The sequence below is a fragment of the Bicyclus anynana genome, chromosome 13, assembly GCF_947172395.1.
Source record: "Bicyclus anynana chromosome 13, ilBicAnyn1.1, whole genome shotgun sequence".
Lineage (NCBI taxonomy): Eukaryota > Metazoa > Arthropoda > Insecta > Lepidoptera > Nymphalidae > Bicyclus > Bicyclus anynana.
The window spans coordinates 15,690,306-15,762,394 of NC_069095.1; the positions used below are offsets into that span (position 1 = coordinate 15,690,306).

The 72,089-nt window shown below is 36.8% G+C and overlaps 2 protein-coding genes across 2 annotated transcripts; one reads left to right on the forward strand and one right to left on the reverse strand.

Moving 5' to 3' along the window:
* The first annotated feature begins 15,035 nt into the window (after nt 1-15,035).
* Nucleotides 15,036-43,875, forward strand: LOC112050901 (muscarinic acetylcholine receptor DM1). Its single transcript, XM_052884898.1, has 4 exons — nt 15,036-15,819; nt 36,516-36,630; nt 42,545-42,714; nt 42,967-43,875. The coding sequence occupies exons 1-4, from the start codon at nt 15,083-15,085 to the stop codon at nt 43,742-43,744; spliced, it is 1,800 nt and encodes a 599-aa protein (XP_052740858.1). The 5' UTR covers nt 15,036-15,082; the 3' UTR covers nt 43,745-43,875.
* Nucleotides 43,876-64,310: 20,435 nt separating this feature from the next.
* LOC112050887 (glycine-rich protein-like) lies at nt 64,311-66,291 on the reverse strand. Its single transcript, XM_024089290.2, has 3 exons — nt 66,128-66,291; nt 65,285-65,414; nt 64,311-64,680 (listed from the first exon to the last, which is right to left on the reverse strand). Exons 1-3 carry the CDS (start codon nt 66,143-66,145, stop codon nt 64,409-64,411), a joined length of 420 nt encoding a protein of 139 aa, XP_023945058.1. The 5' UTR covers nt 66,146-66,291; the 3' UTR covers nt 64,311-64,408.
* Nucleotides 66,292-72,089: the final 5,798 nt, after the last annotated feature.

Sequence of the window (72,089 nt, forward strand, 5' to 3'; positions counted from 1 at the left end):
GTTAGTAGACGTCCGTTCAGGAAAGCCGTGATAACCTAGTGGAAATGACTTCTGCCTTCGATTCCGGAGGGTGTGGGTTCGAATATGGTCCAGGGCATGCGCCTTCAACTTATCAGTTGCATTATCACGTGTCATAAACGGTGAAGGAAAAACATCGTGAGGAAACCTGCATACCAGAGAAGTTTATTAATTCTCTGCGTGTGAAGTCTGCCAATCCGCATTGGGCTAGCATGGTGGACTTTTGGCCTAACCCCTCTCATTCTTAGAGGAGACTCGAGCTCAGCCGAATATGGGTTGATAATAATGATGATAAGACGTCCGGTAAGACAGGTTGCAACAGGACCGGATTAAGGGTTATGGGAGGTCGAAGTTGCGGTCGTCTACTCTATATCCTTTAAGACATGATGTCGTACTGAAAGTGTATGACAAATTATGCAGTGTTCAATCATAGACCAAACAAACACAATCTGTTTGTTTGTGTCTATGCTACCAGGGCAACATAATATACATAATAGTATATGCGTTGTATAGGAGGAGATATGCACGCTTCCAGCTTTGGCCGTACAGGAGCACATTTTTATCGGGACTTATATTTTATCTTTACAACGCTGCAATAAATAGAAGCAGCTTACCGGAGGATTATAGCAGCTTTAGCACGAAACAGCTCCTCGATCCAGACAATGGTTTTCGAGTATCGATATTCAAGACGTCATCGCTATAGAACGCTAAATATTTTTTTTATTATTTATTCGAAATTTAGACAAATTATCTGTGAGATGGAGATTATAAAAATCTTTTCTCTTTAGTATTACTTTAGATACCTGGCCAAGCCTGTGCGTATTGTATGTATTGTTTGTGATTGCTTTAACACGCATTTACAAACATTACATGTTATGCATTATTACATGTTAAGCATACTGTAGTATCTTTTTGACAGTCCAAAACGCTTAGTTAGATAAATATTGAATTAAATATCTATCAAACGAACTATATATTTCAACGCGCTAATATCTGGATTAACAAAAAAAATACTCTTCAGCTTCATTTGTATATTGTACATACGGGAATATCGTTTCTTGATTTAACGTTTACTTAAGTGCGCCTTTTTATGCAATATAGACTTGCGTTTGACTACAACTAAGCCTGGTATAAAGCATTAATGCGGTCTGAGTTTAAGCGCGCTTGAGAGAGACCTAGATTGCTATTCACTCCTGCTTTGTATGTGTTTAAATTATAAGTGTAAGGAAACACAAACGCCGAAAGGGCATTCCAAGTTTTGCTGTGCGAATTAGAAATGTGGATGCAAATCGTTTCGTACGAGTTACATTTGCGTCTGCTTTGTATGAAGAATGATCTTGTTTATTTTGACGGAACTTTACCACCAAGTAGCATTGTTGTTCCAATTTGGGTACGGTTGTGTCTGAAACTGTAGCTTATCAAAACTGTTAGTTTATAAGTGCAAGTCGTGTAGAAACCGAAAGGGGTGTGGGTTTTCATACTCCTCCTAACAAGTTAGCCCGCTTCCATCTTAGATTGCATCATCACTTACCATCGGGTGAGAGTCAAGGGTTAACTTGTAAAGAATAAAAAAAAAGCAGAGGTAGGTACCTAGCGAACTACGAGTACTCTCAACTTAAGTCAAGTCAAGCTTATGAGGATGGCTAGTTGTGTACCTTAATAAAAATTTAAAACAAAACAGTTTGTAAAAAAAGCTCCGACGCACGAATGGAGTTTACTCTTTCAGATCGACTGTCTAAATAGGTGTATGTTGCCCCGCAGCATACACTATGTACGTCTCAATACTAACGCCTGAAAAATGAAAGGTACGCAGAATAGGTTGCGCACAAAAAACTTAACGCTGTCATTCGTTCATCGAATTTTATTGCCCATAGTTTTTTCATACCGGAGGCTAATATGAAAAATCGATTCTTATGGAGTAAAGTCCAAAAAGTATACTGATAGAATACATTTACGATATTCATAGATAGAAGTCTGTGGATATCGTAAAGGGGAATAAACTCGTACTAATGCCTCAGATTAGGCACGATCGAGCGGTGCACGATATTTATACATAATAATTTGTTTTCGAGCGATATATTTTTAGTATGCCCTGCGAAGCGCTGCTCTGTTTATAGGCAATGTTTTGGCAAACTTTGCCATCTTCTTGGTCCATCCATCATCTACTATAAAACAAATTCTCAATAAAACTTGTCGTTTTAAAAGTGCTCGTTAACTAAGCCTACTTAAAAACATTTTTTTTGGTATTTGGTATTGTAATGTACACGCACACACTAGTGATTTACTTAATCACTAATTTGTTCGCTCAATTAATTACTTTCACTTAATTGTGTACTGTATCTACTTAGTACCCTATTGCTATCGCTGTAATACTAGACTGAGACCGACTGTCACGACAGGCTTGTATTTATAGACTAGTCAATGCAATAGTCGGTATATTGACATCGTGATCGTCACGTGTCACAGACTGAATCCGGCTGTCAGAATATTGATAACATCCGGTAACAATACTGAATTCTTTCATGCCAACAGTCTGTAGGCTGTTGACATGCAGTCCTATATACGTAGTTCTATTAACCAAACATGCTAACCACAGGTTTCATGCTTCTTTAGGCGTGTGTCGCATTTTTTGAAGGTCTCAGCCATAAGAGCATAGTCTAAGAGTCAACGTCGTCAAATTTCGCGCCAGCCGCCGTGGCCCCGGCGTGTGACCTCGCGCGGTGACCCAGTTCGCTCCCACGGTGGAATGTGACTTTATTGCCAGCGAATACTTCCGAGACGACACACGAGCACAATGTTAATACAACGTGTGTGCGGAAAATATCTTATACTACATCTGTGCGAAAAGTACATCCTACTAATATTATAAACGCAAAAGTTTGTATGTATGTTTGGATGTTTGTTACTCTTTAACGCCGCTACTACTGAAGCGATTTGGCTGAAATTTGGAATGGAAATGGATTTTACTCTGGATTAACACATAGGCTTTTTATCCCGAAAAAATCCATGGTTTCCCGAGATTTGCGAAAACTGATGATTTTAATGATATGAATGTTTGTTACTCTTTCACGCCTCAACTACTTAACCGAAATAGCTGAAATTTGGTACTGAGGTATATTATAGCATGGATTAACACATAGGCTACTTTTTATCCCGGAAAAATCCATGGTTCCCGAAGGATTTGTGAAAAATTAATTCCACGCGGGCGAAGTCGCGGGCGTCCGCTAGTTTTACTATACTCGTAGCTTGGCATCTTCGTTCGTAACACTCTCGATAATCCCCGGGGGTTGGAGGGCGTGTAGCGTTGAATGAAAAACCCACGACTGATGCACCTCACTTCCCCGCACGCACGATTTCACACTCGCGCAGTCTTTCCCCCCGGCGCACGCATATCATGGGAGTGTCATCAATGAACTTCCCAGACTATACATGTGTGCGGAAAGTAAATCTTTTCGTCCGTCCATATTGTGATCAAATAAATCTCATTCATTTCATTCACTCTAAGCACGCCAATCTACACTGGAGCAATGGAGCACTGTGATGTGTGTAAGCTCCAAATGTCCTTCCTAAAAGGAGGATAGCCTTGGATGGTGGGAGGCTTCGGCCGTGGCTAGTTACCACCCTACCGGCAAAGACGTACTGCCAAGCGATTTAGTGTTCCGCTACGATGTCGTGTAGAAACCGAAAGCGGTGTTGATTTTCATCCTCCTTCTAACAAGTTAGCCCGCTTCCATCTTAAACTGCATCATCACTTACTATCAGGTGAGATTGTAGTCAAGGGCTAACTTGTAACGAATAAAAAAAAAGAATACAGTACGTACATTATTTTAAGTTACTATTTATTAAGAGTTCAGTTTCAACTTGTAGATTAAAAAAAACAGCCAAGTTAAGCTTTAAAACTGTTTAAGTAATAATAATTAAGCAAGTTTAATGAAGGAACGAACGATAAACTACGAAGGGGCGATAGGATCCCTATTTAAATATTCATCGCCACTAATGGAGTGAAACTTGCGCTAAAAGCTGCAACTTTTCAACTTTATAACAGCGAATTATACCCACATCGTAATGGGATTTTAAATCTGAATTGAAAGAAATGTGTGGATATAAAGGGATTTCATACAATATACATGGCGTTACAATGAACAAGTTATTCATATCATGTTTTGAGCTTCATCTTAAGAAGCCTTATGCCCGATATAAGACTAATTGGAGGGGAAATGGAATGTTCACCATATTTAAATGATATGGTAAATATCATTTTTTTAAATGGTCAAGTGCATGTCCCGCAGTTGTACGTCACCAATGTCGGCTTAGGATGGTGGTTTGTGATTGGTCGATCATAATGTATCAAGTTTTAATTCCTACTTAGGTGTGATAATTTTACTATTAAATTAAATTAAATATATATATGTATCCGTTCTGTTAGTTTATTCACGTATTCATAATCATCACTAAATCTAAAATTGGTGTTAATTTTTTTTTTAAATCTATCCAACGAGATTCTAAACTATGGGATAAACGAATAAAAATCATCTCCATTGTAGTTACAAAATAGGGATGGTGCCCTAAATTTATTTTCGAAGAAATTACTACTTTGTAACTGTACTGTCTACTTACTTTGAAGATTTACTACTTTGTTAGCGTGCTAAGCAAGGTCATGCATAAGCTAAGTTACAACTTTCTAGTACTAATTGTCTCTAAGCTAACGGACATGGCGAGACTATAAGGTTTCCTTGTTGACTACGGAACCCTAAAAATAGAATGTAAACAATTTTACGCAAAGCAGAGTTTTAAATGGAGCCTAAACTCACCGTTAATAAAAGGCCCATTCAGTTGGCGGGTATTACTTGATAACGTAACGGGCCTGCCAATATTCGCCGCTAGGAAAATGTCGAGATTAAATTTTCAATTACTGCTCGCGACATAAGAGTGGCTTATGTACCTAACTTTCACTTGGCGCTGCTTGGCTTTGGAAAAATCCACAAATACACTTATTACAGTACACATTTTTCTGTAATAGTATAGGCTAACAACTGAACCAACCTCATTGATCAGTTTGGTTAGATTAGGTTACCTCATGATCTTAAGCCAAATTTGGCTTAAAATCACAGATATTACTACTACATACTAAAAAGAAGTACGACTACATTAGCCCAGAATTTTTTTTTTTATTTATTTAATATTCTTTATTTGTACACTACAATGATTAAAAAAAAACAAGCAAAACAGAAACATAAGAAAAAGTAGACTAGAAAAGGCGGCCTTATTGCTTAGTAGCGATTTCTTCCCCATGCAATAAAGATATCGCTACGATATCTTCAGTGCCGTGATAGCCCAGTGGATATTATGACCTCTGCCTCCGATTCCGGAGGGTGTAGGTTCGAACCCGTTCCGGGACATGCACCTCCTACTTTTCAATTGTGTGCATTTTAAGAAATTAAATATCACGTGTCTCAAATAGTGAAGGAAAAACATCGTGAGGAAACCAGAGAATTTTCTGAATTCTCTGCGTGTGTGAAGTCTGCCAATCCGCATTGGGCCAGCGTGGTGGACTATTGGCCTAACCCCTCTCATTCTGAGAGGAGACTTGAGCTCAGCAGTGAGCCGAATATGGGTTGATAATGATAATGATGATGATGATCTCTTCCAGGCAACCTTAGGCTTATATTGTGAAGTGATACAATATAAGATTGCATAATGAACATGTCTGCAACGTTTCAGTTCCACAATACGTCTACGGTCTCTTGACCTCCGATATGGCGCGGTGTTCAACGTATGAAATGGGAGAGCAGCCTACCTAATAACCGGACACACTTGTGACGTCATGGCTGTATATGGTAAAAATATATACTATGCTCTTTTACAAAGTTCATTTGAGGATAAACTACGTGCTTTATCTCAACAGTTAAAAGTATTTTGACGGCCTTCGTGGCGCAGTGGTATGCGCGGTGGATTTACAAGACGGAGGTCCTGGGTTCGATCCCCGGCTGGGCCGATTGAGGTTTTCTTAATTGGTCCAGGTCTGGCTGGTGGGAGGTTTCGGCCGTGGCAAAGACGTACCGCCAAGCGATTTAGCGTTCCGGTACGATGCCGTGTAGAAACCGAAAGGACTGTGGGTTTTCATCCTCCTGCTGACAAGTAAGCCCGGTTCCATCTTAGATTGCATTATCACTTCATTAGGTGAGATTGTAGTCAAGGGCTAACTTGTAAAAGAATAAAAAGAAATGAAAAAAAATAGTTTTTTAATAGGAAGATAATATCGTTAAAAAATGTATGTGCGTCCTTTGCCTTTGAATATTTAAGAACGTTTGAGCTTTTAAAACGTCATAATCATCATCATCGCAGGCTATACCGCAGGGTATAACCTTTTATCGATGTTGTCAGTCAACCGCTGTCCGGTATCCTGCCAGATAGCCATTGAACACCTTGAGACACCAACAACCATACAATGATAAGCCATCATCCGCTATCCGATCTCCTGATTTCTAATTCGATCACGCAGATAATAGAGCCCCAAGCATGGCTCTCTCCATCGTTGAGGGATTTTAAACCACTTAGTCTCAGAACAATACTCGTAAGTTATCACCGGCAACACGCACTGTTTAAAAAATAAACTTAACTATTTAAAATAAACTTAAACAATAAATAAATTTCACCGCGACTAGTTGCCTCGACTGGTGACAGAAGGGCTGGCTCATTTTTTGCGCAAAGGTTCAGCCTGGCTGTCCAGCGCGGAAATGCAGCCAGTATTCTTGCCACCATTCCACGTGGGTAAGATTTGTATAGTTATTAGGATAAGTTAGCATAAGTTCCTTATTGTATTCTTTCTCAATAAAAAAAAAACTAAACTTAAGATTAAAACATTTCGAATGCCAAAATTATGATTTTCATAAAAATACAGCTTATTCCGTTTCATTCTGAGGATAAACAATTAGATGACTAAACTATTCAGTGGTTTTCAACGATTTTATACTATCAGATATGCTACGTGCCTACAAAATCACAGCAAAAAGTAATCCAAATTTAGCTACTCCACCGTGCCCACACAATTTTGTGAGCTTGCAAACATGCTAACCACTAGTTTCATGCTTCTTTAGGCGTGTGTCGCAGTTTTTTGAAGGTCTCAACCATAAGAGTATATATATAGTCTAAGAGTCAACGTCATAAAACTACTATGAATAAAAAAATACTACTACTCCATCGAGCCAACACATGCACATTTTTGTGTTTACTTACATTATATAATGTGCAAAATTGTGCAATAGTTTTTAAATTTCCTGAACAAAGCACTCAACATTTGTATAGATAATATTTAGGTATTATTTGTTTAAATAACGTTCGATGAAAGCGACTAAATGAAATGAAGACAATTAGCCACCTTTGGTCGCTTCAGTTTCCACGTGCTAGTGACATATCTTATAGTATCAAATCTTTGGTTTTAGTTTTTTTTTTTTTTTTATTCTTTACAAGTTAGCCCTTGACTACAATCTCACCTGATGGTAAGTGATGATGTAATCTAAGATGGAAGCGGGCTAACTTGTTAGGAGGAGGATGAAAATCCACACTCCTCTCGGTTTCTACACGACATCGTAGGGTGGTAACTAGCCACGGCCGAAGCCTCCCACCAGCTAGACCTAAACCAATTAAGAAAACCTCAATCGACCTAGCCGGGGATCGAACCCAGGACCTCCGTTAATAAATCCACCGCGCATACCACTGCGCCACGGAGGCCGTCAGTTTGAAAGTCATCGAATTATAAAATACAGTTGCACAATGTGCCTCAATCCAGGCAAAGTTCTGTCTCACTCACTTGCAACAAATGTAATTAAGCACATACAGCCATTAGTCGCTACAGAGGTTGGCGTCTCGCCAGTTTTGTTGTCTTCCAGATAGAAGCAACTTAAACGGTTTATAAGAAATATTTATTTCGTTCCTAACAGTGTTTATTACATTCATTTCCTTTTATATCGGTTTAAATCGTCTTTAACGATAGCTGATATTCCATTACAATGAAGGTTTGCCAGGGGTAGTCAACTGGTTGTCGGAAACCAAAGAAATTATAAGTTTAATATTCATTGTTTATGTGCCAAAGTAAATTGGATACTGTACTACTAATTTTGTACAGTTTTTCTGTACTATTTTTAGGAAGATAACTATTGTCAGCTCTTAGTCCCTTGAATCCAAATCTTCCAAAGTCACCACGGCCCAAACTCCATATTTGGCTATAGTGGGATCATAAACTAATCAAATGCCCATCCGGCCCTGGCCTACCCTAACCCAGCAATTTACTCATATCTAAAAATACTTTAATAATAGAATCTTACATTACTTAAATACTTACATTATCAAAAAAGTTTGATACAACATTTTACTCCATTTTTAATTCCAACGGGGATAAGCAAAGATCGTTGACCATACAACCTGAATTATACCACATTTTTGAAGACCTATGCTTAAGTAGTTCGTTTGTTAAACTTGTTGGTAACGAAATAAAATAATCTAAAAAAATTATAGCTTCAAATGATACTTCTCCGTTTTGATACACCGGCGTACTTTTGAGCAAGAAGAGTGAAAAAAAAACGTTTTTTCTTTAAGAAACATACTTTTTTAAGCCAATTATTTAACCAGATCCTTATTTATACATCATATTATCATCTTTATATGGGGGTATACCTGGGTTCCCGAGGCCGATGGACTTTTGGCCGGTGGGCATTTCCCGTCCCATTAAATGAGATCTGGCTCATAGATTCTCGTTCTGATAGTGTTGTTTTGAAGGGCCACAAAACTTTATTACACGGCAGTAAACATATTGATATTAGGTTGCCAGTAGTGGCAATAAATTACGAGTGTCCTTCATATAGAACAACGGGCGATATATTCACGTTCGACAAACATCATGTTTACCTACTTCCCATGATTAAACTACCTTATCCCCAAGTCTAATTAATTACGGCCAGTCAATGGCGGCTGTAAAAGTCTGGCCCAGCGCCAGACTCATTGGCTTCCATAAAGGCATTAGTTTCATAAGAAATATTATGAAAGAAAGTTCTTAGTTTTATTACTTCGCCGGCTCTTTGCTCTTGTTCTTTGTGAATTATTTTCTCTTTAAAACTTCGAATATATGCGGGAATGTTGTCCAACTGTAGTTTCACGCCTCTGAATTATATTATGGTAATTGGAGAAAAAGAGAACTATTTGTGATCTTTATTGCGTTCTCGTAAAAGTGGATCAACTGATTGGCGTATCGTTAAGTATATATAACGAGAGCTTGCAATAGTCAGACATGCTCCATTTTATGAAGGACTAGCTGACGCCAAGCGGTTTCACCGTGGTTCCCGTTCCCGTAAAACTACGGGGATAAAATATCAATAAATGGTCTATCTAAAACTGAAAACTGAAAGAATTTTTCAAATCCAGTAGTTCCTGAGATTAGCGCATTCAAGCTAACAAACAAACAAACAAACTCTTCAGCTTTATATTATTAGTATAGATGAAACACCTTGACTAAAATTAAGCCTGATGGAAAGTATTAATGCTGTCAGTATATGTTTCTACTGTAAGTAAGATATCTAATTATACTGTTTGAACCGTGGTGGCTTTGGAATTGGGTAAGTTAAGGTAAGGTAAGTTGGGTAAGTTAAGGTAAGTCACCACGGTTTAAACCACTACATACCAGATTAAATATTTATAATGTATACTATACTTTGAAGTATTCATTTATTGTAAAAAAGTGATTTTAAATAACCATTACATATTTAGTCACACATGTGTAACAAACTCAGCTAAATGTCCATTATTTTGCTTTTAAAATCTCACTACGAACCTCAGCATTCTGTTGATATGTAGTAATTCAGTTAACAGGCAGGATTGAAATTTTTAAATTAAGGTACTACTTACCACTTGAACTGAGTATTAGAACATTTGCCACTCTTTACAGTATGTGTCAATGTATATTTAACTAATCTCTGTTTGCAGTAGCGAAATTCCTGAAACATTTTAAACATTTTCCGGTGATTGTTTGAATAAATGAAGCATTTTCCGCGAGTCCCCTCTAACGTACAAGACGTATAATTCCGCGTTATTCCGAGCAGCTGAATTAAACGAGAGGAACGTTCGTTTCACTGGCGCAAGATTTATTTTAAAGATGGCGACCCCCTGAGGGAAATGTTCGCAAGATTTAAAATAATTGACAGCTTCATTGCAATTATTATTTTCATTTATTATAGCTAATACTATCGAACCTTGTATCTCCTGTTTAAATAAACTATAAGTTCTGTCGATTATAAAAATAAGTCCGAAATATCATGTGATTCAAGAATTTTTAAAATTCAACCCCTAAGGTGGTGAAAAAGGGGTTGTAAATTTATATTGATTTCATGCGGACGAAGTCGCGGGCCATTTATATTAATGGTTAATGGTAATTAATGGTTAAAAGAGGTAAGTGTGGAATGCCCTTTCGGTGTCTGTGTTTCCTAATTATTTTTGCCACCTACAATCTAAACACTTCAAGGCAAGTAATTTTCTAAACAAGCGCATCCCCTAGACTTCATCATTGATTAGCATTTGCAGATTGTAATCAAGGCAAATCTATTGACCATAGAAAATGAGGACTCATTCCGATACCGATTTTGTAATCGAATCACAATAGCCTGGCTTGCAAATCGTGCGTTCACCGCAAATCCGTTTACTTGTTCGTTACTACTAGCTACATTTTTTCGCCCGTGTGTTGTGGTGAATTTACGATGTTCAATTTTGGTTATTAGTTCGTTAGTCTGATAGCAGTTGGTTTATTGATTGAATGGGGTTTTTTAATGTAAGCTGCTGGAGATTCCATGAGAGGTCCATGCAGCGTCTCTAGAGGGCTTCGTTGAACGCAGAGGCAAATCATTTTTGCTTGTACTTGTTTTGTTTGTATAGTTTTGTTTTTGAAACCTCTACGTATGGCCCTGTGTTGTTGTGAATATACGATGTTCAATTTTGGTTATTACTTTGTTAGTCTAGTCGGTACTTGTTTTGTGGTTGATACAGGGTGCTTTTCTGATTGTGTGGCCTCTTGACGTTGGCCATCATGTTGGACATATATTGGCCAATAACTGTAAACTCTCGTACTACATGATAGCCAACATATTGGCCCACGGTGACGCCAACTTATTGGCCAGCATGTAGACCGGGCATAAATATATGTGTGCTTTAATCTCCTAGGTATTATTTATAGCTCTTATATCTCCACGTACTTTTAAGTTCTTTAAAAAAAAAACAAATTCAAACTTTAATTTTATTATAGCATGAAAAGACACATTTATATAGAGTAAAGTAAATACAACAACAAGCATATAAAATACGTTCTAATACAAAAACGTAGCAATAGCATTTCAAGTGGGGAAAAAACCTTTATTGGCTCTCTGCTTCAGTCGTGGTTCTGCATATTCAATGGCTGGTTACATTCCACACATTTAATAATTCACAGCCACATGCTACGTACAACAGTAGGTCTATAGCGACATGTGCATTTCCCGCACCTAATATTGTATTCTAGCCCTATTCATTGTTTTAGTGTGAGGGCACTCTTTGTGTAAATTTGTATAGTGTCATTATTATAGGCCTGCCGGCTGTTGGATCATTGTTGTACCCACTCTTGGCACTGGCTTTTTGCTTAGTTGGTGCGGAAAGTGGAATATTAGCAAAACCACTACAATTTAAAAATTATATTGAAAAAAAAAATTAAACTGATTTTAAAATGTCTGCCCGCCACCCGATGGAGCAGTGTGTGTTATCTCCAAAAAGGATGTTGTGTAGTGTCCTGTTCGTTCGTTCGTTATCAACCCATATACGGCTCACTGCTGAGCTCGAGTCTCCTCTCAGTCCACCACGCTGGCCTAATGCGGAACTGTAGACTTCACACACGCAGAGAATTAAGAAAATTCTCTGGTATGATGGTTTCTTCACAATGTTTTCCTTCACCGTTTGAGACACGTGATATTTAATTCCATAAAATGCACACAACTGAAAAGTTGGAGGTGGACCCTGGACCGGATTCGAACTCACACCCTCCGGAATCGGTGGCAGAGGTCATATCCTCTGGGCTATCACGGTGTGTGTAGTGTCCTGTAGTTGCAGATAATATGCTGATAATGATGATAATAGTGGTCGTATGCGTGGAATATGCATTTTTTCAGATGAATTCTTTATTTAAGTCAGATCTGAAAGAAACCCTATTTGAACCATATTTTACTTTTAAGATTCTTGTTTACTGTTTTTGAAGACCTCCGTGGCGCAGTGGAATGCGCGGTAGATTTACAAGATGGAGGTTCGATCCCCGGCTGGGGCGATTGAGGTCTTAATTGGTCCAGGTCTGGCGTGGTGGGAGCCTGCGGCCGTGGGTAGTTTTACAATTATTTCGACTCAATTACAGCTATTAGTTGTTAAGTGATTATCGTTAATTTACATATGGGTTTACGTCTGAAATAAAACAAAATTGCATTTGAATTTTGAATTTGAAAATGGTATATGTATAGGAAAGGGTCACGTAGCAGATGTTACTCGTATAGTTTTCAAGAAATATCTAAAACGAAACTTTAGCGTTTTGTCAGCGATTCACGCTCAACAAATGGCCATATTTCTGCACATTCAGCCGGATACAAAGCATAAATTTAATATTTTCCGGACGCTCGGCAGGCTAAATAAAACAGTAGATTTATGTTTCACGCTTGCGAAATTTTAAACCATAATTTTGTGTGTTTGGCTTTAATTTTTGTTTAGTTATGGATATTAGCTGAAAGCAGTAAAAACGAAAGAAATGTGTTTTTTGTTTTATGGTAAAATAAGTTAAAGCAATAAACATAACACTGATTTTCTTGTTATATTCTTATCCAGTCAAAATTCAATGTAGCCCTCGTATTACACCATTTTTTTAAGTAACCCATTAAAAAATCAAAAAAATCAAAATCAATAATTCATTTATTTCAAGTAGGCTCAGTATACAAGCACTTTTGATACGTCAGTTGACTATTTGTAAAGATTCTACCACCGGTTCGGAAGGCAGATTCTGCTGAGAACAAACCGGCAAGAAACTCAACAGTTGCTCTTTTTTAAAAAAATCACAATTGATGACAACATTACAATTTCTTATAGTTTTACTTCCTGTGTGAAGGTGGAAGCTGATCCAACGGTCTCCAAGCAACTTTATCATTAAGGAACTCATCGATGGTAATTTTTTACTGTACCAGTATACAATGTTAAGTAGACATTTAAGTTTATATAGTGATTACATACTGATATTCGTAGGCTGTGGTTAGTAGATTTTTAAACACGTAGAATTTCCCACATTCATTTACATCGAGGAAGCTCGGCCGTAAACCGCGAAAGCTAAATGCTTTAACCGCTGTGCTGGGGTAATGTACTCAAGCAATTTCACATGGAATATTAACATACTGTACATACAATTAGGCTGTGTGCCTACGTGAAAGATATTATTGTGCCTTTTTACTCGCGAGTGTGTTTGCAAGTTTAATGCAAATTTTGTATGCATTCAGCTTTTGCGCTGGTTTTAAAATTTTAGGTTCATGTTTGTAAAAGTGTGCAGCCGGCGCTTGAGTTATGACACCCGGTATATTAGTGATATGAGCTCTGGAATATTTTGTATATTCGGTGAATATACTCAGTTACATTATAAACATAAATGCTTGTTAGTTGACAGTGAAATAAAGTAAAATGTAAAGTTTGGAAGAGCAGGATCCTTTGTGCAAGTTTATCTGGAAAATAAATAATCTGTTTACACTCCGATAAAAATCGGCACCGTATGCACTCGAGCTTTTCAGTATTCTTTGTATAAAACTCTAGCCTCCATATTCATGAACGTGGATTGAGATTTAAATCTCAATTGTCTTCAAAGTAAAGTGAACTACAGTTTAAAGTTCACTTTACTTTGAAAAAGTTTGAGGTTTAAATCCTAATCCATGATTATAAATAACTAGCGGACCCGGTCAAGCTTCGCTTTGACTTATGTGTACTTCTTCCCTATCCCTACACTACCCTACTCCTACCCCTACCCTATCGCTACCCTTCTTTTTAAGATATATTCTGCTATTCTTGACGGAGACAATTCCAACGAATCAATAGCCATGAAAATCGGTCCAGCAGATCTCGAGTTATAAGTGTTGTAACAAACTCGACTTTCTTTTATATATGTATAGATGCACACTAATCGAAACCATGACATAATCGCCTCGCTGCGGGACAAGCTTACGGCTCACCGTCCGTGCTCTTACATCTTACCATGCACGATTACGTCTCGTCGTGCATGATTACCCCTCGTCCATCCCGCGTATAGCCTCGCCGTCAACCTGTAGGCGAGCTGTAAGCGTGGCGTCACATAGCCGTAGACGATTCGACGCCTGAAGATCAATTCACTAACTTTTACAACATATGGTAGAATGGAGCATTCTACCACAGAACAGCGAGACATCGTGAAAAATGGCAACCCTTTGTTGTCGAGGTTCAGTCAACCCGCACGAAACGAAATTCAAACCATTTCTAGTTAGAACTGTTAAGACTGGAATGCCCTTCCGGCGTCTGTGTTTTCAGACAATTTGTTCACTTACAAGGCAAGAGTGAATAGGCATATTCTAGGCAAGCGCGCTTCATCTAAGACCATCATTGCTTAACATCAGGCATGATTGTAAAAAAAATGCAAAACCACAGTTAACAATACATATTAGGATGCCTCATTAGTGCATATGGGCGGGGCACATAGTTCGAAGAGCCGATGGGCGTTGGGGTCCCAAAGTGCTGGAATGGCGACCCCGCACTAGTAAGCGCAGTGTTGGTTGATCCCCCACCAGGTGGACTGATGATATCAAGCGAATCGCAGGTATTCGCTGGATGCAGGTGGCTCAGTGTCGTGATGATTGGAAGCCCTTACAAAAGGCCTATGTCCTGCAGTGGACGTCCATCGGATGATATGATGATGATGATGATCATTGCGTATAGTTGACCGGTGTTCTGTTTGTTCCAGATCGGTCCGCTCTCGGTCGGCGAACGTGCCGCGGTGGAGAGAGTTGACGTCATGCTCATCGATTCCAACTACTCAGCTAACCTCTCAGACCTGGAGTTTGGCACCGACCTCCCCGCCAGCCCCTTCAGTCTCGCCCAAAAGATCGTCATCGCCATATTCGCCAGCGTGCTCTCCGTGCTGACCGTCGTCGGCAACTCCATGGTCATGATCTCCTTCAAGATCGACAAGCAACTCCAAACCATCAGCAACTACTTCCTGTTCTCCCTCGCCGTGGCCGACTTCGCCGTCGGGCTCATCTCCATGCCGCTGTACACCATGTTCACGATATACGGCTACTGGCCGCTCGGACCTCACATTTGCGACACCTGGCTCGCTTTGGATTACCTGGCGTCGAATGCGTCGGTCCTCAACCTTTTGATAATAAGTTTTGATAGGTATTTTAGTGTGACGCGACCGCTCACTTACAGGGCGAAGAGGACTACACGCCGCGCGACGGTGATGATAGGGGGGGCGTGGGGATTCAGTTTGATACTATGGCCGCCATGGATCTATGCGTGGCCGTACATAGACGGCGAGCGGAAAGTGCCAGAGCGCGAGTGCTACATTCAGTTTATAGAGACCAATCAGTTCATTACGTTTGGGACGGCAATCGCCGCGTTCTATGTGCCAGTGACAGTTATGTGTTTTTTGTACTATAAGATATGGAGGGAGACAAAGAAAAGACAGAAGGACCTACCTAATCTACAAGGGGGGAAGAAGCATGACTCGTCTAAGAGGTCGAATTCCAGGTGAGTGCAAAACGTATTACCTACATTATTTTATACTCGGCTTTTGCCCTGGGTTCGCTTAGGATTGCAGATCACATACACTAAAATAGGATCATATATGGTAGATCAATGACACGGATAAACTAAAAAATATTGAACTCCGATAACGACTGTTGTTTATACGATTTTTTTCTTCAAATCAAATGTGAATATCTAGTACCTTCTAGGATAGCGCCTTCTCACCTAGACCTTTCTATCATGCATGATAGTAGTTAAGCGCAAGCCTATAGTACAAAAGAAATAAATAGGTGCCAGCGGCAAAGAGGTACAGGCCGATTACCTTTTAAAAATCCATACATTACATATTCATTATTGTTATTTATGGATGTATAAGAAACCAGAGTTTGAATCTATGAGTTCCCTCCATATCCTAAGGTCCTGTATGAATTTTCTTTTTCTTTAGGACGGCTTACCTTTCTCAAAAGTTCATCCCTCGCCAGTGATAGGTACACCTATTGGTTTACCTGGTATACGCCAGATAGGTCAACAATAGATAACACAATAAGAAAGAAGAAGTTACAAATACAATTTATTTATTTATTTATAAAATATACATAATACAGGAAAACTAAATAAATACAGCAAAATTATGCAACATGGATACAATATTTTGTGATGTGATCCCAGAGTCTCCATTCAGCATTACAAACATGTTTCTATATGATTTTGCCCATTAAATTAAGCTTCATCAATATCAATCCATATTCGGATCACTGCTGAGCTCGAGTCTCCTCTCAGAATGAGAGGGGTTAGGCCAATAGTCCACCACGCTGGCCCAATGCGGATTGGCAAACTTCACACACGCAGAGAATTAAGAAAATTCTCTGGGTTGCAGGTTTCCTCATGATGTTTTTCCTTCATCGTTTGAGAATTAATTAAGCTTAGGTAGAACTAATATTGTAATAGTATTTTCATTTATGATACCTACTCGGAAAGTAGTGTTGTTTTGATCTGAGTATTGGGTGGAAAATGTTGCTTCCCTCCATAGGGAGGGAATAACTCATACAAATTACTTCCCATCTAAGGGCCGGAATGAACTTTAAAAATAGAATTGCTGTCATCAGCAGTCAGCTGTGAAGAGTTTTGTGTTTTTTTTAATTTGTCCCCAACTAAATTCGGGGATAGGCAAATATCGTTGACCATACAGCCTGTTCAGACGTCAGTGCGTTTAAATACCTCGGGAATTGATTCTTTCCACCCTCGGTTAACAATTTACTATTTATTACACTGATGATCCAGGGATTTATACTAAAAAATAGAATCCCATATGGACGAAAGCGGGCGTCGAATAGGACATATAAATTAGTTTTATTTACCGGAGCCGCGACGCAAATGGCTATTCCCAATATAAACTAACCAGACTTTATATGCTACTTGGAAAAAGTAGAGTTCTTTAGCGCCAAAGTTACGATTTCACTAACTTTGGGAATCACTGTCCTTTCCACTTTTATTTTCATCGATCGCTAAGTTCCCAGTCGAAGTAAGAAACTTAATGGTCCAACCAAAATCATTACATACAATCTGCAAGTTTAGCAATGCCCACAAAAACTTTTACTGTAATTCTGTTTGGCAGTTCGCCACGTCCAAACGAAAATGTATTATAGCTCTCTCGTATTAAGTTCCATTTTTGTTTGTCGCCGTTCTATATTTTCATTCGTTCTTTCGTGAAAGTTCCGCCCGAAGCTTGTAAAGAGTGAATGACGATAGTTTTTCTTTGTGAGCTTTTGGTTTACTGTTATTTTTATGCTGTTGTTTAATTCATCATACTTTCTAAAAAATACAGTACCGAATACTCCTTGTCTGGATAAATAATCCGGAAGGATTTACGAAAGGTTAAAATACTTTTGATATTTAACTTCTGTAAAATAATACGGACGGAAAAGTAGACCGTAAGGAAAAGGGCTGTAATTTTATCTTAATTGACGGCCTTCGTGGCGCAGAGGTATGCGGGTGTACAAGACGTTGGTCCTGGGTTCGATCCCCGGCTGGGCCGATTGAGGTTTTCTTACATTAATTGGTCCAGGTCTTCGGCCGTGGCTAGTTACCACCCTACCGGCAAACATGTACCGCCAAGCGATTTAGCGTTCGTTTGCGTTATCGTGTATAGCCTAGTATGTAATATTATTAATAACAAAGTTAAACAAATCCCTTGACTCTACGATCTCACCTGATCGTAAGTGACGATGCAATCTAAGATAGAAGTGAATTTACTTCGAAGGAATCGCAGGGATTCGCTGGATGCAGGCGGCTCAGAATTGTGATGTTTGCAAGAGGAGATTTGCATGAAAAAATGTCTGGGAATCACCTCATTTCTAAGTTTGCTGGGCTGTGCAGCGTTTGGGAAACTTATATAAATAAAACTGAATAAAGCATACTTTATTAACAAATTAAATTAATTAAAACTCTTAAATAATAGATTGTTTTTAATTATCGGTTTTTGTACAGTAGAAATGTCTCGCTTTGACGTGTTAATGAGGGCTGTCCGATCGTCGGGATCGATGTCGATAATTCGAGTAGGGATGGAGTCGGAAGTATCGATGAATATTCAAGAGGTGATCTGTCGGGATACAAGAATAACAAGTGGTTCGGTGGTCATTATGGCGTCGAGTGTCGATTTTAGTGGTGTATTTTTTGCTGTGTATTTTTAATTTTCAGCTTGATGATCATTATTAATTGCGTTGGGACGAGTTAATGAGTTTCAGGGAGTGTTCACATCTGACGTTATGTCAGTCGTGGACTGTATATATACGGCATATGTCATATACGGCGGCGTGGCGCAGTGGTTAATGACCTTAGTGCTGGACTCCTACCAGCTAAAAAAATCCCCTCCTGACCCCAAGGTGTTGGTGTTCCTGCCAACACGACCTACCACCAACACCCCTATGTATCGAGCTCTATTTCTTTCTCTTTCGTCCTTCTCTTTACACTTTATTATTCCTTCCAGATGAAATCTTATAGCTTCCCATTTCTCTATCGTCTCCAGCATTATGCTGCTTAGATTTCCAACTTCTATTTCGCTCCCATTTTCGGTTAATGACCTTGCTTTCAATTCCCACAACTGGAAAAATATTTGTATGACGAGCATGGATGTTTTTCAGTGTCTGGGTGTATTTATACATATATTATACATATAAGTATTTATATGTAGTATAAAAATATATATGACAATAGAGTCTGCTATCTTAATCTGTGGCGTGCACAGGGTTCCTAACTACGGTAGGCACTGTACGTATAAAAAGTACAAAATAGAAAATTTCTCCTCCAATACAGGTTCGTATAAATTCTCAGGGTATACAGTGCGTTTTGCATCTATGAAGTCTACGCCACTTATTCTAGTACCCATAACACAATCTATAAGCAGCGCCGGACCGAGGTAAATTTTAGAATGGAGCGAGATCCAATTATGGCGCCTTTCGCGCACGTAAATTCATCACATAAATTTCTTTTCGATCTTGTCTTTACCATTTCGGCGCCCCCTAGGATTTGGCGCCTGGAGCGACCGCTCCGTTCGCCGTATGGACGGTCCGGCCCTGTCTATAAGCTTACTTTGGGGCTAGTGATGTGTGTATTGTGGTAAGGTTTTTTTTTCAAAAACGTAATTTCAATAGATACGTATACCTTTACTTATAAGACGAGAATAATTATATGACACAAAGATGGAAACAAGACTGTAAAATTGTAAAGTTTTGTACCTATGATTACGTCACAAATGCGCGGTTGGGCATACGTGACTTCAAAGTCACTTTCCCGGACATCTACCGGTCTAAGGACATAGTTTTGTTGGTAACTAAATGGCCCCTAATGAGGTTTAGGCCCCTATCTTTGGCAGACAGCCAGGATACTTATTACTAGATCACGTCTCGCTATGGTTATGACTTCTATTAAACATCGCTACTTCCACATAATGCTTTTTTTATTTTTTTTTATTCTTTACAAGTTAGCTCTTGACTACAATCTCACCTGATGGTAAGTGATGATGCAGTCTAAGATGGAATCGGGCTAACTTGTTAGGAGGAGGATGTAAATCCACACTCCTTTCGGTTTCTACACGACATCATACTGGAACGCTAAATCGCTTGGTGGTACGTCTTTGCCGGTAGGGTGGTAACTAGCCACGGCCGAAGCCTCCCACCAGCCAGACATGGACCGATTAAGAAAATCTCAATCGACCCAGCCGGGAATCGAACCCAGGACCTCCGGTTTGTAATACCACTGCGCCACGGAGGCCGTCAAAAACAGTCGTCAAAATCAGTCCTCTCTAAGACCTTAGTTTGAATACAGCATGGTGGCAGCAAAAAAAGCTTTTAAAATATTTTGAGTATTTGGTAATCTATATTGTCCAGACAGTACATTAGAGGTTTCCATCTTTACATACGGAATTACTAGTAAAGACCCCACACCCTAAAAAATTTCAGACGGAGTTACTAGTTCAGAACCCACCACCCCAAATAATCTTATCGTCAAGCGTAAGAAACCCCGTAGCAAGTTGTAAGGCACATTTTCCCATTATCAATCTTCCATTTTTCACTGGATTCCGCAATTTGCGGAACGCTTCCCGACAGCACTACTCAAGCGCCATTAATCCTCCCCCCTCCGAGGGGTGGGTACGTAGCGAGGCATTACCGGGAAGATACACGGAAGATTTACGCTTTAGCGTACGTAACTTGAGCATGTTTTATTTAACGTGTCTGTTTTATTATTCTTTGCCACCCTCATGCGATCCAAGTAACCGTGGCAAAGAATATAATTATAATCTCAGTAGGTACATGTTAAATTTACTCTCATTTACATATACATACATATATTACATACAAAATATACAAAACACTATTAAAAGCTTATAAAAAAAAATTTACCCTCCGGGACATGAGTGCCCAAGCAACCGGTGCTCAGGTGCTGCGGTGGTCAGGGCTCTAGAGTGAGGAACCTCCTCACAATACGCGCCGTTTCAAGAATAACTGCCTTCTGTATCCAACAGTTAAGCGAAAGCTTCTTAAGGTGTTGGTCGAAGCTTTTCGCTATAAGACCATTGACTGAAACAACCATCGAAACAATAATAGTTGACTCAACACAACTATCATTGGGTTGTGTATAAATTACCTCTTTTGAGCGACTCATTTTTATACGCTAGTGACACATCTAGAAGTATTTAGCATCATTGATATCCGTTGTAAAAATATCCCCAAAATAAACCACTTGTTGCAAGGCCGTGCTATATTTAGCCGGGCATAAAAAGACATGATAAAATGAAGTCCGTCCGAGACCTTGGTAATGAAGTATTATCTTGAACACATAAGTAGCCATTGTGTAGGCTGCGAAGGGAAACGCCACATCTTTGGCGAGTGTCCACGCCGTTTAGTTGACAATTTGAGATAAGTTATCTATCGTTAAAAAACTGTCCAAGAGAGTTGGATTATACTTCAACGAGAAAATAGGCATGCTTTTAGTTATATGACATATCATTATCAACCCATATTCGGCTCACTGCTGAGCTCAAGTCTCCGCTCAGAATGAGAGGAATTAAGCCAATAGTCGCTGGCCCAATGCGGATTGGCAGACACAGAGAATCAAGAAAATTCTCTGGTATGCAGGTTTCTTCACGATGTTTTTACTTTACCGTTTGAGACACGTGATATTTAATTTCTTAACCGAAAAGTTGGAGGTGCATGCACCGGTTATCTGGTATTCAAAGCTACACTCTCCGAATGTAAGGTAGAGGTCAAATACACTGGGCTATCATGGGTAATGCATAAATATTTACAAAACATTAATTATAAATGATGATTATTTTTTTATAATGAACCTATTTTGAACATGCATGATACCATCCTTAATTTAGTTCTATTTAAATTCAATATTTTTTTTTATTATTAATAACAAGGCAGTGCATCAGTATTAGATAGTACAGCTGGCCTATTTCCTATTATCAACGCATCAAAATAAAAAACAAATCAATTGACGAAATGTCATCCACATATGATACAAATTACAAATATCATCCGGTGCTTATGTATTATTATATCTTTTAGTATGTAGATGACACTTTGTTGTCCACGTCAATAGGTTGATAATAAAGAACAAAATAGTGAATAGGCCAGCAGGGTTAGCAGGCTTATTCACTATCTTTGACGTAGGCTACTCATAGTTGACATAAATGAAATTGAGATTTTATGTAAAAATGTACTACACTAAAAATTTCGTAGAAAAAAAGAAGACCGCGGATTTGAAGCACAAACCAAGACTCGAATCTAGGAATTATAGATCCAAAGCCATTTAGGCTGATAGCTTTAACAAACTAGGTAGTCATGTTATTTCCAGATATAGGTAATTCCTTGCGGGTAAGATGCAGTCAGAAATAAATCGGCAACCAAAATGGTTACCTAATAGGAACCGAATGCCCTATTTTCTATTATTTTCCAAGCGATACGAAGGCAGGTCAAGACCGACTTAGAGAGTAGGTATTTCTTACCTACTCTTATGTTTTTTTATTCGAAAAATTAATGAAGAGTTTACATTTGCACGAAAATATTTTTGAATTCGAAATTGAGGTCGAGCCGTTGGTTGAGTTCAAAGTCAGTTCGCCTTAAGATGGATTTTAATGGCATTTTTTTAAAGTGGTTTCATTAAATTTAAATTTTATTTTAGATTTTAAACATTACGCTCATTAGCTTACGAGTAATGCTTAAACAAAGAAAGAGTCTTGTTAATAGTAGTGAAAATTATTGTCATTTTTTTATTCTTTGAGATTTTTATTGACATTATTTTATTAATCAATAATCAATTATTGTACTTTTGTTGTTTTAATTTAATTTGTATTTTTAAAGTAGTATTGTAAATAGTTTGTAATATTTTTTTAAGACAAAAGATATATATTGTAGTTAGATAACATAAACTACGTTTTATATTTTTTAAATATTGTAAACGTTGTGAAGATATATGTAATATATGTATACACGATACAAGGTTCTGCGGTTGGTCTTTATAAATATATAAATAAATAGGCCTTTCTGACAAGACACTTATTATCACACTAGCACCTATAAAGGCGAAAGTTTGTGAGTGTGTGTGTTTGTAAGATCTACACGCCGCAACTACTGAACCAATTTTACTGAAATTTGCAAATTGTATCCTAGATTAACACATCAGCTACTTTTTATCACAAAAAATCAAGGTTCCGCAGGATTTGTGAAAAAATCATTTTAATGCTGATTATTTCTCAGCTCAAAACCTCTCGGGCTGAATTCAAAATTCAAAATTCGTTTATTTCAAGTAGGCTCCAGTTTACAAGCACTTTTGATACGTCAGTTGACTATTTGTAAAGATTCTACCACCGGTTCGGAAGGCAGGTTCTGCTGAGAAGAAACCGGCAAGAAACTCAACAGTTGCACTTTTAAAAAAAAATCATACAATATTATAATTTACAATTGATGAGAACATTACAATTTCTTATAGTTTTACTTCCTGTATGAAGGTGAAAGCTGATCCAACGGCCTCCAAGCATCTTTATCATTGAGGAACCTGACTAACCAATTTTGCCAGTTTTTTGCCATTTTGCCAACCCTGTCACCCCATAGTAACGTCACTAGAGCCCTCAAATTCAGCATATGAGTACGAATAGAATACATACTCGAGAGCGGACGCACTAAGGGCGCGTTCCCACACTGTCGTAACGATAAATAGTCGTGTATTGTCTAATTAAATCTAGATGTTCCGGTTCACATGTAGGACGCCGTGATAAGCTGTTGTTGACGACTCTTTAACGACAGGCGTCCACAGATGAAATGCGTCCGATACGTACGGTGCGGATCAGTGAACGCCTACCATTACTGAGACAAAAGATGATCTAGACAAGGGAAATTGCTCGCACGTCAATAATTGTAAAACGAAAAAATGTCGTGACGTCACTTGTTGTTTCAAGTTTGTTTGTCTAAATACGATTTTTTTTTAGTTTTACGATTAATCGTTACAGAGTGGGTCCGAAGGCAGATATTATCGGGTTACAGCGCCAATTATAAATGTTCATTAAAATTCATTCGGCGCAATATTTTTATCACAACACGTCAATTGCTAACGATACGTATACGTACAAATTAAACGCGCGTGTATCTATTAAACATGGCCGTGGGGAGATCGGGGTAAACCGAAATGTAATATTTTGTGTTTACTTTTATAATAGTTTGTTATTTTTTCATGATATAGTTTTTTGTTGACTAAGAGTATTTCAAATATTATTATTTAAATACGTAATAATGTGAAATGGAACTCTTTACTCTTTATTCTAAAAGCATAACAATGTTAATTAAATATATCAAAATACTTGGATCTTGCTCACGAGATTACCGCCAGTGTCGATTATTGTTCCGATAGTCGTTTCAGTCAATGGTCTTATAGCGAAAAGCTTCGACCAACATCATAAGAAGCTTTCGCTTAACTGTTGGATCAAGAGTCGGATACAGAAAGCAGTGATTCTTGAGACGGCGCGTATTGTGAGGAGGTTCCACATTCTGGAGCTCTGACCACCGGTTGGTTGGGCACTCAAATGTCCCGCAGCGGGAGGGTTATTTATTTATAAATTTTTAATGGTCTTTTCTATTATATTTTTATATTAACATTTATAAAAAATAAAAAATGGAAAAATAAATACCTAAATAAGAGTAAAAATGTTAACGGTACCTACTCGTATGAATTAATAGCAAGCCGTAGGTGAGAACTATTATATCTAGTAGACAAAATTCGTTAAAATAACGCTTTGACAGAGAGCTGAGGTGCGCCAACTTTTTCTTTTGTTAACCATTACTTAGATCCGTCAATAAAATAACCTATTAAACGTTGAGATATTGAGGGTTTCAATTTCTTTTTAATTTATTTGAAGTTGACTTTAAAACAAAATCCGAAATGATTTATTAGGAGCGCTGAGCCATCGACCGGTGTAATCTAATCTAAAAATGGCTACACTTTTTAATCGTCCCCCAGTCCGAGCAATTTGTCAACGTCCGCTCCTTCCAGAACCTTCGAAATGAACCAATATTTAGCAGTCGATGGGGGAAAGCGATTATTTTCTAAATATACAAAAAAATCGGCGCCATTTTTTCGACAACTGCGTGTTTTGAATGTTTTTACTAGAGTTATTTTATAGATGTTCTAATATCGGAAGACGGTTTAGCATTTTTTTTTATTATTTACAAGTTAGCCTTTGACTACAATCTCACCTGATTGTAAGTGATGATGCAATTTAAGATGGAAGTTTCGACGCGCTAGTATTTAATTTTTCTTTATAGTTGTGAAGTTTTATAGAATGACAGACAATTAAAACATAATGGTGTTTTGTTCTCTATTATCTCTATTTCTATTAACGTTTCAACTCAGTTGAAATTTTCGGTATTATTAAAAGTGTGATTTCTTGTTTCATATTACAGTGTAGAAGATAAACAAATCTCTGTCTATCAATTAAAGAAGGGCATTTCCTACTGCGCCGTAGATATCAACTGAAATCAGCTTATCCCTCTCGAAAACTATAAATCCTCGTGCTAGGGGTCTGTATAGATATTAGTGGGAAGGTAAGAGATAGCTCGACGCTTAAGTCCTTAAGAACGGGAGCGAGGTCTTTGTGGGAAGGCAAGTATCAATCGAGTCAACATGATTGGATTTATCTCGTGTCTGAAGGGCACTTGGCGGCAGGAGAGGCGCTAGCTCGCAGTCTCAGTACAATAAGACGTAATCTGAGCAACATTCTTTTTAACTTTTCATAGTACGAATTCAAAACGATAGACTAAAACGTTTACTATCAAATCTCCGATAATATCCATATTTGTAGTGACCTCCTTGTAGTAGACCCGGAATGACGACTGTTTACAGATTGAATAAATAATCGATTTAAAATATGGACAGTTTGCAGATATAAAAAAAAAAACTAGCGGACGCCCGTGACTTCATCTGCGTCTGGAAATCTATGTAAACTTTCAACCCCTATTTCACCACTTTAGAGGTTGAATTTTTAATCTTGAATCACATTATATTTCGTTATTTTTATGATTTTTAAAACTATAACTAAAAATGAAGGACTTTCCATACAAACCCTTCAACCCCTATTTCACCCCCTTCTATTTTCAGGGTCATAAAGTCCCTATGTTTTGCTCCAAGGTCCCATTTACCATTATACCAAAATTCATCTTGATCGGTTCAGTCATTTACTTCCGCATTTATAATATTATTATAGAATTTATTTAAATAATATAAAATTTACAAAAAAGCCCGACATAAAAATACAGTTCTCTTGGTAATACAGAAAGAATTCATTTCAAAATTAAAACATTTTCAGAATATAGTAGCTAAATGAACACATTTCACTAATAGGTATGGATAGTTATTTGACTTTTTTTCTATGAGACTACGTATTTTAACTTAGGGCTCCCGCACATGGGCCACAAAACGCCGCTATCGGCCTATTTCCTGTAGTTTTCATACATTTTATATGAAGTCGCCGCACACGGTTGACGCCGGTGGCCGCCACACGCTACAATCATCGCTGCTCGCTTCTTGTGGCCACACGCCACTCGCGCGATTATGATACTGCATGTATGGGTTAGAAAAGTAGCAGCCACCGACCACAGGTTTCAACTATCGCCATAGAGGTTTAATATGTTGGACGTTGGTATAATATTATAAGGCGATGTTGTATATTGATTTTTTATTTCACTGATTTATAATTATAATATAAAATAAAAGGACTATCAAATAGGTGATGCGAAGTGGAATGATGAACTTTTGACGGCCTCCGTGGCGCAGTGGTATGCTCGGTGGATTTACAAAACGGAGGTCCTGGGTTTGATCTCCGGCTGGACAGAGAGATTTTCTTAATTGTTCCAGGTCTGGCTGGTGGGAGGCTTCGGCCGTGGCTAGTTACCACCCTACCGGCAAAGACGTACCGCCAAGCGATTTAGCGTTCCGGTTCGATGCCGTGTAGAAACCAAAAGGATTTTCATCCTCCTCCTAACAAGTTAGCCCGCTTCCATCTTACTTCCCATCATCTTACTGTGAGATTGTAGTCAAGGGCTAACTTGTAAAATAAAAAAAAGAATAAAAAAAAAATAAATAAAAAATAATAAACGTGTAATGTAAGCAAAACAATTTATCTACGCATGCGCGTTTTACAGCATTCTAAATTTGAAATTAATATGGAATGAGAATGTAGATGGCCAAACCTAAAGTGGGCGAACGAAAGAGTTCGTTCGCCACACAACCATCGGCCACAAGTGGCTGTCGCGCGCTTCAGCTAGATACTTTTGTGACTTCTTGCTTCTTGTAGCGACGTTTGTGGCTGTCGCGTGTGGCCCGTGTGCGGTGACACCGGTCTATAGATATTATGCCACCGTAGATTACTTACTCAATGTCTCAAATTGCTCACTGTTCTAGATACTGCGTAGCTCCATTCATTCATAAACGTATTATCTCGACAACACCGCATCAGATATCTATTCACTCTCATTCTATTCATGCCGCGTTGAATCGCTGTCAGTGTGCAGTCGATAGCATCACTAGCTCGTTGTGCCGGGAAGGACATGTCAAGCGAGACGGCATTATGCGCTTGTCCGACGAGTGAAAGGGAAGGACGCATGTCTTTGTGTTGCGTCTCGATTGTTGCTAGTTGTTTACTGAAAGGAAACTGCCTTTGCGATCATGTCGCCCTAGTACACACTTTGTTGACACTTTTTCTTTAGTGTTGTTAATGTTGATATTTTTTATATTTTAAATGTTCGTTTTTAAGTAATTACATTAAAAATTAACTTTTATAATAAATATAAAAAATAGACAAGACAGATATTATTTTTAATTAGGTAGGTATGGCATTCACTTAAAATTAGTCTCACTACGATTATATTGTAGCGAGACTAATTTTATCGTTAATGCCTTTATTATTTTTGAAATGAATTAACCGATTTTGACGGAACCTTTTCTAGCAGACAACTATTAACATTATAAGAAATAAAATAGGCTGTATTTTATCTCATTCCCACGGGAACAAGAACTACGTAGGTAGAACTTAAAGTCTATTAAATAGGTGTTAAATCTTCTTTAAGTGTTGTCTGTTAATAAAAAATACTACGCATAATCAGAAAAAAAAACGTTTTTTTGGCTTTGTAATTTTTGAAGTGGAAGTACAGTTCTTTTATGTATTTTTTCGGAAAGCACCAGATTTAGAAGTGAAGACGTACCAAGCGATTTAGCGTTCCGCTACGACGTCGTGTAGAAACCGAAAGGGGTGTGGATTTCATCCTCCTCCTAACAAGTTAGCCCGATTCCATCTTAGATTGCATCATCACTTACCATCAGGTGAGATTGTAGTCAAGGGCACACACGTAAGGGGCCCTGGTAGTGCAGGGCCCAGTAACATTGATAAAGCAGATACGGCGATAGCTACGCCCCTGTAGCAGTATTGGAAATTAATGAAAACACCAAACCATTTCATTCATTTATTTCAATCATTCATTGCAGATAAATTATTTCTCCTGTAAAATCCAACAATGCTGTTTTACTACAGCTTTCATTTTCACGAGGGGGGGTTTATTCAGAGGGGGGTTGGAGGTTGTTGTGGGGGTGGGTTGAGGTGGGTTGAGGTTTCGTAGGAAACCTTTTAACGGTTGACTGGAAATACGGATTTATTTAGCCACATTTTAAAAGCGGAGTTTCTTTACATCTTTTTTATTTCTGTTTTATTATATCCGATTTCTTGGACTTTTGCCGATTAGTTTATAATAACGTGAAAATCCACGTGTTTCTGTGATTTTAACCGACTTCAAAAAGAGGAGGTTATTAATTTGACGCGTATGTTTTTTTGTTTTTAATGTTTGTTACCTCATAACTACGTCATTTCTTAGCCAATTTTGAAAATTTAAGATTGATGCATTAACTCTAGCCGTTTAAATCATAAGGTTTTAGGATTTTCAGACGGTTCTTTCCCGTGGTTCTTTCAGAAACTGCTTTAATCAATACGTCACTAATTTGAGGCCTTCACAGTGATCTCAAGGTAGCACATACGATGTTATTTTTCACTTTTAAGTTTATTTTTGGGATTTTGAAGTCGGTTGAATTTTTTGTAAAACTAGATTTTATTGTCAATTATAAGTGATTTTGCAAATGATGTTATTTAGTATTTAGCTACTTATCATACGTACCTATACAATAAATACGTATTGTGTGGATGAGTAGACATTTTTTGGGGTTAAGTGCCAGTAAATAATTTCATTTGAATTTAAAATTAGAAGTTCTCGACAGAATGACCCAAAGTTGTTGTTTTAGTGTATACAAACCGTGAACAACAACCACATTAACCTAACAACAAATTGAGTGTTTGCGTTGGCCGTGAAAAACAACTAAAACGACAATAAATCACCGAACACTAATAACACAGGGTAATAAATCTGATAGTAAAGATCAATCCGGAGTTAACCTCGTATGAGAATATAGGCAAAGAGTTAGCGGTATATTGTGACATTGTAGTCAATAATAATAGGGTATTTGACTCATATCAAATTTAATATAAACAATATTAATTTTGTATAAGTAGTAGGTACAGGTAGGTAAAAGGTACAGGTAAGGGTCCAAAATATACCGATTTTAATTTATAAAAGTTAAGGATTTTTTATGGTTATGGTTCTGCAAAATATCAGCTTGATGCATTAGACTAGGTATATAGATCGCCGCGCCAGAAGGATAATTGGTAATGAACCGTTGACGTCGACCGGCAAAATCGTCGCAATGTAGCTTGTCTGTCGGTTTTTTACCGGATATACTTTAGTGAGTGTGAGCAACTTCACCATCTAGTTCCTCCTTCACCTTTCTACCACAGAACAGCAAGACGTCACGAACGGTGGCATCCATATGATGTGGACGTCCAGGCAACTCGTACGAAACGATTTTCATCCACATTTCTAATTCGTACAGCAAAAATTTGGAATGCTCTTCCGAGCTTAAGGAGCCTACGGCACTTACACAACAAAAAAAAAAGACAGGGGATTAACATAAACATACAGAAAAACATTCAACTCTTATACTATCACCGCTGGAACGTGGAAACGTAATAAATGTAAATAGCAACTTTGGATTTGCCGACGTAATCTCACTTCTGAGAATAACATTCTCCCAAGAAAAATATTATCTACTTAGCTCGCTAACACGGGCCTTTGATCTACTTGACGCTTTACCTGCTGCGTTGGTACAAAGGTAATTCAAAAACTTCAAAATTCAAATTCAAAATTCATTATTTATTTCCAGTAGACTCACAAGCACTTTTGACACGTCAGTTGGCTATTTGTAAAGATTCTACCACCGGTTCGGAAGGCAGGTTCTGCTGAAAAGAAACCGGCAAGAAACTCAACAGTTGCTCTTTTAAAAAAATCATACAATGTTATAATTTACAATTGATGACAACAATCCAATTTCTTATATATCATTAAGGAACTCATCAATGGTACAGGTACAGATATTCTTTAAAAAGCTAATAAAACGCTTGTGGTATCTTTGGTACCGCTGGTTTGTGATAATTGCTATGCACATTTGCTAGGGATATGATCTACAAAAGTGCTACCGCATGTACCTAACTAACTCAAATTGCCAATATTCGATAAAATTCAATATCAACAAAGGCACACAATTTTCCTGTAAAAACGAATAACTAATTACTTACCTAATAAAGCTTTGTGCAATCTGAAAAATACTTTATGGCGTACGAAACAAAGCGTAAAATTGCATGCACAATTTTGACGCTTTGTTTCGGATTTCCAAGTGCTCTCTAAATTTCGTTGAAGTCTAATGAATCATAAATTGTAACTAGTTCGAGCGATTATGGACTTTATCCCTTTGGCATTAAAGTCAATTTCCTTTTGTAGTTGGCTAATAAAATGCTTAGAGCAAAAACTGATACGCATCTGAAATTTTCACCTTTGTAAGGAACTAGCGGACGCCCGCGACTTCGTCCGCGTAAAAATTGATGTAAACTTCTCTACCTCTACCTTACCCTGCTCGTAAACCTACCAAACCCTACCCTACCCTACCCTACCCCTACCTTACTCCTACCCTACCGCTAATGCTTACCCTTCCTTCCCCCCACCTTACCCTACCCTAACCCTACCCGTAACCTATCCATACCCTATCCTACCCTACCCCTAATCTACCCCTACCCTACCCCTACCTTACTCCGACCCTACCGCTAACCCTAACCCTTCCCTACCCCTACCTTATCCCTACCCTAACCCTACCCTACCCGTACCCTACCCCTACCCTACCCCTATCCTACTCCTCCCCTACCCTATACGTTCCATATCCTCCCTACCTCTACCTTGCCCCTACCCTACACTACCCCTACCTTATCCGTACCCTACCCTACCCTACCCTACACTTTCCCTAAATTACCCCTACCCTACCTCGATCCTACCCCTTCCCTACCTCTATCCTATCCCTACCCTCAGCAAAATTGGTCCAGTCTTTTGTGCGTGGTGCAATGACCAAAAGACTATAATTTCCCAAGCGACTTCTATGCTAATACTATAAAGAGGTAAAGTTTGTGTGGTTGTCGGGGGTAATCTCTGGATCTACTGGACCGATTTGGAAAATTCTTTTACCAATAGAAAGCTACATTATTTGCGAGTGTCATAGGCTATGTTTGGTCCTCATATTCATACGGGAACGGGAACCACGTAATTGAAACCGCGGGGCGTCATATAGCGGCATTTCTGCGACTTTCAGAAATTTTGTATTATCTCCGAAACTATATAACTAATTAACATACTGTAAAGGGCAAATCTTATCTCTATAATATCCTTGTGATTATTAAATCATTTATTTTGATAAGGATTTAAGTTTAGTTGTGTAAATAATGACGTAAACCTTAGTTTAAAATTTAAATAATTTATTAAAGTACTAAAGGTACTATATCTGCTAAAATATAAAAGATAGATATATGGTGTCGCGGACTTTTTTGTAGAACTTTTAAAGGTTCAAAAAGCCTCCATACATTTATTTCAGTTATGCGCAATGGTTGAGGCAGCGCATGCGAATAAGTAAGTTTTTCGGTCTGACCTGTAAGAGAAAACCCGCGATATCTCAGTAGTTATATATGATAGAAATATAAAATATAGCCTATAGCACTCCCCGATAACGTAGGATTCTACTGGTGAAAGAATTTTTAAAATCGGTCCAGTAGTTCCGAAGATTACACCATTTCAAAAAATTGTTACAAACTTACAAACTTACAAACTTACAAACTTTACCTCTTTATAATATTAGTATAGATATAGATAACTAGGTGGAGTTTGAGCCTACGAACAAGATATTTATTCATAACCATCATCATCATGAGCCACTTTAACAGTTTACTATAAAGCCAGGCCTCCCTCTTTGTAGGGCATGGGATATGGAGGAGGAGTGGGTGTAACCCACCATGTAGCTTTAATGCGGGTTGACGGGTTATTTCATTGGAATAGACTTTGTGCTCAAACTGTGTCTATCACATACACAAAGTTCGAGAAAATACACATAGAAGAGAAATAGACAAAATATTTATCAATGGGGGCGGAGATGTCCCAGTCCCATTCTTTCATCCCAACGCAATGAAAAAGAGAACGTAGATTCCTGTTGCGCCGCTATTGGTTGATATTTGTCTATTTCTCTTCACGGAGATATTATGACGCGACGGGTAACAGCGACAGTGATTGCACCATTATTTTGTTGTAGAGAAAACACCTCGAGCAGGTCCCAGGATTTGTGACTTTTGATGTAGGGATCCTTTTAGAATGCATTGACACTCACTTCCCCTGGCCAATATATTTTCCATGCTCACACTAAACAATTTATGATCAATAATTACAACAAAACATTATTGCACAAAATCAGCGTGACGGTGTCCACGCTGCCAATCAAACAATTGAGCTCAATTCATCAAATATCCTCTTATTTATACTTAACATAACTGTTGCAATAACTTCATAAAAAAACCTCCCTTCCCTAATAATATAAATAATGAAGGTTAATACCACCCCTAATCGAGGAACTCGTAAGAATATGTCGTTAGTCGCATGTTCATACTGAAGTCCACATTAAGGCCAACATCAGTACACTATCAGAAATAAAAACCTTACTCGGATATCTTTAAATGAAAGCCATGTAATAATTTTATAGTGACAATATAGCTACAGATAAAAAGGGTCTTTTGATACAATGACAGAAATGTGATCCAATAATAATTGAAAAGATTCGGGCAATTTCTATAAGCCAGTTTCTAAAGCAGCAAAATTCGCGGACCTCCTATTACGTCGTAATGTTTCCAACAAAAGCGAAAAACAGTGGACCGAAAACAAACGTATCGCTTCATCCCGAAAAACGATTCTACCCTCTCTGAAAATCTACCCTTATCAAGCAAACATCGACTTTAAAATCTAGGACGTAAAACATAAAATGGCATTCTTCAATTCTCTGTGAAACTCACCATGGAATCCTAAGCACTTTCGTGAATTTCTATCTGTTGCATCTGAAGAATCATAAAAGCTCTTACATGTCAAGCGATTATGAAGCTTATTGAATTTACGTCTGAGTTGATTTTTGATTGTTATTATCTCTAGATGTGATAGTAATATTTTGAAAAGATTGTTATAGAAATTTCGATTTTATTTAGATGATCGCAGAGGTCAGTATTGCCTGTGTAGTGAACGTTAGTGCAAGTTAATGCTGTGAATAAAAGGATCATTGATGCTTTTGGATGTTTTTTTACAACCGAGACTCCATAAGCAGTACTTCTTGTACTCCCATTTCGTAATCTACTCATTATAAAACCTCGAACCATATCACAAAGCTATTTATTCCTTCAGGTCTTTTGGTAATATTCATTACCACCCGGGTCAACCGATTTTTTTTTTAATTTTTAAACAGCGGTTTTGGCTATAAAAAATCGTTCTTCTTTATAATAGACATAATCTAGTAGGCCATGTCGAGATTGAATCTAGGATGATATTATCTATTATCCAACATGATCATCATCATCATCATTATCAACCCATATTCAGCTCTCTGCTGAGCTCGAGCCTCCTCTCAGAGAAGGGTTAGGCCAATAGTTCATCACGCTGGCCCAATGCGGATTGGCAGACTTCACACCCGCAAAATTATGAAAATTCTCTGATGTGCAGGTTTCCTCACGATGTTTTTCTTCACCGTTTGAGACACGTGATATTTAATTTCTTAAAATGCACACAATTGAAAAGTTGGAGGTGCGTGCATCGAACCGGATTCGAACCCACACCCTCCGGAATCGGAGGCAGAGGTCATATCCACTGCACGTCTCTATTATCCAACGCCAATTATATATTATTTACCAAATTTTGTTTATTATTTCATTTCTTTTATCTTATTAAATAGAAAAATTAAATCAGACCAATCTGGAAGTATACTCTTTCCAACAAAAAATAATTTTTAAAATTGGTTAATAAATGACGAAGTAACACACATTAAAAACAAAAATACATACGCGTCGAATTGAGAACCTCCTCCTTTTTTTTTTGAAGTCGGTTAAAAAATATTATATGCCACTAATTAGCTATTGTGGCACTCGTGATCGTGTTGTCTATTGTGCAATTCGGCTTCACTCACAAAAATCACTCGTGCTTTATGCCACTGTCATGATATGAGCCATGCCATCATATCATGACAGTGGCATAAATAACTATTTTATCATTATCAGCCTATTTTAATGACCCACTACGGGCCATTATAATTCCAAAATTTCAGCCAAATCCTTTCAGTAGCCACAGCCGTAAGCAGGAACAAACATATACTTCCACAAAAGTCACCCATATATAATATTAGTGCGATTAATGCATCCAGTTGTCAGTCAAGCTAATTAATTCATATCTTGAAATATCCAACTCTATGGAAACCAGATGCCAAGCTGTCCGCCGTAAGTTACTCACAGCAAACAAAGGAAGAATTAACAATGCAGCTGAAAGCATCTGCAGTGGACCGGTGAACACGTGACGGCGTGAAACGGATTCTTGGCATTCGCGCTAACAAATCGCATCAAACCCGCTGTTTGCTAGAGTTGAAATATAAATAAACTAGCGATACACCCCGGCTTCATTCCGGTTCTATGTAGATACCAATATTATTTTTAGTTTATATCTTTACCTATATAGTACACCCCGCAACCGGTGCCAACCTAGACAAAACGATTGACGATGTCAATTCCGCTACTTAACACACGTCAACACGTCTTAGTCGAATTTGAACTTGATGTTTATAGAGTGGCAAAATATATTTTTTTAATTAACAACGAAGTTGCCATGGAAACGAACGATGTCACAGCGCTGTAACTTAACAGAATGCAGGGGCTGGTTCCTGGCTAGGTAGGTACCATAGGTAGGAACATGGACTGACGATCTTTTACGATCCTAACGAACACATAACGAATAACAATGCTTCCTAGGCAACATAGACACAAGCTACAGAGCGTCATCGGCAGAGACGTGATCCCCGATATCTGACGTCACTAGGATGTGGGCTTTTTAACTGATGATCTCAAAGGCACCCGGACTGATACACTCAGCCCAAAAAGGCTCTCTAAGCCAAGGACTGAGTCTCAGAGGATACACCCTTAGAGAGTCGTTCCGTCGATCTACTCTGCTTCTGTCTTCAAACCCTATCAGGCAATGCTTTTGCGCTCGCCCATACTCCCTGGTAATACCGCTGAGGTCCCATTGAGGAACCTACGGCACTTACACAATCGGGAAAAAAAGAATGACGAACTTACGGGCCTCATAAAATAAGACACGTCTGGCTATATGTTGTCTCTCGTTCTAAACTATTCTGATTCTAATTTAATTTCGACTGAAAGTGACATAAATCTCTAGATTCTGAATGCATCGTCTCACTGCCCAGACATGTAGGTTATTCGTTTTTTGCTGAAATTGGCTAACGTTCTGTCCTACTTCATTTTGCAAATCTGAGCTGCATTTGGCGCTGTGCCAACCGCCGTGCCCATTCATCTCTTTATGTGTTTTTTATTAGCCTCTTACTATGGGAACTTATGGTGATCTTATGTTGCATTTACTCGCTAAAGGATTGTATCCAGGTTGGGTCCATTTAATACATAATGAGAGTTTTTAGAGGTTAGGTAGCATTGCCAAGTTATAGCTTCATTAGACTACTTCTAATCTAATTCTATTACAATTAGAAGATATGGTATGTTGTATGGTATGGTATGTCTGTTTACCCAGGTTTTAAACCGTCGAAACTGATAATTTATATTTTTTTTCTTTCAATAATAAATAACTTAGCCCTTGATTACGATCTCACCTGATGTTAAGTAATGATGTAGTCTAAGACGGAAGCTGGCTTACCTGGAAGTACACACAAGTTTGTTCTACCCATACCTCTGACGGCTTCTGCGCGGCATCGTACCGGAACGTTAAATCGCTTTGTGATACGTCTTTGCTTGGTAAAATAGTAGCTACGTCCAATGCCTACCACCAGACCAGACTTGAGCTAATTCACTGAACAACAACAAGAATTGGTAGTAGAACCCAGGACCTGTCTGTTATTCTCTGGTGAAAACTACAGTACTATCAAATGCGCCAGAGGTGTCGTATTTTTTTTTAATCTATGATGTCTGTGTGCAGTGACGAGACGCGGGAAGTGGACGGGCGCGCGCGCTCGGAGTCCGGGGACGCTGACTCCGTGTACCACGTGCGCGGCGCGCTGCATGACACGCGGTGGAGAGACCAACAGGTACCGGCATTTGTGTGCAGTGTGCAGTGACGAGACGCGGGCAGTGCACGCGCTCGGAGTCCGGGGACGCCGACTCCGTGTACCACGTGCGCGGCGCGCTGCACGACACGCGGTGGAGAGACCCACAGGTACCGGCATTTGTGTGCAGTGTGCAGTGACGAGACGCGGGCAGTGCACGCGCTCGGAGTCCGGGGACGCCGACTCCGTGTACCACGTGCGCGGCGCGCTGCACGACACGCGGTGGAGAGACCAACAGGTACCGGCATTTGTGTGCCGTGTGCAGTGACGAGACGCGGGCAGTGCACGCGCTTGGAGTCCGAGGACGCCGACTCCGTGTACCACGTGCACGACATACTGTAGGTCTTTTGTAGCGTCATCCAAACACCATGATCAGTGACTCCCTGCAACTCAAATGATATCTGTCCACCTAGTGGGAGGTCGACCAACAATACGTGTTCCAGTACAAGGTTGCCATTCTAACACCCGAGACCTCCTACGTCCAACGTCGGACTATTGAATTATATGCCTCGTCTATTTTCACATATGCTTTACAACTCGTGAAATTATGTCGATGTCGGTAACTATAGTTTTTGGATCTCCTAATGATTCGATCTTGTAAAAATACGCTGATCATATAATTATTAAGTTTTATGAAACTTAGAACCGTAAAATGATGAACCGTTGCATACTTCCTCATCCGAGGTGTTATTAGGATTACATCCCAGTAAAGAACTCTCTGGAACTGGAAATAGTTCCACAGTAATGGGTCCACAATTTCGCCTCGATTTATAGCAACGGTGCCAAACGTAGCCCGATAATTGTTAAAGTGAACACCGTTTCACACGGTCTGTGAAAACTACGTGTATTATACATACACGTAGACGTAGTATACGTGTAGAGATTTTAGGACCACAAAATAATAACTACAACAAAACAAACCAACTTTATCTTACTGTAAAACTAGTTGAGCACCGCGTTTTCTTCCGCGTACAATCGATTATTTTAGAAAGAAAGAAAAATATTTTTATTCGGTCAGTAAAACTTTAAACTAAGCTGAGCTAGAATAACATAAATAGTTTAAAAAACTAAAAAACACGCTTAATACCATGCATTTAAAATAGCCCGTCCATCATCTTGGACGTCGGCCATATTGGATTTATGTCACGTGACTATTTTTTTTGTATTTCTGTCAGTTTGCTGTTTCCTTTCATTTAATATCCATATCGTTTATCATTTTAGTCAGAGAATAAAACGCGCCATGGCAATACGAACCGACTGGCAAGCCCTTTAGAGCATGCAACATTAGTGCCCAACTACGAGTAGGTATTCCTAGACCTACCTAACGCGAGTATGCGAGGCGGACGACCGTTCCCGAGAGCCTTAAATTCGCTTCAATTAATATGGCTATGTCCAGCTTTTAATATCCCGTGTTTAACTCGAATCTACCGCCGAAATGGGCTGTTTAATTTCGTTTGCGTAAAATTGTTATATCGGAACGCAAAATCTTAAAATCAAAGTTTAAATTCGTTTTTTCAAGTCGACGTTGTTAAGCACCTTTGAAACGTCAAATTTTACTATTTGAAGAGAGTATGATCAGATATAGCCCAGTGGATATGACCTCTGCCACCGATTCGGGAGTAGGTTCGAATCCGGTCCGGGGCATGCACCTCTAACTTTTGAGTTATGTGCATTATAAGAAATTAAATATCACGTGTCTCTAACGGTGAAAGAAAACATCGTGAGGAAACCTGCATACCAGAGAATTTTCTTAATTCTCTGGCGTGTGTGAAGTCTGCCAATCCGCGTTGGGCCAGCGTGGTGGACTATTGCCTAACCCCTCTCATTCTGAGCTCAGCAGTGAGCCAAATATGGGTTGCTAACGATACTAAAACCTAAATATAATCCATTACTTATCCAGAAAGCCCATTAAGCATCCCAAATGCAGCATTTAATTCGAGCAGTTGGCGCGAGTAATTACTGAAAGCTAAAGTTACAGCAACTTTTCCCCGATGCACTAAATTTTGTATAATTAATGGCACTGTCGCGCCCGTTTGCTTTGTGGTCTATGATTTATCATTTTGGCTGCGATTTTGTCTTATTAACCGACTGTTAAAAAGGAAGTTCTCCAGTCGATTGTAGTTTTTGACTTATTTGTTTGTGTATCACACTATCGCACTAATATTACAAAGGCGAAAGTTTGTGTGTAAGTGTGTATGTATGTTCCTCCTTTACGCTACGGTTACTGAACCGATTTGGCTGAAATTTGGAATGAAAGTAGATTTTACTCTGGATTAACACATAGGCTACTTTTTATCCCGAAAAAATCGTAGTTCCGTGAAAAACTGAATTCCACGCAAACGAAGTCACGGGCGTCTGCTTGTTATGCTATATATTCTGATTGCGTAAACAGCTTCTAATATAGAAATTAGAATTTTAATATAGAGTTTTCTGTTTTACAAAGTTGTAGATATTTATACTAATATTATAAAGAGGAAAGATTTGTTTGTTTGTTTGCATTGAAAAGGCTCTGAAACTACACTATCTCTAAAGCTACCACTATCTGCGAATGCTATAGGCTATATTTTATTCTTGTATTCCTACGGGAAAGGGATCACGCGGGAGAATTAACTTACTAACTAATGTTTTTAATCTAAAATCCAAGATCAATTTTTAATCATTTTATTATAAAAGTATTTTAAGTTCCTTCAACAACCTTATTAACCATTGCTGCCTTACTTACTTATGTGCGAAATAGTCCAACTCTTATAGGATTAATCGCGAGTCAAACCTTGAAAATTATAAACGTTTCATCATCATCATCAACCCATATTCGGCTCACTGGTTAGCTACAGTCTCCTCTCAGAATGAGAGGGGTTAGACCAATAGTCCACCGAGCTGGCCCAATGCGCATTGAGAGACTTCATACACGCAGAATTAAGAAAATTCTCTGATATGCAGGTTTCCTCACGATGTGTTCCTTCACCATTATATAAAATTACACCTTGCTAATTTCTGCAACTATGACATGACAGAAAACAGTTAATAAAATTATAATTAAAAAAGATTTAGTTCTTAAGGTGAGGTCACCTTATTTAAAAAACTACAGAGATATATTGTTATTAAAGTAAAAACGAAAACAATGCTTAATTTCCAAAAGCCATTAAAGCTAATGCAACACTTAATCACAAGTGTTCACCAATTCCACAGGTAATTTGCGAACGCTGAATTCAGACTAACTTTCTCAAAGTTGGGCTAAATTTTGTTTAATTAATATAACTGTCGCAGCTTTCGTGTCATAAATTAGCTTCAAAATTGCGCTCTGTTTGTTTTGAACACATTATTCCGCCAAATTTCACGTGCGATTTTGATTTCAAAGTTGCTACTGAAACATGGCTGAATGAGTCTTGCGAATATTGGTTTAGGGTAGCGCTGCATAGTTCTTCTGCCAAGCAGCGGTACCTTACTGGTTGCTGAGCTGGTGTCTACAGTTTAAGGCAGGTGTTTGAGACAGGTATTGTCTTGTTGTTACAAGTAACTCGATTACAGGTGGTATTAATATTCATTATATATGTTATTGTAGAGGGGAGGTATCAGTGTTGGTATAAATAAGAGGGTATTTGATTACTTGGGCTCAGTTGTTTATTAGGCAGCGTAGACACCGTCACGCTGCCAGTCGCGTTAGTGAGTTTATGCAATTTTGTGTTGTAATTATTGCTTATCTTAAATTGTTTAGTGTGGGCATGGAGAACATGTTGAGCAGGGAAGGTGAATAGCATTCTAAAGGGATTCCTTACACCCCCCAAGGTAACAAGTCCTGGAACCTGCTCGAGGTGTTTCCTCTACCACAAAATTGGTACAATCATGACTGTCGCTGCTACCCATTACATTACACTGTCCTTGTCCTGTACCTCTTCTGTGCTACCATAACACCGTACTGGAAACCTCTCTGGGGAGTAGTAGGATTTGAAACTCAAAAAATCCGATAAAATTACCTGAAACGATCGATTCAATTCGACACCCAAACATCTTAGATTTTTTTTAACTGTTAATAAACAAAATATACATTGAAATAGTCAACGATATTTTTTTATAAATTATATTTGATATTTTGAATATATAGATATGTCTCTAGCGCGTCAAAATTGAGGATTTTGACGCGCAAAGCAAAGCAACGACAGTTGTTTATGCAAAAAATAATGACATAAATATTGCCTACAATGTTGAGTGTGTTCAGGAAGTGTAAACACTATATATAAATACAAAATCATGCATGAGTGCGCTCAGTGGAATAGCTACAAAATTCGGATCACTTTTTGCGGTGATTTTGAAGCCACGTAACAATCTAATAGTATAAAATCTTTGGAAATAGTAAAAAAAAAACAATCTTTTTGTATTGATATTTCAAAAGAATAGTGTCAATTGCAAAATATACCACTGATTGAAGAAGAAAGAAGCTTCGAATAACATTCACAATATTCAGAATACCTCAAGGCTGGAATATCTGGCCCAAATTTAACGTTGGTGACCTGCCAATATTCGTGCATCGATAAACAGGCCGGAAAGTAATAGCAAATCGCTTTCTCTTTGCACACAAACTGCTGATTGAGATAAGGGGGCGTTTACACTTTGTGATGCTGCAAATGAGTTTTAATACAGAACATAGTAATTTCTGAAGCTACGCTTTTGCAATTTAAAGGAGAACGCTAGATCCTGACCACTCAGATTTTTTTTTTATCAGCAAATGCAAATTATCTAGAAATACTGAATTTTTATTGTATGAGGCTAAGATTCTGTTTGTCGCCGATTACGCATAAAACTATTGGTTTCTTGCGTAACTGTAATAGCCAATAGGGTTAAGTTGTCAAGTTGATTAAGTAAAGTTAAGTTAAAGTAAACGGTCCGCTAGATTCATATTTTACTCTCATTTTATTTATTTCTCCTTTTTTAATTTTTTAACAATGTTATACATACAAAACACTATAAAAAACAAATTTAATAAAAACTCATATATTTTTGTTAAAACTCCGGCATAAAAAAGTGACAAACAAGTAATTAAATCTTAAAATATAATAATATTTAAAATATATATCAAACAATGCTTTAGTTGAAGTCCACGTTGTTGACGGAAACAAATAGCATTTAGCGACCCTAATACAGACTGAATCATGATTCAAACTCACCGGCTATTGCCAAGCGTTCCGGTCGCAGTAACAATCATTGGAACTATGCCAGTTATATTGTAACCTAACTGAAATTTACTATTGATATTGATATCGAATTATAACTCTTATCTCCTAGAAATAAAAGGAATTATTGCGAAGCAATTGAACAGTAAGTGTTAGCGACACCGCCAAACCACGTGCGTAGTAACCGACACGAGAATATCAAAATATCTTAACTTTTGTTCTAGCCCGTGGTTTCACTCCCGTTCCCGTGGGAATACGGGGATAAATTATAGCCAAATCCATTAAAAAAACCAGGTATCATTCATCAATTTTGATTTAACATTGACGGCCGCGTGGCGCAGTGTGTTGTGACCCTGCTTTCTGCATCCACGGCCGTGGGTTCGATTCCAACAACTGGAAAATATTTGTGTGATGAGCATGGGTGTTTTCCAGTGTCTGTGTGTATTTATACATTATATAATTATTTATATGTAGTATATAATTGTATGTTAATATTATAATATCAACTGTACTTGTGTACTTAGCACCCATAACACAAGCTACTCTGTATGCTTACTTTGGGGCTAGATAGTGATGTGTATTGTTTAAGCATATTTATTTATTTATTATTTTTATTTAACAACAGATTTAAAAGATTTAAGACTTTCCACTGCAGGCGTAAAAGTTTTCGTACACCACGGTTGTTCCAAACAACCGGGTATAAAATACTTATTTAAACTTATGGTATCTTCCAGGTATCTCGCCAGCAGAAGCGTGGCTGGGCGGCGGTGAGGGACTGGTGCGTGGCGTGGTGGCACTCCGGGAGGGAAGACTTGGAGGACACGGAACCCGAGGAGGAGCCTTCCGACCCGGGGTACGCCACGCCGGTGTCTGTCGAAACTCCGCTGCAGAGTTCTGTATCGAGGTAAAGACAACATAAATACGTATTTATTTTTTACCCTGTAAAATGTACATTTTAAATACTGGCAAACGCCCCGGTGTTTCCCGCAGTTCCCACTCCTGTGGGAATATGGAGATAAACTGTAGCCTAAGCCATAAATATGCCACTTAAACACGGAGAACAATCTTAGATATAAAAAAAAAATAACTTTAATCAATTTATATACGTTGACGTTGGAAAAAAATCCAATATAATTTTGTTTTGGTTTGTACACAGGTGTACATCCCTGAACGTGATCAGAGACCCTTACGCCGGTCGCGGCGGCTCCTGTGGCTCCAGCGTGGCAGACGGAGGGTCATCTCCTCTTCGCCGAAACTGTGAAGTCCCCATACCAGCTGCGAGAGACAGCCGCTCTCTTCCCCCCAATACTAGAATAAACGCTGCTACCTCACCCGCTCCAAAATCAGCATCCGCTGACTCTGTTTACACAATCCTTATCAGACTGCCTGACGCCGATTCAGAGAGACCTAGCATAAAGATGATCACGGAAGAATCGCCGCCAACGAATGCGAGATCGCATTATCGACCGCCAGCGAGAGGAGACTCCGAACTGAACTTACATCCAGCAGGCCATCCTGCTCTAACGCGCCGGACGTCGCATATACAGGATGTGAGAATACCACTCAACGCCAAAATAATACCGAAGCAGTTAGCCGGCAAAGGGATAACATCAAAACAGCCGAAGAAAAAGAAAACTCAAGAGAAGAAACAAGAATCGAAAGCGGCGAAAACGCTCTCCGCAATCCTCCTCTCCTTTATAATCACTTGGACGCCTTACAATATACTTGTGCTTCTAAAACCCTTCACTGCTCGGATATACATCCCGGAAGAACTTTGGTCCTTTTTCTATGCCCTGTGTTACATTAACTCAACGATAAACCCTGTTTGCTATGCTCTTTGTAACGCGACGTTCAGGAAAACTTACGTTAGAATTTTGACTTGTAAATGGCATAACAGAAATAGAGAAGCTATGACTAGAGGTGTGTACAATTAGTATGGATATATTATTTGCCTTTATTTGAGCAATACGAAAATGAAAGATTTTGGGAGTGGCTAATACTTCAGTGCCAAAATAGCAATTGCCCAATTTTGGTATTGAGTTTAAGTGACGTTTTTGCTAAGTTAAGGCACGTTAAATTTAAAAACCTGATGGAAATATCTGCTAAGAACAGAAAAGATAAACATCTATTTTTACCTAAAAGACTCTTTAGTTGATCCCACAAATAAAACAGTAGCATGAACGGGCTATAATCCGGGAGATCGTAATGCAAAATGGCATTTTAAAACCTAAATTGCTTTCTCGCGTGTCGAACGACTTAACTTGGTAGAACCTCCATTAGTGCACTCCTATTTCGTTCCTTTCAGTGGTTTCTGAGTACATCTAAAGTGTTCTGGAACCACACTCTTTCCAGCGTTGTTATATCCTGGAATTATTTTTAATATTAAAGCAATCTGGAATCTAGTTCATTTTGTTAGTGAGTTGTCAACCCGTCCAAGAAGAAATTGATTTATATATTCGTTGGTATTCGTAGTGTCCAATGGCTTTGATCTCATATTAGATTGATTTGATCTCCAATCTTCTGTTGTAAGAAGATCTGTGTTGAAATTAAGGGTAACAAAAGAGCCACAATATAAGAGTGAGTAGACTGTAGTTTAGTGAAGCGAGACTATATGCCGCGCCAGCAGAATCCTAGCGTTTACAATATGTAAGTGATTTCTCTAGTCAAACGTTGTTTTGGAAATTTTTGTACCCTTTTTGTATGAATCCACATCTCAACGATCTCATTTACTCGTACATTCTGACAAATTCTCACAAATTTCTATTTCACAAAGCTTCCGCTGGTTGAAGATGTATATAAATGAACCTGACATCGAATATAATTTTGGAAACTAACATTAGGTATGTACCTGGTATGAAATATGCACACTTACAATTGCTTTTCCAATATCGAAATACTAATAAGTTGGGGTTAAATGAACCTATTGATCATCGTTTTAGAACCGAATGTTATGCACAACTGGTTTTTATTTTAGATCCATTCTGTTAAGAGCTGACTGTAAAGTGTGGACGAATTTCAACTTTAAAACAACGATGTTAGGATTCATTTTACAATATTGTGCAACGTTTTCGTACTCGAAGGAGACTATTGATTGCGAGGTTGCAAATTTCATATGAAAGGGTACCGGTGTGAGCTTGTAGGAATAAATTCGACGAATTTCGTGCATGAAATTTTTATTCTTTTTTGCATTCCATTTTATTTGTTATTGTTGATCTAACAGTGAACTTGTTTGCCATCGTATCTTTTATCACATATCTTTATCATATATTATGATCTTAGATCCGGCATCTGAAATATATACCCTCATCTATTATTTATTAGTGATAAGAAATAAATTATACATATTGTTCACAGTAAGACATTTAGATTGTGACCAGACACATTTATCATACAAAATCTAGGAAACCTGAATGATCTAGATCAAAGGCAATGCAGTTAAATTAAGCATAGAATTAGCTTTCATTTGTCATATATTAAACAAGTAAATAAATGATGAGGATATAAAAATAACAATACTCAACTGTTTATGTCTGACAATCCCAACATTGCAGTGTGAAAGCAGGCAAACTTTACGGTTGGCTATATTTATTTACTAATGTGTCATTGTAAATGTTTTCTATAATTTGTTTCTTATCTTAAATAAATAACAGATGAGGATATATATTTCTTATGCCGGCTCTTGTACTATTATGTACAAGTATATTTTAAAGATCAACGTGCTACTTATTATCTCTATAAAATGTGTGTACTCAATGGTGTTGTATGTGATACATTTTGTTCGCGATCAATGCTTTCGAGAGAGATTTTTCTTGGATTTTCAAATTCTACATGTTCATTACATGATTCACAAGTTATTGTGGTTGTATGATTATTGAAATCCTAAGCAATAAAGGTACAATTTTCTTGTTTAGTATTGATATTTAATTAGGCGTTCGATTTAATAATTGTTTATGCAATTCTTAAAATAAGAGAGAATTGTATCACGGAACAATGCTGTGGAGTCATTTTTATTTAATACATTCTCACCTTCCTTATTTTTATTTATTTTAAAGTAACACATATGTCCATTAAATATTTAATAAAATATGTTACTTTGCGGAATTTTAAAATTATGTTCCGCGAAAAATTGACATACCCGTTCGACTGCGTTACACAGATTCGAAAAAAATATTGTGTTTCAATTTGATAGACCACTTTTCCGTTTGCTAATTCGTGGTGTTTTACTCAAATAAGATGTTGTACTACTGTACTACTTTGTGAGTATTTTAATGGATTTTTGTGTAATTTTGACAGTATATAGATGAATCTGTGTCTAAAAAGTTTCAAAGTTACTGGATATTTGGATCTCATGGATTTGTCAAAATTTTGCGGAAAATAGCAAAATTTTATTTGTTAATTTTTCAATATAATGCTTTCATATATCGTGTCATTTTTAATTTTTTTTTTAACGCATCTTATATCTGAATCGTAGCTGCTATTATAGTAAGCATTGTACAACGACTTTGAACAAGTAGTTAGGTATCTTCGATTTTAAAATTTTCACGGGCTCTCTTATGCCCGATTTATGTATGTGACTTTTCGTCTTTTTTCTATTTGCATTGTTTTTTGTGATAAAAATAAATAAAAACAGTAACGAAATCAAGGTAAATGAGAAATCTTTAAATATAATTATATGTCTGATTACACAAAAACAGCTTTGCATATCATGTGTGTTTTACATACTTAATAGTCCAAATTATAATTAAAATTAATAAAGAGTTGAAAGTTACACTTATTAAAATATTACCAAAGAATGATATTTACACTTTTTTTGTATACATGCTTAAAAAACCCTTAATCCTTATCAATTGGGTAAAAAGGAGCATATACAGGAAGAAATTTTTTTTAGTGCGGATATTTTTATATTTTGTACATAAACAAAATTTAATGATCACGTATTTTTTCTTTTTTTTTTTAACTCAAAAATAACAAAATTATCGTTAGCTAAAGTTATTTACTTTTGAACAGAATTTTAGGGTCACCCTATTGTGCGTTTATTTTATTTTCGTTTGATACCTAAAGGACGTCACCAGATCACTTTTAAGCTGAATATATCTTGTTTAGTAATAATATGTACATTATTTTGTTATTTTAGAGACATAAATTAAAAAAAAAATTACATAAAATGTATCGAACTGTTTGTAGATTATTATTCTATTAATGATACAGAACCACGAAAAAAAATATCCGCACTAAAGACCGAATCACCCTGTATTTTCAGGCATTTATGTATATAAGTTTCCAACTTAAGTTTTTCATTAGTGAGCAGAATGACACTGAATATTATAGGTTTTTGTTTATGTTTATCTTAGAAACAAATTAAATATATAGACTTTTTGGCTACCTTGACTTTTACCTAACAAATTACTAATATTGTTTATGCCTTTCCTTCTAAGCAAAAAGGCTTGTGCCGACAGATATGATTCTTTGGATTTTTTTATTACTCGTATGTGATTTGATCAGATAAAGGTTTGATGAAAAGGGATAACAGAAAATTAGGGAAATGATAGTCAAACAATCGACATTATAGACAGCGCCGGCCCGAGGTAAATTTTAGAATGGAGCGAGATCTAATTATGGCGCCTTTCCTGTTTGCTCCTAACATGATATACTAGGGACGTTTGAAAAGTTCGTAGCCTAACGTATATCGGAATGTCATACATTTTTAACCGACTTCAAAAAAAGGAGGCGGTTTCTCAATTCGACCGTTCGATTTCGATTCAATTCAAGCCGATTAAATCATAAAGATTTTAACTGGATTTTCAGACACTTCTTTCTTCTTAATTAACACAGCACTATCTTGGTACCGCCTTCAAACTGATCAGAAGGTTCAAGTTCAAGGAAGATCGAAAAGAAATAAATTTCTTTTCGATCTCGTCTTGACCATTTCGGCGCCCCCTAGGATTTGGCGCCTGTAGCGACCGCTCCGTTCGCCGTATGGACGGTCCGGCCCTGATTATAGAATGTTGTTTGGAATGTCATTTCTACTCTTCCTTTAATTCTTCCAGATAAAGGAGAATTTTTATTTGCCGACTTTCGCTTATTTGTTTTTAATATGTAAATAATATATATTTCTTTTAAAATTTTAACTGAAATTATAATGTTTTTGTATAGTCAGACATATCTAATACTTATATATTATTATATAATATTCATATTATTGTGTGAAGTAGTGTTAAGTTAGTGCATAGGCAATTAATAAATTCTAAAAAATGAATGTTTAATTAATATTAAAAGAAGAGAAAAAATGTATATAGTAAATTTAATTCAGTAAGTTAATAGCAATTTGTATCAACGCAAGTATTAATTATAATAATAATTATTTTAGTCATTTTATTAATATAAATATTATTACTTATATACAAGTAATGACGTGTATTTTAAATATAATGTATAAAATAAATCTGTGTCGTGCAACGTTCCTTTGTTATAAATGAAATTTTATTATAATATTTATTAATAATTCTATAATATTCTATGTATAGACATAGACTACTATAATATTAATAATATCGAAGTATATAGAAAGAAGAGGCAATGTACATTCAGATCGAAGAGAATTTTATACGGATAAGGTAAACTACGCATTCCACATTCAGTTTTAAATTTTAATACACATTTAAATATCATTAAATATGCAATAATTTTTATATTTAATAATTGGTAGTTAATTCGTTTACCTTGATAAGGTTCTTGATTTATTGGAAGTAATACTATATTTGCGGATATATCAATATTATATTAGTTGTAGATACCCGCTACACCGTTCGCGTGATTTTCACTTCCCCATTATTCTATTCGATTTTTTTTTAAATTCAAATTTATGTAGATTTTTTTAAATTTTAACAATTCTTCTTTATAAATAATAAAAAACACTAAGTATTAAATATTTGTAAAAAAAAAACACTTATCCGCTTGTGGGGCTTTTGAGTTGATCCAACGGTTAAAGCTTCAAAAAGTCAAAAGTCAAAATTTATTTATTTTAATTAGGCTTAGTTTACAAGCACTTTTGAAAGGTCAAGATTATGTTATAATTTAATTTAATTTAAGGGTGGTAATAATAGTCGAAAACTTAAAACTAAAGTTACGAGGGTTCCAAACGCGCCTTAGTCCGAGAAGAGCCCACAACAAACTCAGCCGAGGTTTTTTTTGTTTACCACCATTTTACAAACTTACTTAAAACTAAGCACACAGTTGTATATAACAGTTTAGCACCAAGCTTTTTTATCTTCTTTGTGAGAGGTCCGAGTGAAAAACTCAAACTGCCGTTTAAAGGATTACTGCTTTTTGTATCAAATCTTTGATCCAATAGTTCTACAACAGGTGTCGATCCAACTTTTAGCAAATGTTTACTCAACTTTATTTTCATATATCATATAAACCCTATGAGGGTGAGCAAACATATTCAATGAATATACCTATGCAGTTTTATCTAAGTCAGTGATAAACAAAGACGGATAGCCTCTGATATATTATGTATACTCGTCTATATATCTATTTCAATTCCCCTATTACCAAATAACCCTAGTGCCATTTTCCCACTTCCAATAAGACGACGTCCTATGTTTCAGGGGGTTTGTGAGGTTGTTGTCTCTGGATTTACTGTTTCGTTTTTTAGGGTATTTTTCCAATAAAATAATAAGAAAGCCACTTTATTTGTGACTGACTGACTGACACTGACTTAACCTATGTAGGATGTGTCCAATTTTTTTTTATTCTTTACAAGTTAGCCCTTGACTATAATCAACTGATGGTAAGTGATGATGCAATCTAAGATGGAAGCGGGCTAACTTGTTAGGAGGAGGATGAAAATCCACACCCCTTTCGGTTTCTACACGACATTGTATCGGAACGCTAAATCACTTGGCGGTACGTCTTTGCCGGAAGCCTCTTACCAGCTATAAATATTATAAACTTTTATATTATAAAGTTATGGTTCTGAAGATATTTTAACTCCGAAGTCCAGGCTATGGCGGCACCAATAAACGTTTAATGTAATAAATACAAAACCACAAACCCATTAGGAGGAGCGTAAAAATGTAAAAGTGAGAATATTAAGTTCGTTACGACTTAAACGGCGCGTAAAATTAATTACGATTGAACTTTTTTTCTCTTTTTTCATGACTTTATTCGGCTTTAAAAGTTCAAATAACCAGCATTATTGCCCTGGAAAGTGTTTTAAATTATACGTCGTAAATACAAAAGCCAAACGTGGTATTTGGAGGCACGACAGAGCGACACCAAATTCTACCGTTTAAATGTTTTGTAAAAAAATCCAAATAGTGCCAATATTTATTTTTCAAGACAAGAGGCCAAACTAGAATTAAGGCGCATTTGATATGTTTATCATTTTGTTGCCAATAATAAAATATAAGAATCTCTTCACAAAATAAAGAAATAATTCACGAAGTACAACTGTTACTTGACTGTAATGTATGCAGAAACAAAGTATATTATTATTTAACCAGTCAGTGACTTTAATATTATGTATATTATTAGATCATGAAAGTAATAAGTAACCACTCGAACCATAACTTTTATTAAAATAAACGAATATTCCAAAATGGTATTTCTTGTATTTGGTTGGTCCTTTCTATCTCTTTCTTTCGTTTTTGTTAACTCGCAGAAGAAGAATAGATTTGCAGTATATCATCCGTAACATAATATGTAACATATTTTCAGATTTACGAACATAGTTTAAAGTCGATTATAAAGAAAAATATTATCCTTTTGTAAATCTGATTTGGTACATCATTGAATTAACGTTTGTGAGGTTGAGCGCATGGTAGTGTTTCTGCCAAGTCAACTACTATTTGAGAATACATATTTTAATATATTAAAATACCAACACGCAATTTTTATTAATACTTAACATATTTGGAACCATTTATGTCGTTATATTTCCGTTTGTTTTCGTAAAATCTTTATAAATCCTATTCTTGTAATGAAAGCGCACAGTAAAGTTATCTGTATTCTTACATAGATATAACTTTAATGTATATTTTATGTGAATGTTGTAAGATTTTATCAATATTGTGTTGTAGTCGTAGGAGGTATTTTCTTATACATCGAAGTACGATTTTAAAGTAACTCTTTTCGAAAAATACATTAACATTCGTATAGTAAAATGATATAAACAACTAGTTATTTATTAACAAACTATTTTGTTTGAATGTTCCGGCGTAAATATTTAATTTTTTTTCAACAACACTTAAATGTATATTTTTTTTACTTGGCATTTCAATACATTCATTATTGCAGTACACAAGCTCCAAATAATAAAGCCAAATGTAGAATGTTTATCAACAAACAAAAATGAAGGTGCCCATTTATGTGCGTTTCATATGTTGAGGTGCCAGGATAAAATAATCAAGATTAACACAAATAGCAAGAAATCTTTAAGCGATGGTAATAAATATAAATAATAATTAACACATTTGCATTTTCCTCCTATATTTTCTTAACAAAATATAATATGAAGGTTTTGTCATGTTAATATACGTAGGTATACGACGAGCTAGCAAAGAGTTTTCCATACATTCGTATTATAAATAACCTTTTAATTATGAACCACTAATACCTCGTAGAAGTAGGAGTATTTTTTTAATAATAAAAATCCTGCTTTTTCAGTAAACCAAAGTATAAAAAATTTTATATTTTAAATATATTTTTTTCTGCGTTGTTTAGATCTTAATTGATTGAAATTTGAAATGAAAATGTGTTATTTTATATGTATATTAAATCTTCATATTTTCATTTGAAAAATTAAATTGATATTAATAACTTTTTGGCATGGCAACAAAAATTAGGAAAATTAGGAACTACGTAACGCGCTGGAAGAATGGTGACAAGCAACCCGTAACGAAACCTTGTTAACAGGTTTCGAACTGAGCTAAAAAAATTAAATTCTCAATTTAATCCGAGCTGGGAATCAAACCCATCAAACCTCCCAGTTATGAAGCGATGCAAACATAACTAAAATAAAAGAAGAAAAGAAGAAGTAAAATTGCATTTTTATTCATAAAAATTACATTTAAAATCGTACTTATGAATTTTCCAATCTTTGTAAATAATATTAGATTTTAGGAATCCTTTACATAATAATATACTTTATTTTAATCAAACAAATTATACTTAACAAACATGCAAAAAAGTTATAATACATGAGTCCTAAAATATAAAACTAAATAAAATAGATAACGGTCGATGTGTGTAATATAAAACTGATAGATCTATTATATTCATTTAATAATTCAATACCTCAGAGGACTTATTAGAAATTGTACTGGTCATTGAATCTATTAGTAGGTACGTAGCACACTAATGCGTTCTGTGTGCCACATTTTTGGTGATTATTCGTAATTAAAATTAATTTTGTAAGCGATCAAACTAAGACTCTCAAAATATTACGTTACTTATGGGTAGAGTTTGCCTTTCGGTACTAGAGTCAATACAGGCAAATTTATCATTTTGAAAGAATTTGAAAAATAAGCGTTTTTTTAAATAAACTAATATGTAAATTAAATAATATTTTTTGCTTTGAATCCCTTTGTACGGAATTATTTTTATTTGACATTTAAGTTTTTCCGGCTGTGAAAACTTTCTATAAATGGATAAATAATATTACTAAAGTAAATTATAAAAATAAAATTATAGGAATAACCATTCATTAATGTTTCCGATGTTAGTCTGGTTGTTATATTATTATTTTTTTTATAGCAGACAATATTATATTCCCCTAGATTTCCGACTAAATTATAACAATAACAGTGAAATAAAATCTTCTGTAGGAATATTTTTTGGTATCTTTATATTTTCGTTTCGTTCGATTTAATAGGTCCCGACTGTTTTCTAATTGCTTTCTACACTTCTGGACTGAGCTTGTTTTATTTCTTTTCAGTTTTTTTTTATACTTTATGCATGGGTTTTTTTATTTGTTTAATTTATTTATTTATTAGAATGATAGATCGACCTGCCTAGTAATTATCTTTCAGGGAGAGCGTTTGGCTTCGAATGTAGTACCTGATAACATCACCAAACACTTTTTTGTGTGTAAGCTACAGAAACATTAACACAACAGAAAAATTGGTAAAATGGCGAAAGGGGCGAAGTGTGTCACCGCAACCCGTTTACAAAAAAAAACCGTTGCCTAGCAACCACTCACAGACACGATAATTTATTAAAGTTTTTGCTTTGCTGACACTCCTTCAGTTTATATTATTAACTTTAATTTTAATCGTTTTAAACTGACATCCATAATTGTAATAAATTAAAACTATAAACAAATAGTAAACATAATTATTTCGTTACTTTCCGAGGCACGGCGATGTACCATTGGCACCACCAGCTTCCTAACGTTGGACTGAGGAATTTTTACTGAGAATTTCTTGAAGAAATTCTACTAATATTATAAACGCGAAAGTTTGTATGGATGTATTGTTACTCTTTAACGCCGCTACTACTGAAGCGATTTGGCTGCAATTTGGAATGGAAATAGATTTTACTCTGGATTAACATATATACTACTTTTTATCCCGGAAAAATCCACGATTCCCGCGGGATTTGTGAAACAACTAAATTTCACGCGGACCCAGACATCCAGTGGTTAATCCGACACTACTAAAAATAGTCCAATATAATTTATATTCATGTAAAATTCATGTAAAATTAAATACGCCCTATTTATGGATGTCCACGTCTAAGTAGAGTGAAAAATAAATAGAACTCGTTAACATATTAACTTGAAAAGGTCTATTTTGGTACGAAATTAAACCCTTTTACAAAGCAATTTTCCGCTTACCCAAGTCAAGGGACGAGGCTACTAATTTGAGCATAATATTCTACGTTCTTCATTCAACTGTCTCTTTGGTGCCGTAGTACGCCAATGTAGCTTTGGATGGGTTTGAGGTCTGGGTCGTGATATGAAATATTTAATATATCTTATCAGCCGATAGACGATCACTGCTGAACATTGGCCTCTTGCATGGACCTCCAAGCATAACGGTCTCGAGCCGCCAGCTTCCAGCGGCTCCCTGCAACCCGCTTGATATCCTCGGTCCACCCAGTGGGGAGTCGACCAACACTGCGCTTTTTGGTGCGGGGTCGCCATTCCAGCACCTTGGGACCCCAAAGTCCATCGGCTCTTCGAACTATGTGCCCCGCCCATTGCCACTTCAGCTTCGCGACTCGCTGGGTTAAGTCACTTTGGTTCGTCTACAGATCTCCTCATTTCTGATTCGATCGATCGATTCGCAGAGAAACTCCAAGCATAGCTCACTCCATCGCCCCCATCACCTTATAAATTTATATAATATTATTTTTTTCAAAAAAAATTCAGTAAAATTCTCAACCCGGAGTTGGGAAAATAATGGTAGATGGTACACCCTGTGCCTAGGATAAAAATTACATTTTGGTTTTAAATGACTAACATGTTTCGTAAATCATTTGTAGAAATATTTTCTTTTTGCTTCGATTTGACAAAAAAACACTAAACTTAGTCAAAATGTAGGAAAATAAATAATTTAAAATATAAAAAAACAAGGGATAAAATTAATTGAAGATTTTTATTAATAATAATATCTACTATTATTGTGAAAGTAATATTAGTATTTTTGACTAAAGATCTTGTAAGAATTTACAAATGACTACCCTATTAATAGTAATATAATAAAATAAATTAGTCAACTAAGCGACTGGCGACGCATGTATATAGAATGCAACTGTGGCATCAATGAGATGTTCTAGTCGTCAGCGATTCAATCTCTTCATTATTTATAACACAAATAAATTGAAAATGTTGTGCAAACACATCTAAAAAAACATCTTTAGAAAGACAAAAAAATTCAATACAAAAATACAACCGACTTTAAAATTATAAAAATGTTTTATCTAAACTAAAAAGCGAAAAATAACATCGTATGTGCTACCTTCTCAGTTTGCTCAGTGCGATCAGTTTGAAGACGGTAGGTACCAAGGTAGTGCTGTGTTAACACAGCACAGTTTCAGATTTTCAGGCTTTAATTAATTAAACCCTGAAAATCTGAAACTGTCTGAAAATCCTAAATCTTAATGATTTAAACGGCTTGAATTAATACATCACTAACTTAGTACCGCCTTTAAACCGCCACTACCACTACCGAAAAATAAACACGTAAAATTGCAATAAGTATTTTCAGTTCACAATATGACGGCAGATTATAATATCACGAGTGCGATTATAGACTAACGTATTTTACAATTTAACGGCGACATACATAATATTTCGTAAATGACAAACTTTCATACCCAATTTCATTCCCATTCGTGTAGAATTGCAAACAATACAAATGTCAAGACTCTGAGTTTAATTTGATTATTATTTAACACTACTACCCCATTTCACCACATTACAGATGTAACTACTGAAATATTGTAGTAAGTTTTTTATTTATCTTATTTTATTTTAGTAAGAGTTTACACATTTGTATACAAGGTAGAAACCTTGTATACAAATGTGTAAACTCTTACTGTACTTAGAATTTATGTAGGTAGAAACCTACATAAATTCTTTGGCTGTGTGCTGATGGTCAGACAGTCATCAGATTCTTCCTTTATGTACACATAAATAAAGCCTAGTGCCCAGCATTTCCAAATAAGCAAAAGGATCACAAATTAGATAATAAAATTGCCGTGATTAGTGGTACATTGCATGTTTAATGCATTTAATGACTTTATTATATTTGCGAATGCGGGTGTTAGTCACGCAATAGCGCTCAGTGTTTCATTTTAAAAGTGATTGTAATTTTTTGCTTTCCTCAATAAATCTCACCTACGCAAAAGCTTTTATTTATTTATTTATTGTACAGCCTTCGTAATATGGATAAATGTGCCAAATAGAATGCCAAAGATTTTTATTGAAATGGATTATTTAATGAAATGGAGTGAGTAAAATAATACAGAATCATTTTTCGATAATCTGTTTGTTGAAACGTAAAGTGTGTTTTTGGATGCACTGTGAGACATGAGAGTATTATTTGTAATACGGATATTAGGCTTGGTGCACACGGCAACATTGTGACGCGACAGTCGCAGCTTCTTTGAAACTCTTATTAATAGTGATCTTCTGTATAGAACTTTCATTTATAGTTATTAATGTAAATTTTTAAATTTGACTTTTAAAATGCTTATAAACTCAGCCGAGACAATGTCCTTCACAAAATTTTTCGGGTTAACAGAATATTATTAAAGAGTAAATATTAATATCAGTGTCATATGGACGTACAAACATGAAAAAAAACATTTTTTTATATTTAATATACTTTTAATATTATATTGTGTACGTGTACATTTCATAAGTAACGTTTATTTTATTTGACCTTAACTGCCAAACTTGTTTATTAATTAATTGATATTCATTGTTAATTGGTTTTATTAAGTTATCTAAAAGTATGTAATTATTACGAAATAAGGAATTATTATTATTACTTTGGGGTTAATTTAGAGTTAATTACAACTAACAAGTATCTCTTTTTTTAAGTAGTACATAATTTGTAAATTTGAACAATTTATATTAACGTCAAATAACTGCTATTTCTTATAAATTCATTTAATTATTTCTATCTTCACAAATCTGTTTTTTTCCCGTTTTTACAATCCGTACATCCGTTTTACACCGACTGTTGCAGAGAATGTTGTCGTGTGCTGAAAGCCTAACATGTAGTTTTAATTACATTTTGTAATAAACTCGTACTAATTCCATTTAATTCAAACCATGTGATAATGTTTTAACAAAATAAATACATAATATTAAAAGGCTCAACGCAAAACAGCGGTGTTATTTACTTCTTTATTTTATAACAAATTTTATTAAGAATGTATATTCTTCTTCTTAGGCTGCTTCTTCTGATTCTGGTATTGATGTGTAAAATATTTATTCTGTAAGTGCTTTGATGTCTTTATCGATAAATTATTAAAACTGTGCCAAACCATCATTTCGCTCTGTATATATTAATTTTATTAATAATAAAATATAAGATATAATCATTATATATAGTAGTTACATTATGTTAATAATTTTAAGATGGCAAGTCAATACATTCACAAATTGTGTTTGACTATAAATCATGACGTTGTACTTAAAGTGAAATGTTGCGTAAAATAATCACTACTCATGTCTTAGCGTTACAGGCAAGAAAAAACATAATATAATTATAATTGGACGTAGCAACGACAAAAAAAATATATACACACACATAATTATGTGTAATGTATAATATGTATATTTTTTTTTCGTTCTACATTGTGATACAGTTATAAATGTTTTATGATTATTTATTATAATTAATTTTATCAATTTGATTATTTGCGTTGAGCCTTATATGAAACTTTTGTGAATGGTTACCAATATGTCTAAATAATATACAAACCTTTGATATGGTATAGAATACGCAAATAGGTTCTATAATAATATTATTATTATAATAAATATAATAAATAGTTTTTATTATAATCAATGTACAAGTTTAGTATCTCACGGTGTATTTATCAGAAATAAATAAATGTGTTTTTTGTAAGTTATTTTAAAGATTATTCCATGTTTTTGTATAACCAAAGACAATAAAAATTTAACTACACAGTGTTATTTTCTGGGTGACCGAGGATAGTTATATGACGTCATACATACATTGATGATAGGAGGACATGGAAGCCCGTCAACCCACATGGAAAAGCGTCTAAGTCTTGGCTTTAAATCTCCTCTCTTAAGGAGTAGAGCCTTGAGTGGAACATTAAAATAGGCTTATGAGGATGATAGTGCTTATAATCAAATATAAAAAAAAGTAATACATATTACTAAAACTTTATATAAATCAGGATACAGGTACTTACAGTTGTCTTGTCAAGTTTACTTGTTCATTCTTCATGGTCCATAATGTCTTTGTGTTAAAAATTCAGCAAAATTATTTCGCCGCCGTAAAATCGTAGGCTAAAATAGTTAAACATTTAGGGATCGCACAATTTTAGGGACTGTAAAAAACGACTTGTCTGTACGACGTACGTACCTTCACACTAGAATTGAATATGAGCCTATTCACATAGGGATAACTTGAAGTCCCATGTGAACAATATACCTTATAATGTTACTGTAAACAAACGGTTGGTTTGGTAAGTATGAAATTTCTTATCTATACAAATTTTGCACGATTCAAAATCTACCTAAAATGCACTGATTCCCTAAATTTTCAATAAAATACCAATATTATTATACAACTGGAATACTAAAATTGTACCGTAACGCAAATCGCTTGGCGGTACGTCTTTGCCAGCCGAAGCCTCGCACCAGCCAGACCTGGACCAATTAAGAAAACCTCAATCGAGCCAGGCGGAGGTGGAACCCAGGGTCCGTTTTGTAAATCCACCACGCATACTACTGCGCCACGATAGCCATGGGGGTTTTAACCTTATTGCCTTCAATTTAACCAGAAACAATTTTTATACACAGGAATAGGTACAGCAATACTGTACAGCGATCATCATCATCATCATATCAGCCGATGGACGTCCACTGCAGGACATAGGCCTTTTGTAGGGACTTCCAAACATCACGATACTGAGCCGCCTGCATCCAGCGAATCCCTGCGATTAGCTTGATATCGTCAGTCCACCTGGTGGGGGGTCGATCAACACTGCGCTTACTAGTGCGGGGTCGCCATTCCAGCAATACTAGTGATAAAGTAAGAATGACGGCGGTGCTTCCCTGGACTAAATCATTTACTAAGAGCTCTACTACAAATAAAATCATACGATTTCTTTGTTTATTTATGCATTATTACGAATTCGCTTTAATGCAGAGGAAGATATCAATTAGCTATTTCGTGTGAAACATTATAAAGTGATTTATGAGGTGTTTACGAAATATCTACTTCTTTTGTTTTTCATAACGTAAACAAACATTCCAAGCATATTTAGCTTAATATATAACTTTGTGTATCTATGAAATACAAGATTTAAGTAATACCATATCCACGGTGCGAGTAATACTGTCGATATCGACGAGATATTTCAACTGACCCTTCGCACTTCACAAGTAAACTACTTGATGATCAATGAATTTGAACACAATTTAAGATCTAATTACAAAAGAAATATTTTTCATTCCGTAAATATTCATTTTAGAACACATGTTCCTTGGACATCACACTAATATCACACTATCACACTAATATTATAAAGGCGAAAGTTTTTGTGTAAGTGTGTAAGTATGTTTGTTCCTCTTTTACGTTGCGGTTACTGAAGCTATTTGGCTAAAATTTAGAATGGAAATAATTTTTACTCTGGATTAACACATAGGCCACTTTTCATCCCGAAAAAATCCATGGTTCCCGCGGGATTTGTTAAAAACTGAATTCCGCGCGGACGAAGTCGCGGGCGTCCGTTAGTTTTTAATAAATTTTCCATAAAGAATAACCCATGAGTTGTGGGAAATACTCCCGACCGTCCTATATATTCAGAGATATGATGCTTCGTCGTTTCGCAATATTAAACAAAATTGATATTTCCATATATATGGGGATATATTCGTAGTCAGATGGTCCGAGTTTCACGCGGTTAAAGCCATTTCAAAATATATTTCGCAAACCAGCGTTGAATGAATGTACGTGACTACGTCGCCTATGAAGCGTCAACGTTGCAATGGAATACAAATTCCACAATTCATACCTAAATGCATGCGGTATTCATGCCACATGCATCAGGGCATGACTGCGGACATGAATACGTAACATGACGTATTGCGATGGAACATGCGCTTGTATTAGCTTTATTATACATATCACAACATAATATGTGTAGTAGTTTTAGAAATGACTTGTAATAATGTTAGTTTCAGCGTCCGCAAACCATAGTTGAGTGATGTACTTGATGTTGATGCCAAGTCCATCCCAGACCAGAAGCTTAAAGACGTTACAGACTCAGAGACTCAAAACGGGCGATGGAACGACCTATGCTCGGAGTATCTCTGCGTGATCGAAACAGATATCAACCAAAGACACCGAATGCAATGGGCGGGGAACATAGTTCGAAGAGCCGATGGACGTTGGGATGAAGGTACTAGAAAATGCAGCGTTGGTCGACCCCCTATCAGGTGGATTGACGACATCAAGCGAGCCGCAGGTATTTGCTGGATGCAGGCGACTCAGAATCATGATATTTGGAAGTCCCTACAAAAGTTTTACGTCCTGCAGTGGATGTCCAACACTGATATGATGAATGTTAGTTTCGAAATCAGAAATCGACCATATCTTTGATTCGACTACTACACAAGGCATTTTATAGGGCACAAGCAAGTTAAAGAAACGTTTTTGTGTTACAACTAACTCATGAATTGTTACCCCGGACATGTTTCTCTAATGGGTCAGAATGGGGATGACGACAGTTTTTCAAAATGTACATAGATAGTATGCTAATAGTAAAGCAATTTTCGTAGAAGTAACCTTCAATATTAAGGAGCGACAGGGATTTAAAGAGTAAATTTTGCGGCGGTACCGTGGATCGCTAAAAAAGCTCCACACTAAATACCACTCAAGAATGACATCGTCGCTTAGTGAGATAGAGTATGGGCGTTCATACAAAATCAAAATAGTTCAAACAAAATTACAAATAAATATCTTTGTTATTTGTGTTAAAATTTTATAATCTTATATATTTTATAACCATTCAGACAATCTTATTTTTTTATGTTGTAATTAGTTACTTCCCACCCTCTCATAAAAATCAATGTAGTCATGTCTTCATTAGTCTTGTGGTGCATACAGACCTATATTCCACCCAACCAGAAAAGGCAAGTCAAGTGTTATAGCGTTCAGGTACGAACACTAAATTCACACACTAAATATTGCGTACCGTTTTGTCCCGATATTACCACAGATGCTTTTTACGCGGTTGGAACCGCTTTTCGTCTTCTTTTCTCATACCCTTCCCAAGTCTGTGTTTCCTGAATGAATAGGCACCTTCTAGGCAAGCGTGTCCCATCTTAAACTGTATTTACACTTACCATCAGGTTAGATCATGGTCAAACGCGAAAAAAAAAAACCGCAGAGAAGAGTTTTAAATAATAAAAACCTGTTTCCAAATCCGTCCCATTCCTGCACGATATTTTTCACAAAGTCATCACATAAAGCAATTTTAATGCCATCGAATCTAAAATGCACATTGTACAATGTTCATACGACACGCGAAGTTATCAGGCTGTCCGTTTGTTGTGCCTTTTATAAAAATGTCGTGCATTTTCCCGTTACAAAAACATCGAAATCCATTTTCACCGTAACAGAAATAAAGCTGGGAGAGGTCTTTTGTGTCGGCGCGCGGTATTTGTTTGGAAAACAAAAGTTCTGACCGCGTTGTGCTATAATGGGATTCTAAAACTACGATTTTACGGGATACAAACAACTAACAACTTTTGTAGTCGCACAGCTTTTTTGTGAAGTCTGGGGAAGTGCTGCTGTTACTGCGTTCCGGTCTGGGTATGATGATTAGTGTGATTCATCATTTCAACCCATAATCTGCTCACAGCTGAGCTCCAGTCATCTCTCAGAATTAGAGGAGTTAGGCCAATAGCCACGCTGACCCAATGCAGATTGGCAGACTTCACATACGCAGAGAATTAAGAAAATTCTCTGGTATGATTTTGGGAGGGAGACACGTGATATTTAATTTCTTAAAATGCACAAAACAGAAAAATACGAGGTGCATGGCCCAGACCGGATCACCACACCCTCTGGAATCGGAGGCGGAGGTCATATCCACTGGGTTATTACGGCTCTCATCTGAGTGATTACAGACATATTAACGGACACCCGTGACTTTGTCCGCCTTCAGGCCTAATCCAGTCTTCCATCTATCTCCTACCTCCAAATTCCATTGCCTTGGGCCTTCTGCTTGGTCTGTTTCACTTGGTTTTAGTACTTTCTTTTTTAGAGGCCTCTACCATCCTGTTTTTTATTTCCACAAGTTTTTTTACTCTACAAGTTAGCCTTGTAGAGTAAAAAACTTTTTTTTACAACAATCTCACCTGACGGTAAATGATGATGCAATCTAAGATGGAAGCGGGCTAATTTGTTAGGAGTTGAATAAAAATCCAGGTTTCTACACGACATCGTACCGGAACGCTAAATCACTTGGCGGTACGTCTTTGCTGGTAGGGTGTTAACTAGCCACGGCCAAAGCCTCCCACCAGCCAAAATAAGCCTCTTTATCTAAGAAGCGTTTCTTTTGCCCGGTTCAAATCAAAAGGGAAATTAAAATGAAACGTGCGAACGAACTGAATAACACTGTTTTAATAAAATTTTGTTTATCTAAAATGGCGGACATAGAACAGAGAGAGAGAGAGAGAGTAGTATACCCTTCTTCTTCATCTTATAAATAAGAAGACAAGTAGACGGACAAATATAACGGAGTGCACAAAATTGCGACTTCGATCTGATAGCAAGATTTTATAGAAATAATAGTTTTTAGCCTATGTGAGATCTCAGTCAGAGCTAACTAATCTTTGATAAAAACTACTACATGGGTGCACCAGACCAGTATCTTACCTATCGTTCTATCGATAAAACGAAGTTTCGATATTCACCGTAGAGATGTAATCACCGCGCGAGTCGCACTCAGAGATGTTTCCCCTTTAATTGCTTTTTCAATTAACGCCTCGACGATCTTCACTTCGCATCCGCGTAATGGACTCCGCATAGATTATTATTTTATTCGCCCAGACACGCCATTTTTGGTAAGTCCTGCAAATACTCGTATTTTTAACTAGACCAGCGCTTCTAGAGTTAGTTTAGTTAGTTACTAGAGTTCGTTTGTTTTCGTTAATAGATAGATATACATTTTTGGTACTCTCGACTGAATTTTTACATATTGCGTAAGCCAACTTTTAATTCCAAGTAAAAAAAAATATTTTTTTTTAAATAGAGTATTTGACTTATACGTTTCTTCTGTATGTGTCGTCATGCATTAATTAATTATAAGTAAATATATAAAATATATAGGTTTAGCGTTTGCCTCTGCTTAAAAATCAGGCGTGATTGCTCGCTTGATATCTGTAGGCTTGCCTAGAGGGCGCGTCTGCACTTGACTTGAAAATACCCATATTTTGTAGTAGAGTTAGGGAAAACGGAAGCTTGAAATGCATTACATACTATTGCAGTGGACATTCTCTAAAACTTCCTTCGATTCGGAGGGTGTAGATTCGAATCCGGTTTAGGACATGCACCTCCAGAAGTTGGAGGTGCATGGTGGTTCTGTTATGTGTTTTTTTTTAAGAAATTAAATATCATGTATCGGTGAAGGAAAAACATCGTGAGGAAACCTGCATATCTGTGGCCAGCTTGGTGGACTATAATAGTCCACCAAGCTGGCCCAAGCCTAACTACCTTAAACTATTAGTAACCTAAACAGTTTCATTCTGAGAGGAGACTATTGATTAACTAGTAGACAACATTGAGCCGAATATGGATTGTTCATGATGATGATGATAAAGACACAAAGGTACTTACAATATAAAAAATAATGATAAATATGCGAAGAGGGAGTGTCTGTTTTCACAAATATTATTCTTTGCCAGCGCCGTTTTCAGACGTTCATAATTCCATTTGGCAGACGACGGTAAGTACACCTGATACGCTTTTAGAGTTCCGTCGCAGAATGTGTTACTAACTATATTCCATGAACAACAGCCCTGATTTAGTATACCTTAAAGCAGATTATAGTGCTCTTTTTCATATATTCAAAAGTTTCAAGGTAAAGGGACCGGACTCGACACCGAAAGGTCGTGGGTTCGATCCCCGCTCGTTGGAGTATTGTCATACCCTTACAGTCTTTTCAGTTAATTAGATGGGAACGGGAATTTTGGTTATATTTGTAAAATATAACCAAAATTCAGAGCAGTCTTGTATGTTTGTTAGGGCGGGTGGACTCCAAATGTTTGCAATGCAAAATAAACCTTGGCTCAGTGTGGGCTCTTCTCGGACCAAGGCGCGTTTGGAGCCCTCGTAACTTTAATTTTAAGTTTTCAAATGATTATTATCACCATTATCTTAAGTTTAATATTATTACTTGACGTTTCGAAAGAGCTTGTAAACTAAGCCTATTTGAAATAAATGAATTTTGACTTTTGACTTTGAATGTTTGTAAACTCAAGTAACTAATTGTAGTCTATATCCAAATTATTTCACCGCGGCTAGATGTTTCGACTGGTGACAGAAGGACTGGCCTGGCTGTCCAGCGCGGAAATGCAGCCAGTATTCTTGCCACCATTCCACATGGACATGATTTGTATAGTTATTAGGATACGCTTTTTAGAGCTTCAGTGTCTACGTCAGTAAAAGCAAAATATTATATTAAAGTTGTACAAATTTTGTACACAATGTTGTTGTGCAAAAAAATATTGATAGATTTATTAAATGAATGAACCGTGAAAATAAAAATCCAAAATAAAGATGGATGCTTTATTCAGTTATGTACCGATCAACGAAGAACATACGACTGCATTGCGAATTGCGATGATTAGCTTTTGTCTGAAGATATAATAATTAGAGTTTGCCCCATCCATATCCGCCCTTGCCATATCCGTATCCGCCCCAGCCGAGACCGCCCCAGCCGTATCCTCCGTTAAGACCATAGCCGAGGCCGTTGTTAAGACCCCATCCAACGGTGGATACGGGGACGGTCTTCAGGATGGGGGCAGTTATGATGGGAGATACAGCCACGCTTTTGATGATGGGGATAGGAGCTGCTTTGATGATGGGGATAGGGGCTGCTTTGATGACGTTTTGAGTTGAAATCGCTGGCCCTACCAAAACACCTGCAACGGGGAAAAGATTATTATGAAAAATAAATAAATAAATTAAATTATTTCATCACACGCTGGCTTATTTTTTGCGCAAAGGATCAGCCTGGCTGTCCAATGCGGAAATGCAGCCAATATTCGTGCCACCATTCCACTTGAGTATGATTTATATAGTCATTAGGATAAGAGCTTGAATTCCCTGTTGTATCCTTTTTTTTAATACATTTATGTTTCTATGTATTGCTATAATCCAAGTCTATGGAGTAAAATGTATGAGAGCCCGTTAGCTGAACATACCTAACATACATAAGGCTACAGTTTGTCAGCCTATTCTAACCATGGGGTGGTTAGACCAATCATAGAGTTTGGACAGGCTTTGGAAGGTCGCAATGGTCCAGAACCACAATCATCAGCATCAAATCAGCCGATGGACTTCCACTTCATATGCCTTTTGTAGCGCCTTCAAAACATCACGATCCTGAGACACCTGCATCCAGCGAATCCCTCCGACTCAGGTAGACCAACTGCGCTTTCTAGTGCGGGTCGCCATTCCAGCAGCTCCCCGCCCAGAACCACAATCCTCCAATTAAATAACAAACTAAAAAATGATATAACTCACCTCCCCATCCGCCATAGCCGCCATATCCTCCGTATCCGCCCCATCCACCATATCCGCCCCAACCACCATATCCGCCCAAACCCAAGGCTGAGCCGTGGCCGGTCGCGACTACGGCCAACAGGCAAGCCAGCTGTAACACAACAGAGGTTTATCATTTTTAAAAGGATCACTGTCCAACCGAGCTCTTCACATTCTCATGTAAAATATACGCTACTTGTATTTATAGTGAACGTGATACAGGGAGTTGTGTATAAGATTAGGACCACAATCAATATACTAAAATAGAGATGTTTGTATAAAAAGTCCTTAATTTTTCAAGTTTACAGATTACATTTTAAGAATACTCTTAAAACTTAACCTATAGTCCTCACATTGCCTGATCTATAATTGAAATGAAATGTAATTATGTAATTTATCGTTCAACTAGCGGACGCCTGCGACTTCGTCCGCATGAAACTCGATGTAAACTTTCAACTACATCTACCCTACCACTATCCCCCCCTACCCCTGGCCCTGCCCCCCCCACCCCTTAATTTATAATATTTTTCTGTCATAAGAACCATCTCCTGACAATAACAAACATTAAAAAAAAATTGAGAAATTGGTCCAGCCGATCCAATTAGATTAGCGTTAGCTTTTAGCGTTCTCTGTTCACAGAACAGAGAGCGCTAAAAGCTAACGCTTAGTGGGCCAGCCAAACAAAACATATGAAATAAAAGAAAAAAAAAGAATATTAAAAATGGGTTTCTTGTAATTTGAAACTAGAATCCATCCCAAATCCTTCCTAATTTTTTTTATAATAAGAAATATTAAAAAAAAAACAATTGTAGTAAATCAACTCACAGTAACGTAGGTGTTCATTGTAGTTGATTTCTTCAGACGAAGTGTACCGACGTTGGCAATCAGCTGATTATATATACCGCCCGGTATCCTGCCATGTTACAGCGTAGCCCACCACGCTAACGCAACCGACAACGGCGAGATCCTACGTAGGCACGTGTATCCTCAGCTAATTAGCTGTTCGCAAGATTTTTTTCATTAGCCATTAAATTCTTTGTGTAAAGAATTTCGTGTAAATGTTTAGAATTTGTGAGTGTTATTCATATTAACTTATTATGGCTAAAATTCCAGTGATTCAACGTCAATATATACCCGACTACCGGACTCATACGGGGCCCTTACCTTATATACCTAGGACATATGATCCAGTTAGGTAGGTCCAATTTCGAGAAAGAGGTGAACCGCCGAATTCAACTCCGCTGGGCTGCAATCGGGAAACTCCGCGATATCTTTTCGTCCGAAATCTCAGTGCCTGAAGACAAAACGCTGCAAAAGTGTTGCTAATAGATAACCTATGGTTCCGAGACTTGGTCGCTAACTATGGGCCTCATAAGATGGCTCAGAGTCACACAGCGGGCGATGGAACGAGCTATGCTCGGAGTATCTCTGCGTGATCGAATCAGAAATGAGGAGATCCGCAGAAGAACCAAAGACCGACATAGCTCAACGAGTCGCGAAGCTGAAGTGGCAATGGGCGGGGTTCGAAGAGCCGATGGACGTTGGGGTCCCAAGGTGCTGGAATGGCGACCGCGCATTACAAAGTGCAGTGTTGGTAGACCCTTCACCAGGTGGACCGACAACATCAAGCGAGTCGCAGGGATTCGCTGGATCGCTCAGTATCGTGATGTTTGGAAGTCCCTACAAAAGGCCTATGTCTTGCATGATGATGATGATGATGATGATGATGATGACGAGGCCCTTGATTATGAGCTGATTCTTGCAACATAGTTCATAAAACTTAGAGTATTTACTATAACAGCTGTTTTTTATAACATCCTTTATTAAAATATTGTTTACGTGCTTATTATTAACTAATTGTTTATTAATAATGAATATAAACCTAACACATTTATATTCATTATATACTGGTTAATATAATTACCTTAATATACTAATTTATTTATTATAAAAACAATAACTTTATTTAATAAGGTTTAGAATATTGCATGCTTTTATTTAGCCAGTTTGTGTCTCATAGGTAGGACTTGTGAAAAATAAAAGTTAGCTTTCAGTATCAGTTCATGGGTTCGATTCCCACAACTGTAAAATAGTTAGTATACAAATGAACTGGGTGTCCAGTAATTAATGGATAAAACGCAATACCACCTAATTATCTAAAAAGAAATTTTAATAGTTTTGAAAAAATCCCTAGAGTGACCAAGTTATATGTTTTTATAGATGAAAGGAGACCTAAGAGAGATAACAAGCCACTTTGCTTAGCGTTTGTGTACTATGAGAAAGCCTTCGATTTGGTGGAAACTTGGGCTGTGCTGAGGTCTTTGCAGAGATGCAGGATCGACTACAGGTACATCCAAGTGTTGAAGTGTTTGTATGAAAGCGCCACTTGTCAGTTCGTATACAGGATCAGACTACCAGCCCAATCCAATTGAAGCGAGGAGTGTGGCAGGGAGATGTAATCTCCCCGAAGCTATTGACCGCCGCATTGGCAGACGTCTTTAAGCTTTTGGACTGGAACGGATTTGGCATCAACATCAATGTTGAGTACATCACTCAACTACGGTTTGCCGACGATGTGGTCATTATGGCAGAGACTCTGGATGACCTTAGTACCATGCTCAACGACCTCAGCAGAGAGAGAATGTGTGAATCTAATATTAATTTACTTTAAATAAACACGTTCCCAAACTGAGACCAATTCAAACACATCAAAAAACGAAATGAAATGATTTTTTTGCGTTATTCATCCACTGGAACATATGGGCGATCCTTTACAAAATTTGGGGTTCTCAAATCAACTAGTTGTTATTCTGAGGTCTAAATTCAAAATCGTTGAATGCTTCAGGGCTGTGATCCAAACATTGAAGTTTCTTGTCGCGCGTGTAACCAATATTTGACTACGTAACATCAATATTTGTTCAGGCTGGAACTGTTTGTACCAGTTTACCTAGAATGTTTGACGGTTCAAGTACCTAAAATTTAGTCCCTTGAGACGTAGACTATGTTTGTCCCTTACTACTTTTTAACCGACTTCAAAAAGGAGGAGGTTCTCAATTCGGTCGGTATTTTTAAATAGGCTAGTTGACACTTTTTTAATGGTCTTAAATTGTTCTACTAGATTGAAAAAGCATCATATTTTTCGAGACGTGAACCTATATAAAAAATTAAATTTTTAAATATTTTTTTACAATACGAGCCAAAACGTTAAACCTTAACCAATTGGTTTAGTGTTTGTCAAAAATATTAGTTTTTAATTATTATTAGTTTAATTAAAATAAATTTATTTTTTTAGTACACGTAGTGTTGTGACGTCACAAAATGGACGACAGCGTTCTAGACGTTTGGAAAATTAGGTAATAATTTTTCAATCAAGTTTTATATGAAATCCTTATTATTATTAACTTTTATTAAGTTTATTAATAGTAGTATTAATACTAAGAATTATTATTAGTAGTATTATTATCGCTATATTTCAGATCAAAATTAGTTAGGGGGCCCAATAGATGTGTAGCAAATCCTGAAAAATCTCTCGTGTTTTAACGCTAACTCTTTTACTATTGGATTCATGGTTGCAACTTGCAATTGAAATATTTGTAAATTCCTAGACAATGCATGAGTGTGTATGATGATGAAGATTTCTTATTACTATTTGTTTGTGAATATTTATGAAGCAATTGTACTTCATATTAAACTAATAGCGATAATTGGTTCATATTTGCTTACATAAGTTGCGGGTCGTATCCTACGCCGGCGTCATGGCCGAATGTTACATTGATTTCGCCGACCAAATAACGCATTCCTTTCCGTGTATTTTAACCGTATTTCACTACACTAGCTAACGCCGCGCGGTTTCACCCGCGTGGTTCCCGTTCCGGTAGGAATACGGAGATAGTACATAGCCTACAGCGTTCTTCGATAAATGGGCTATCTAACACTGAAATAATTTTTTAAATCGGACCAGTAGTTCTTGAGATTAGCGCGTTCAACCAAACTAACAAACACACTCTTCAGCTTTATAATATTAGTATAGATAGTCTAAATCAAAGTCGCTTTCTCTGTCCCTATATCCCTACGTATGCTTAAATCTTTAAAACTAACGGATTTTGATGCGGATTTTTTAATAGATAGACTGATTGAAAAGGAAGATTTATTATTTAGACACCCGATGTTATGCTTAGATACAGAGGTGTATCTTAACAAATTGGATTCCCAGCAATACTCCATGAGGCGTTCGGCGACCTGCCCTCCTATCCAAGTGGCACGTCGATTCTATTTCTACGATCGCTAACGATTCGATAACTAGAAAGATGTATGGGAATGACATTTGCTATCGACAGGTCATGTGATCAAGATCTGTCATTCCCATACATTTTTCTAGTTATCGAATCGTTAGCGATCGTAGAAAGAGAATCGACGTGCCACTTGGCAAGGGAGCCTGGGCGGCCTGCTAAGTTCCTGGAGCGAGCTCGGTTGGCTGGAGTGACTCCAGCGGGGACCAGCACCAGATGGACCTACGCACCAACCACCAACCACCAACCCTAGTGGCCAAGTGCGGAAAAGGCCCAGGAAAGAAGAAGAAGAAGGTTTATATGTGTAACTAGCGACCTGCCTGGTTTACGGGTACAATGCTGATGTTAAATACACTACAAAAATACTGTGAACGTTGTATATAAAACATAGCGGCCCGCCCCGGCTTCGCACGGGTATCACACTAAATATTGTAAAGGCGAAAGTTTGCGTGTAAGTGTGTGAGTATGTTTGTTCCTCCTTTACGCTGCGGCTACTGAAGCGATTTGGCTGAAATTTGGAATGGAAATAGATTTCACTCTGGATTAACGCATAGGCTACTTTTCATCCCGGAAATCCACGGTTCCCGAGGGATTTGTAAAAAACTGAATTCCATGCGGACGAAGTCGCGGGCGTCCGTTAATATCATATATTACACATTTCCGTATATATTATACCTGTAGGTGTATCAACAAAATAGAGTAGTCTCGGTTAGAGAAAAATACATCTAAAGGTCTAGCTAGCAATAGCTGTGAATAGAAAGGAAACTATATAAGGTGGTCGAAAATATAGCTTTCTTTGTTATTAGACAAACTACTGGACTTCATTTCTTATGTTTACGACTTTTTTTTTAATTTTTCATCTTTCTTCCTAATGCTAAGCGTTCACAGATCCGCATCATACTAATCGGATGCATGGCATCATTTAATTTAGTAGATAAAATCTGCTCGATGCGGATCAATGGACTTGTATGACGTTCTATACAAATAATACTAAAATCCATTTGATGTGATGCGACCGATACATACGATGCGGATTTGTGGACGCCTAAAGTTACGTGAGACCACCGTATTCTTTTCCAAGCAGATTTGCCTATTCTTTTCCTAAAAAACCATGATCTTTTGAAATCTAATTTGTTTCTTTTCAAAATTATATGTTGAGTACTTTCGAAGATCCCCTTCCTTATCTTCGAAACTACTAAATTAATTTTTATATATTTTCTTCAAAAAATTGATAATTTTGATGACGTTATCCTCCATTACAGAAATCCTCAAGAGTTCCCACCCAAAACAAACCCAACTTGAAATCAATTCGTTCGAAGGAAACCCGTCCACAGCGCGCTCGAGCGTCAAATTTATTCCTCCACACGAAACGAGCTGTTACCAACACACTCAATTATCGCTAATTTAGCGTCGATTATTTCGAAGATTTATCATTACGATTACAGAATTTAAATAATCGATTATTTATACACGGCCGTGCCCCGATACACGTAGAAATAGACCTTGCCCTGTGGGCTGTTTACACATAAATTCGTCTAAATATACTCTAGAATTAGAGCCTTTGTTTTGTTTATACGTGAGGGTAGATATCCCTTAGGCCAGCGGTTCTCAAACTTTTTTGGTGACAGAACCCTCTTGGAAGGCGAAATTCTTTTGTAAATTGTATTCTTTATTAATTAATAAGAAAATTACAATGTAACAGTTACTACTTATTGCATACTTAGTAAGTTACTACATAAAAATTATAATAATAAAAGATATAAAAAAGAACTAATGGCAGGTATGAAACTGTTTTTTGATACATGATTCGATGCCTTAGCCTTGCCTTTATATGCGCGCCACGACATAATAATATAATAATAATAATAATAATAATAATAATTTATTTGCTGAAACTGTGGGTTACAATGGTTCTTACACTATAGATAAAAAATTCCATCACAATTTACTGATATATCAGCGTGCAAATATTTACAGAATTTTACAATAATTTATTATACCTACAATTATAAAACGTCAATATTTATACATTACAAAATTTCATGTCATTCATGTACTCGTCAACACTATAATAATTCTTATTATTTAAAATGGAGAAGATTATTCGCTTAAACTTTATTAGGGGCATAGTTTTATATGATTCTGGAAGCTTATTGTACAAAGAAACAGCCATACAGAAACAATTATTTGAGTGAAGAACCAGCCGTCTCGGTGGCACACAGATTTTATTTGGTTGCCTGCCCCGCCAGTTTGGGCACATTAGTTTTTTGGTAGGGAACAGAGTTGGATTCTTTTTAACAAATAGCAACATTTCAAATATATAAAGGCATGGCAGCGGTAAGATTTTATTGTTTTTGAACAGAGGTTTACAGCTATCTAAAGGATTGGCTTGAAACACTGACCTTATACAAGCCTTTTGTTTAATGAAGGCTTTTTTCGCATCTATTGAGTTACCCCATAAAATTAATCCATAGCGCAATATAGATGAAACGTGTCCA

Bases quoted from the DNA above. Each gene is read 5' to 3' on its own strand.
- LOC112050901 (XM_052884898.1), top strand. From the start codon at position 15,083: ATGCTCATCGATTCCAACTACTCAGCTAACCTCTCAGACCTGGAGTTT. The intron at 15,820-36,515 runs GTGAGTGCAAAA...GTCTGTGTGCAG, and splicing joins TCTAAGAGGTCGAATTCCAG to TGACGAGACGCGGGAAGTGG. The intron at 36,631-42,544 runs GCATTTGTGTGC...GGTATCTTCCAG, and splicing joins GGAGAGACCAACAGGTACCG to GTATCTCGCCAGCAGAAGCG.
- LOC112050887 (XM_024089290.2), bottom strand. The intron at 64,681-65,284 runs GTGAGTTATATC...TCCCCGTTGCAG, and splicing joins CGGCTATGGCGGATGGGGAG to GTGTTTTGGTAGGGCCAGCG.